Source organism: Oncorhynchus clarkii, chromosome 3 (assembly GCF_045791955.1).
Source record: "Oncorhynchus clarkii lewisi isolate Uvic-CL-2024 chromosome 3, UVic_Ocla_1.0, whole genome shotgun sequence".
Taxonomy (NCBI): domain Eukaryota; kingdom Metazoa; phylum Chordata; class Actinopteri; order Salmoniformes; family Salmonidae; genus Oncorhynchus; species Oncorhynchus clarkii.
The window spans coordinates 7927140-7999228 of NC_092149.1; the positions used below are offsets into that span (position 1 = coordinate 7927140).

General features: G+C 42.5%; 3 protein-coding genes across 3 annotated transcripts; all 3 read right to left on the minus strand.

Annotated features, from left to right (window-relative positions):
- Positions 1-580: 580 nt before the first annotated feature.
- On the minus strand, positions 581-4955 carry LOC139405687 (ferroportin-like). The gene is made up of 4 exons (XM_071148106.1): positions 4893-4955; positions 4359-4637; positions 2988-3677; positions 581-846 (listed from the first exon to the last, which is right to left on the minus strand). The coding sequence occupies exons 2-4, from the start codon at positions 4633-4635 to the stop codon at positions 581-583; spliced, it is 1233 nt and encodes a 410-aa protein (XP_071004207.1). The 5' UTR covers positions 4636-4637; positions 4893-4955.
- Positions 4956-23864: 18909 nt separating this feature from the next.
- LOC139405689 (sodium-dependent neutral amino acid transporter B(0)AT1-like) lies at positions 23865-37375 on the minus strand. The gene is made up of 12 exons (XM_071148108.1): positions 37174-37375; positions 36795-36935; positions 36571-36708; positions 36242-36423; positions 29771-29881; positions 29467-29579; positions 27706-27834; positions 27472-27628; positions 25486-25690; positions 25235-25394; positions 24316-24478; positions 23865-24139 (listed from the first exon to the last, which is right to left on the minus strand). Exons 1-12 carry the CDS (start codon positions 37373-37375, stop codon positions 23891-23893), a joined length of 1950 nt encoding a protein of 649 aa, XP_071004209.1. The 3' UTR covers positions 23865-23890.
- Positions 37376-42579: 5204 nt separating this feature from the next.
- On the minus strand, positions 42580-55482 carry LOC139405690 (sodium-dependent neutral amino acid transporter B(0)AT1-like). Its single transcript, XM_071148109.1, has 10 exons — positions 55278-55482; positions 49844-49984; positions 49550-49687; positions 47883-48064; positions 47568-47697; positions 47216-47342; positions 44056-44184; positions 43553-43709; positions 42991-43195; positions 42580-42743 (listed from the first exon to the last, which is right to left on the minus strand). Exons 1-10 carry the CDS (start codon positions 55480-55482, stop codon positions 42580-42582), a joined length of 1578 nt encoding a protein of 525 aa, XP_071004210.1.
- Positions 55483-72089: the final 16607 nt, after the last annotated feature.

Genomic DNA, 72089 nt, shown 5'->3' on the forward strand with positions numbered 1-72089 from the left:
GGACCAACACTAAGGTGGGAGAACCTACCACGGTAGGGGACCAACACTAAGGTGGGAGAACCTACCACGGTAGGGGACCATCACTAAGGTAGGAGAACCTACCACGGTAGGGGACCAACACTAAGGTGGGAGAACCTACCACGGTATGGGACCAACACTAAGGTGGGAGAACCTACCACTGTAGGGGACCAACACTAAGGTGGGAGAACCTACCACGGCAGGGGACCAACACTGCATCTGTTGCGACCACCTCAACCTATGTACAGAAGGGAAAAGGTGGATCTTACTTTAGTTAACCTGAGTTCTAGTTTGTTACTGTACCTTAGCACTTGGCCGTACTACACCTGACCATGCAGGGAGATAGCAACCAGGTTGGGGAGGACACGACAGGCAGTTGCTGTGTTGTGCTGTAATGAATGAATGGCTGGATGGTGGGGAAGGAGTGTTACGGTATTGTATTGTTGCCTAGCAATGAGAGCGCAGAGGGAACAAGAGAGAAGAGACATTCATTTCACAGGCAGGCGCAGGCAGAGTGGAGTCTTTGGGCACATGCTTTGTCGCGGAAAGCCGCACGGCCTCCCTACGTGTCCAGGCATCCAGCAGGTTTCCTCTTGGCTTTGCGTGCGTATAGGAAGTACATTGTGTGTCCTGTGGTGATGAACAGTACAGAGATGATGACCAGGATGCCAAAGTGCTGGGGCTGCGGAGCAGAGATGACCATGATGAAGTGGAGAAGGTCCATCAAGTAGTTCATGGAGCTCTGGACCCCGTTGACCACACCACGTTCTGACTCACAGATGTTCTCCTGAAGCAGCTGGGTCACGGTCAGGTCAAAGGACCACAGACCTGGAACACACAGGATACACAGACAATGGTCAGTGGTTGCTTTGGTCTATACAGATAGACTACTACACTATGATCTATACAGATAGACTACTACACTATGGTCTATACAGATAGACTACTACACTATGGTCTATACAGATTGACTACTAGACTTTGGTCTATACCGATAGACTACTAGACTATGATCTATACAGATAGACTACTACACTATGGTCTATACAGATTGACCACTATACTATAGTCTATACAGATAGACTACTAGACTTTGGTCTATACAGATAGACTACTACACTATGGTCTATACAGATTGACCACTATACTATAGTCTATACAGATAGACTACTAGACTTTGGTCTATACAGATAGACTACTACACTATGGTCTATACAGATTGACCACTATACTATAGTCTATACAGATAGACTACTAGACTATGATCTATACAGATAGACTACTAGACTATGATCTATACAGATTGACCACTATACTATACTATACTGGAACGAATTGCAAACATCTTTGAAGCTGGAGACTCACATCTCCCTCACTAGCTTTAAGCACCAGCTGTCAGAGCATTTTACAGATCACTGCACCTGTACTTAGCCTATCTGTAAACAGCCCATCTATCTACCTACCTCATCCCCATACTAGTATTTATTTATTTATTTTGCTCCTTTGCACCACAGTATCTCTACTTGCACATTCATCTTCTGCACATCTACCATTCCAGTGTTTAATTTCTATATTGTAATTGCTTCACCACCATGGCCTATTTATTTCCTTATCTTACCTCATTTACACTCACTGTATATAGACTTTTGTTTTCTTTTGTTCTACTGTATTATTGACTGTATGTTTTGTTTATTCCATGTGTAACTCTGTGTTGTTGTATGTGTCGAATTGCTATGCTTTATCTTGGCCAGGTCACAGTTCCAAATGAGAACTTGTTCTCAACTAGTCTACCTGGTTAAATAAAGGTGAAATAAAAATAAATAAATAAAAACTATAGTCTATATAGATACACCACTATACTATAGTCTATATAGATACACCACTATACTATAGTCTATATAGATAGACCACTATGCTATAGTCTATATAGATACACCACTATACTATAGTCTATATAGATACACCACTATACTATAGTCTATATAGATAGACCACTATACTATAGTCTATATAGATAGACCACTATACTATAGTCTATATAGATACACCACTATACTATAGTCTATATAGATACACCACTATACTATAGTCTATATAGATAGACCACTATACTATAGTCTATATAGATACACCACTATACTATAGTCTATATAGATAGACCACTATACTATAGTCTATATAGATACACCACTATACTATAGTCTATATAGATAGACCACTATACTATAGTCTATATAGATACACCACTATACTATAGTCTATATAGATAGACCACTATACTATAGTCTATATAGATAGACCACTATACTATAGTCTATATAGATACACCACTATACTATAGTCTATATAGATACACCACTATACTATAGTCTATATAGATAGACCACTATACTATAGTCTATATAGATACACCACTATACTATAGTCTATATAGATAGACCACTATACTATAGTCTATATAGATACACCACTATACTATAGTCTATATAGATAGACCACTATACTATAGTCTATATAGATACACCACTATACTATAGTCTATATAGATACACCACTATACTATAGTCTATATAGATAGACCACTATACTATAGTCTATATAGATACACCACTATACTATAGTCTATATAGATAGACCACTATACTATAGTCTATATAGATACACCACTATACTATAGTCTATATAGATAGACCACTATACTATAGTCTATATAGATACACCACTATACTATAGTCTATATAGATAGACCCCCACACTCTGTCATCAAAACTGGTAAAAATATTCCGTTATAATACAAAAATGATTATCTTCCAACACTATTTGAACTAATTTACTGTTGAGTTTCAAAAGAACTGAATACCCACAGCCTATGTTAGAAACATGCATAATACAGTTGCTATTGTTAAGCTGTGGATCAGCAACTCAATCCAATTGTGAAGGGCTTGGGTCTGCTCGTCCCTCTTACTCACCGATGCGTGCTGTGATGACCCCCAAGAACAGCAGGATTATAGAGATGTAGGAGTCTGGCTCCATGCCTGATGGCATATTCTCAAACAGCACCGTGTTGTTGGTCCAGTGGATGGACGAGCGGTCGGGCAGCAGCGGCTGATTAATGCCACCCCTCATCGGGTAGGTGTGTTTCTGCCTCTGGCCCTCCACCATCCCCCCGGCCGCCGACAACGTTGAGTTGGCGTTGGCGTCCAGGAAGGGCCTGAGCAGGCGGAGGTCCATGGGGCTGCCGGGGGCGAACACAGAACACACACACAGCAGCAGACAGCAAAGATGGAGACAGCTGGAGATGATGCCTGTGTTGACTAAACCGTAGGCCTTCCTCAGCTTGGTGAACATGATGGTGCCCATGAGGCCTGTTATAGCCGAGACCCCCATCAGCAGACTGAGCAGGGAGCCACTGATGCCCTGGGTGTAGGCGTAGCCCGTGGTGATGCAGTCGAAGCCCAGGACAGTTGTGTAGAGGAAGGCCAGGCCCATCCCAGCCAGGAAGACATCCTGGCGGTAGTAGGCCCTCCAGCCGTCCTTACAGGTGCTCAGCAGCCAGCGGAAGCGTCCAAAACACAGAGGCAGGTTGGTGACCTCCTTGAGGTTCAGGCTCATGTCGTCATCACTGAGGCCCGGGGCTGATGTCACCACCTCACTATGCTCTACTGAGAGGGAGAGGACAAGCATAAGTCAAGCTACTAACAATGATCTACTGAGAGGACAAGCATCAGTCAAGCTACTAACAATGATCTCCTGAGAAGACAAGCATCAGTCATGCTACTAACAATGATCTACTGAGAGGACCAGCATCAGTTAAGCTTCTAACAATGATCTACTGAGAGGGAGAGGACAAGCATCAGTAATGATACTAACAATGCTCTACTGAGAGGACAAGCATCAGTCATGATACTAACAATGCTCTACTGAGAGGACAAGAATCAGTCATGCTACTAACAATGCACTACTGAGAGGGAGAGGACAAGCATCAGTCATGATACTAACAATGCTCTACTGAGAGGACAAGAATCAGTCATGCTACTAACAATGCACTACTGAGAGGGAGAGGACAAGCATCAGTCATGCTACTAACAATGATCTACTGAGAGGGAGAGGACAAGCATCCGTCATGCTACTAACAATACTCTACTGAGAGGGAGAGGACAAGCATCAGTCATGCTACTAACAATGATCTACTGACAATTGTAGCTGGAAACAGCCGATTTCATTCAAGCTATGCTTCACTGTAAAGTTGGATGAAACAGGTTGGAAGATCCACTATTCTTGACTTTACCAACTCAACTACTGAAGTAGTCACACAGTGACCAGGACAACAGGACACTGACCTTGTGACCCCCTCCTCTCCACCAGTCCCTCCGTCCTCTCTGCTGGTCTCTCCAGGGAGGCCTGGCCGTCCTCGGGCGCAGGTGGTTTGACGGACAGCGCCGGGACAATGCGGTAGACCCGGGACAGGAAGATAAACTCCACGATGAGGGAGACCAGGTTCCAGCCCAGGATGAAACCGCAGCCTATCACGTTGGAGGCCAGGGTCATGACCTGTCCCACCGCCAGCGGTGCCAGGATGTTGGTCACCTGATCGATGCGCCGCATGGTAGCATTCATCCCTTCAGATGAAAAGCAACCAAAAGGTACAGGGTTTAGTTTGGTTGTGGTGATATGGTATCTGTGTTACCAGCTTTACTAATGGCTACATTATCAAACGACCTCTATTGTAATGCATGTGATACATCCTAGATAAACTAAATACATAGAGTGTCTGATAACCTTGAAGTGCTTTAACCAGCAGCCAGTTCAGCAGCCGAAACAGAAACAACAATCCCTTGTGATGTAATAGCGTGTGGCAGGTCTGCCAGTCTCACCGGCGAGGTGCCCCCGGTTGTATCCAGTGATAACCACAATCCAGTCCCTCTGGATGGCGATGGTCAGCGCTGTGCTTGCTAGGTTAGCCACATCTGCCAGGACGATCACCACCGTATAACAAACCACCTTGTGTAAGTTTTGTGATGCAACACGTTACTACACATGACAGCACAGAGCAGCAGGAGGCTCAGAACAGCAGCAGCAACAACAACATGGACACAGAACAGTGCAGGTGAAACAGCAACCGTCACAGCAGTTTGCAATAATATATCTAGCCTGATTCTCAACAGACCTGGGTTTAAATAGTATTCATTTTCTTTCAAATACATTGAGCGTTTGATGGAGCATGCCTGGAGCACTGGATGGGTGGGGTTTGTCATTTTAGGACTATTCCATTGGTTCCATTGCACCAGGCAAACTCAATCAAGTGCAGATAAAGTCTTTGAAAGGATACAAATACTATTTCAATCCATATCTGATTCCAAAACATACTGTTGGTTCACACCATGAGAGTTTAGACAGTATGGGAGAGAAAATGAAAAACATACTCACAGTTAACCAGCCATCCCAAATGCTCTCAATCCACTGTTTATATAAGAAGACCAACATCAGCACGATGCTACACACCGTCACTGAAATGTTCTGAACCAACAAGGATGCATGCGCCACTAAAACCAAGGAGGGAGAAGAAACGAAGACTCTAATATTCTGGGACAATGCATTATAGAGAACCATAAAGACTTCTACAGAACCATAAATGTATCATTGGTCTTAAAGGGGCATTCTGCAGTTGCCATAGTACATTCATTTTTTGGACTTTTAAAGTAATGATATATAGCCATTGATTCTAAAATAATATTACTTATAAATGACTCATGAGCTTAGATCATCTGTTGTACCCCATTAGATCCCCAAATATACACTTGTTTTACTTTGTAATTGTAAACTAACTCTGTATAGAACATGATTAAAACTATGATGTTCGTCTCATGGATGGTCAGTACTTGCATCCATAGCTCTATCTATGAATTTGTGAGTGGTTACATTTATCCAGCCAAATCCCTCAGCAATTTACCCAAATAGTGGTAGAATGCAACTTTGTTACTGTTTGAACTGCAGAGTGCCCATGTGAGGCAGAGAGGCAGGCAATTAGGACTGTGTCCCAAATAGCATCCTATTCCCTATTATATTGCAGTACCTTTAGGGTGCCATTTGGGACTAGATGTCAGTCCCTATAGCTGTAAATATAAATGATTGTTGGTCTAACCTTTGTTCCTGGGGTTGCGGTCAACCCAGTCCCCAATCAACGCCCCTAACAGCAGCACTGACCCCGCCACCACCAAGCCGAATATTGCGGTCAGCAGCAGGTTCCGTCCATACAGCTCGATCAGGAACACCGAAATGGCAAAGTGCCACATACGGTCACCCTATTAGAAAGACAAATAGTCATCATGACGGAGAAGAACGTTTTCAGCTTTTGGCTTTTAGCTTTTTACTCTTTCTAGGGGTAAAGGGCATATAGAGAAATGTAAAGTATGTCCATCTTTCATTGATTTGCAAGACACTACCAGGTTGATGACATAAACCTTATAGTGTCCAGCCGGTATGGCTTTGTAGCTCCTTTACCCATTGTTGTTACATGAAAAGGCTTCTTACCCACATGGACAGTGCCCCACTGACGTAGATCAGGAATTTAGGGCCCCTGAGGTAGATGAGGGCTGACCCTGGTGAGTATGTTCAACAGAGACACACAGTAACATGAACAATAACCAGAGATAACATCATTATGAGTCTACAGGACACATTCTGCATCTATAGCTGGAAAACCACCTAACATTAAGCCCTGGGCATCAGAGTATGTCTGAACATATTTAGGACCAGGATGTGTTCTGATCAGAAAACAAAAGCATTAAGTTGCTCTTACACCTAACACTTTACATTAAGTAGCTCTTATACCTAACACTTTACATTAAGTAGCTCTTATAATTAACACTTTACATTAAGTAGCTCTTATACCTAACACTTTACATTAAGTAGCTCGTACACCTAACACTTTACATTAAGTAGCTCGTACACCTAACACTTTACATTAAGTAGCTCTTATACCTAACACTTTACATTAAGTTACTCTAACAGCTAACACTTTACATTAAGTAGCTCGTACACCTAACACTTTACATTAAGTAGCTCGTACACCTAACACTTTACATTAAGTAGCTCTAACACCTAACACTTTACATTAAGTAGCTCGTACACATAACACTTTACATTAAGTTACTCTAACACCTAACACTTTACATTAAGTAGCTCGTACACATAACACTTTACATTAAGTAGCTCGTACACATAACACTTTACATTAAGTAGCTCTTATACCTAACACTTTACATTAAGTTACTCTAACACCTAACACTTTACATTAAGTAGCTCGTACACATAACACTTTACATTAAGTAGCTCGTACACCTAACACTTTACATTAAGTAGCTCTTATACCTAACACTTTACATTAAGTAGCTCTTACACCTAACACTTTACATTAAGTAGCGCATACACCTAACACTTTACATTAAGTAGCTCTTATGCCTAACACTTTACATTAAGTTATCTTACACCTACTGTAACACGTTACATTAAGTTGCTCTTATACTTAACACGTTACATTAAGTAGCTCTTATGCCTAGTACTTTACATTAAGTAGCTCTTACAACTAAACGCTACATTAAGTTGCTCTTATACCTAACATTTTACATTAAGTAGATCGTACACCTAAAACTTTACATTAAGTAGCTCTTATACCTAACCCTTTATATTAAGTAGCTCTTATACCTAACACTTTACATTAAGTTACTCTAACACCTAACACTTTACATTAAGTAGCTCGTACACCTAACACTTTACATTAAGTTACTCTAACACCTAAGACTTTACATTAAGTTACTTTAACACCTAACACTTTACATTAAGTAGCTCGTACACCTAACACTTTACATTAAGTTACTCTAACACCTAACACTTTACGTTTAGTGGCTCATTCTCCTTAACACTTTACATTAAGGTACTCTAACACCTAACACTTTACATTAAGTTACTTTAACACCTAACACTTTACATTAAGTTATTCTAACACCTAACACTTTACATTAAGGTACTCTAACACCTAACACTTTATATTAAGTTACTTTAACACCTAACACTTTACATTAAGTAGCTCTTATACCTAACACTTTACATTAAGTTACTTTAACACCTAACACTTTACATTAAGTTACTCTAACACCTAACACTTTACATTAAGTTACTTTAACACCTAACACTTTACATTAAGTAGCTCATACACCTAACACTTTACATTAAGTAGCTCATACACCTAACACTTTACATTAAGTAGCTCATACACCTAACACTTTACATTAAGTAGCTCTTATACCTAGCACTTTACATTAAGTAGCTCATACACCTAACACTTTACATTAAGTAGCTCATACACCTAGCACTTTACATTAAGTTGCTCTTACACCTAGCACTTTACATTAAGTTGCTCTTACACCTAGCACTTTATATTGAATTGCTCTAATACCTATATAAATGTAACACTGTGGTTCCGACAATCACAATGTGTTGTTACATCATCATTAAGTAATAGCTGTGTAGTTGTATTGTCAGGTCATGAGGTCAGGGTAAACTCCTGGTCATCTCTCTCTCTCCACTCCCGCAATAGACGAGCTGACCTGATGTACTCCTGGCCTTCCTGGCTCGAGCCTCCCTGATGTCATCAGACTCAAGCTCCACCACCACCCCTCCACACTGGGCTGCGTCTGCTCGCAGGGACATTGTCTGTACAGAGTCCAAACCAGGTCACCGGTAAGGGGTCAGAGGTCATACAACTACTGTACAAGAATCCAGAAGGGTCTTGTCAACTTAATGGAACTAGTAGAGTTAAGAATGGGCCTGCTCAACTCAACTGAACTTGAACATACAGTTGAAGTCGAAAGTTTACATACACCTTAGCCAAATACATTTAAACTCAGTCTTTCATAATTCCTGACATTTAATCCTAGTGAAAATTCCCTTCCTTATGTCAGTTAGGATCACCACTTTATTTTAAGAATGTGAAATGTCAGAATAATAGTAGAGATTTATTTCAGCTTTTATTTATTTCATCACATTCCCAGTGGGTCAGAAGTTTACATACACTCAAATAGTATTTGGTCGCATTGCCTTATAAAGGTTTAACTTGGGTCAAGCGTTTCGGGTAGCCTTCCACAAGCTTCCCACAATAAGTTGGGTGAAGTTTGGTCCATTCCTCCTGACAGAGCTGGTGTAACTGAGTAAGGTTTGTCGGCCTCCTTGCTCGCACACACTTTTTCAGTTCTGCCCACAAATTTCTATAGGATTGAGGTCAGGACTTCGTGATGACCATTCCAATACCTTGACTTTGTTGTCCTTAAGCCATTTTGCCACAACTTTGGAAGTATGCTTAAGGTCATTGTCCATTTGGGAGACCCATTTGCGACCAAGCTTTAACTTCTTGACTGTCTTGTGTCTTGAGATGTTGCTTCAACATATCCACATAATTTTCCTCCCTCGTGATGCCATGTATTTTGTGTAGTGCACCAGTCCCTCCTGCAGTAAAGCACACCCACAACATGATGCTGCCACCCCCGTGCTTCACGGTTGGGATGGTGTTCTTCGGCTTGCAAGCATCCCTCTTTTTCCTCCAAATATAACGATGGTCATTATGGCCAAACAGTTCTATTTTTGTTTCATCAGACCAGAGGACAATTCTCCAAAAAGTACGATCTTTGTCCCCATGTGCAGTTGCAAACCGTAGTCTGGCTTTTTTTTAATCATAGTTTTGGAGCAGTGGCTTCTTCCTTGCTGAGCTGCCTTTCAGGTTATGTTAATATAGGACTCGTTTTACTGTGGATATAGATACTTTTGAACTTGTTTCCTCCAGCGTCTTCACAAGGTCCTTTGCTGTTGTTCTGGGATTGATTTGCACTTTTCGCACCAAAGTATGTTCATCTCTAGGAGACAGAACGCGTCTCCTTCCTGAGCGGTATGACGGCTGAGTGGTCCCATGGTGTGTAATATACTTGCTTACTATTGTTTGTACAGGTGTGGTACCTTCAGACGTTTGGAAATTTCTCCCAAGGATGAACCAGACCAGTGAAGGTCTACAAATTTTTTTCTGAGGTCTTGGCTGATTTCTTTTGATTTAACCATGTTGTCAGGCAAAGAAGCACTGAGTTTGAAGGTAGGCCTTGAAATAATTCCACAGGTACACCTCCAATTAACTCAAATGATGTCAATTAGCCTATCAGAAGCTTCTAAAGCCATGACATCATTTTCTAGAATTGTCCAAGCTGTTTAAAGGCACAGTCAACTTGGTGTATGTAAACTTGTGACCCATTCGAATTGTGATACAGTGAATTATAAGTGAAATAATCTGTCTGTAAACAATTGTTGGAAAAATTACTTGTCATGAAAATTATAGTTTGTTAATAAGAAATGTGTGGACTTTTAATGACTCCAACCTAAGTGTATGTAAACTTCCGATTGTAACTAGTATTATTAAGAATGGGTCTACTCAACTCAATATAATAAGTATTATTAAGAATGGGTCTACTCAACTCAATAGAACTAGTATTATTAAGAATGGGTCTACTCAACTCAATAGAACTAGTAGTATTAAGAAGAGGTCTACTAGTAGTATTAAGAATGGGTCTAACTCAATAGAACTAGTAGTATTAAGAATGGGTCTACTCAACTCAATAGAACTAGTAGTATTAAGAATGGGTCTACTCAACTCAATAGAACTAGTAGTATTAAGAATGGGTCTACTCAACTCAATAGAACTAGTATTATTAAGAATGGGTCTACTCAACTCAATAGAACTAGTATTAAGAATACTCAACTCAAGAATGGGTCTACTCAACTCAATAGAACTAGGAATGGGTCTAGTAGTCTACTCAACTCAATAGAACTAGTAGTATTAAGAATGGGTCTACTCAACTCAATAGAACTAGTAGTATTAAGAATGGGTCTACTCAACTCAATAGAACTGGTATTATTAAGAATGGGTCTACTCAACTCAATAGAACTAGTAGTATTAAGAAGAGGTCTACTCAACTCAATAGAACTAGTAGTATTAAGAATGGGTCTACTCAACTCAATAGAACTAGTAGTATTAAGAATGGGTCTACTCAACTCAATAGAACTAGTAGTATTAAGAATGGGTCTACTCAACTCAATAGAACTAGTAGTATTAAGAAGAGGTCTATTCAACTCAATAGTCTGTTTAATAAAGGTATGTGGGTGCATTTCAGAGTCCTGAGGGCATTCACTAGTAATAGAAAACCCGGAACTCATTGAACATATTCTTTAGAACACGTGCCGAACTCATTCCATGGAGGGCCGAGTGTCTGCAGGTTTTCACTCCTCCCTTGTACTTGATTGAGGAAATAAGGTCACTAATTAGTAAGGAACTCCCCTCATCTGGTTGTCTAGGTCTTAATTGAAAGGAAAGCCAAAAAATCAGCAGACTCTAGGCTCTCCATGGAATGAGTTTGACACCCCTGCTTTAGAAGTTCAATTCCTTTTAACATCACATCAACATTTAAATGACAGATTTAGGAAAGGTTTGTTGACATGAAGTTAAAGGGCATCTTATTAAGCCTCAACCATGTCTAACATGTTCATCTGTTGAACTCAGTATCTGGTTGCATTTGACCAGATCAGATTATGTTCAGTGACAGACACCGGATGGATTCTGATTCATAAACCCTCATGTTAATTATCTTAGTGTCACCAGTCTTCACATCTTGTACCTTATCCTTTATATCTCAGAAACCATCTCAGATAAACGTATCTCAGACAAAATATTGTCAACCAGAAAGTACATCACACAGCAAATGTTGTTCACAAGTTGTTTGTGCTTTGCTCGTCTGAAATTAATTCAAATAGTATTTCAGTGTTATTGAACATGACTTGCAGTTCAGATTCTGAGGCCTACATATAAGATGGCTCCCATAGGTCATCAGGTCAAATCATCTGCAGCAGGGTACACATTCTGTTTACCTCAAATCTGGCAATAACATACTCTACCTCAGGAAGACAGGATCACACATTTTAAACACAACTTAAAGCCCTGAAAACAAATACATTTGAGCATTTCTAGCACTGTGCATCGATGTGCTGCACTAAACTGCAGAGCAAAACCAAGCCAACATTTCCAATCCTACATGTAAAAAAAAAGTATTGACACATCTCAAGACATTTCTCAAACAATCCCAACATCACCTTGGCTCTGATGTTAGGGTGAATCCTTGCTGGTGCTCCTTGATGAGGTGTCTTTTGCCATGTATCCTACATGGAGATGCTCCTCTTTCCGGAGAGCTGGAATTCAAGCTATAGTAGTATGAAAGGCTTGATAGAATCAGTGTGTAAAAATGCACCATTGTATGAAAGTGCCAGAAAAGCAGAACGAGGGACAACAAAAGCAGCCAGAGTATTCCAAAGCACGTGACAATGAGGGGACAATATCTCTGTCCCCCCGCACCACAGAAAGGATAACCGTGTCACTCGTATGACACATGCACACACAGACAAAAACCCACACACAGACGCACACGCGCACACAAGAGACCAATTGAGTTCTGACAAAACTAGACCAGTGATAACATGAAACCATAACAAGTAACACAAAAGTTCTTTACAGTATGTAAGTTATACGGAACAACAATATAAACAGAAAATGTAAAAGTCTTTATCCCATATTTCATTAGCTGAAATAAAAGATCCTGGAAATGTTCCATACTCCCAAAAATCGTATTTCTTTCAAATTTTGTGCACAAATGTGTTTACATTCCTCTTTGTGAGCATTTCTCCTTTACCAAAATAATCCATCCACCTGACAGGTGTGACATATCAACAATCTGATTAAACAGCATGATCATTACACATTACACATCTTCCTTATGACAAATATTGGCACATCAAACAGAGGATGTAAGGAGTTTTCCGTATTTAGTTCCGTTCTGTGTCTTTCTTTATTTACAGTAGATATAGTCGGCCTCTGTCTTTCCACATGGACATAATTGTGCAGTGATGAACTTGGCTGCCTACTGGTCCTCTTGCATCAGTCTCACCAATAACAAGCCACACATGCCATGCAAAAAGCAGGAAGCTGTGGGAGTTAAAAATTGTGCTCAAACACTGTTGAATCATAACAATTACATAAGGTTTATTTCCTTAAAATGAACCTATCAATTTGATCAATATCATTGGCCTTCTGACCATGTAGCAATAAGTAATTATGTTTTGAAAGCGAGAAGGTAATTAAAAACTGAAAGGAATAAATCATTTCACAGAAAGATTATGATAGTGAGTGTTGTTTTACTGTAGAGTGCAGGTCAAAATTATGACCCTTAATTCACCACTAAGTACCCTATCGGGAATGAGTGTGTGTGTGTGTGTGTGTGTGTGTGTGTGTGTGTGTGTGTGTGTGTGTGTGTGTGTGTGTGTGTGTGTGTGTGTGTGTGTGTGTGTGTGTGTGTGTGTGTGTGTGTGTGTGTGTGTGTGTGTGTGTGTGTGTGTGTGTGTGTGTGCGCATGCGTATCAGAGGAGTTGGGTACTGCAGAAGACACACTTCTGCCTGATATGGATTAAGTATTCTTCTCCTTCGTTGTTCTACATGTCTCCGAACTTAAGTGTCATTCTAAAAGGTGGCTATGATTGCCTCTGTCCATGACACGTTTCTTCAGGAAGAGGGTGAATCTGTAGAGGGCCACTAGAGGGATGGAGACACAGGGGAGAGCAGACAGCATCACACAGCAGACACCCAGCGGGTCAGGGCTGCAACTCAGCCATGGTGAAGTGGACCTATTGAAAGGAGAGGATGTTTCTTTACCCAGTTCATCTAAAAATATGTGAAGTTTGTATAGATCGCATTTATTAAATGTAAAATGACTGGATTAAACATTAAGTAATATCATAATGTATTGTTATCTGTATCTTGTCCTACTTCAGCCTGTAGTGATGCAACATTGCAACATGCATCAACATGCAACAAAAGATGTCTCTTACATAGTCAGGGTTCCATGCAGCGTAAGTGGGTTGAGTTTCAGCCTGGACAACCACGCAAGCCAGGAAGACCATCAGCAGCATCAGAAGGCTGATCACTCTGCACATGGCCTGAAAATGTTGGGCCTTCGCCCCGTCCTCCACTCCATGTCATCACTGAACCTGAGAACAAAGAAACATTCTCAGATGAGTTGAAGAAAGAAAAACAAAGATTTGATACTATTTTGTTATCTCTGTGCTTGAGATTGAGCTTGTTCAGAATTGAGATCATTTATAGATGGAAAAAACACATAAATTGAGTAGACCTCACTTGTTTATCCCATAGATGTAAACCACAGCGATGATCTCAAAGAAGACTATGATGAGTAGAGGCAGGGATCCTACATAGCTGTTGAAGATGTCCAGACAGTAGTTTCCTGAGCCCATGGTAAAGATCAGAGCCACAGTGAAGGAGGCGAGGCACATCAACCCTAATAAAACAAACAGACAAATACATGATTATTCATGACTGGTTCTATTTTATTACTATTTTCTTAAATGTATATTTGTATGTATTTTCTGAATGTATTAAACAGAGAGAGCGAGAGGGAATGACAGTGGGGAATGCTAGAGAGAGTCTGAGTCACAGGGCAGTAAAGGCCAGATTTGTAACCTATGCTGACACCGGCATTACCGCTAGACCAGCTAGGCCACGACCAGCTAGGCCACGACCAGCTAGGCCACGACCAGCTAGGCCACGACCAGTTAGGCCACGACCAGCTAGGCCACCAGATATTAGAAAAGCTGAGAACATTCGGTAGATTGTTTTGGAGTCTGAAGAAGCTTGAATGGTATGTCTATAGCAGTGAATGCTCTTCAGGGGAGGAAGGGCAGGACCATCTTCCTCAGTAAAACTTCAGATTGTGGCTTTAATCTAACTCACATTCCCCCATATTCAGTTGCGCAAGAGATGACCCCTTGACACAGTTTAAGTAGGATCAATAGCACAAGTTTAATATACCCAGTGGAGGTTCCTCAGAGGAGGAAGGGGAGGACCGTATTCACGTCACCAAATAATTGATTAAAACACACTGTTTTGCAATGGTCTACAGTAGCCTCAACAACACTCTGTACGGTAGCACCATTGTGTAATCGGAGGACAGCTAGCTTCCTTCCTCTTCTGGGTACATTTACTTCAATACAAAACCTAGAAGGCTCTTGGTTCTCTCCCCTTCCATAGACTTACACTGTAATTATGACAACTTCCGGGGGACATCCTCCAAACTTCTCTTGAAGTATGAACTGACATGTTGTCCACCCAATCAAAGGATCAGAGAATGAATCTAGTACTAGAAGCATAAACTACAGCTAGCTAGCACCACAGTGCATAAAATGTGGTGAGTAGTTGACTCAAAGAGAGAGAAAGACAATACTTGAACAGTTTTCAACAAATTAATTTATTCACAAATGAAGGAGAAGCAAGAGAGAGAGAGAGCGAGAGACAGAGGCTGACTTCGGTCATCAGTTCGTCCTCCGACACATTTCTGCATCTGGCTTCTGGGTTAAGCAGGCGGGCATTAAGAGTGGTTTGGTGGGTCATGTTTCAGAGGGAGCATGACTCAACTTTCACCTCTCCTGAGCCTGTTGGGTAGTTGCAGCAATGAGACACGATCGTATTTGGATCACATTTGGATGTCACGAAATTGGGCAGAAAAAGGAGGTAAAAAACAACAACTATATAACTAACTAGGGTTGTAAATTTGTAAAATTCCCAGGTTTTCCAGAAATCTTGTTTGGAAGATTGCTTGTTAATTTATTTGGGGCGACAGGGTAGCCTAGTGGTTAGAGCGTTGGACTAGTAACCGAAAGGTTGCAAGTTCATATCCCCGATCTGTCATTCTGCCCCTGAACAGGCAGTTAACCCACTGTTCCTAGGCTGTTTGTTTGTTCTTAACTGACTTGCCTACTTAAATAAAGGTTTAAAAAAAGCATCCCTGAAACCTATAAAACAGTACACAGATATTTCCAACAAACATTCACATTTCCAAATTGTTAGACAGTAACAGGACACATGGAATTATTACACATGTAACTATTTAAGATCTGCATTTCCTTGATGTCAAACCAGCCCACCTACTCCTCCTAGATTGAGTTCCAATGCTTCCCATGTGGAGCCTCTGTCCAATCGCCAGCTCCAAATGCAGCAGGGCCCTCAAACACCAATGAGATAAGGGATCAGGAAAGGTGACTTAGCTTTTAATCATAAAAGCACTAGGAATGTTATATATATATATATATATATATATATATATATATATATATATATATATATATATACTGTATATTTATTTTTTGTCAGGGACCATGTGCTGTTGCCATCGCACCAGATTTAGCTAGATAGCTGGGCCGTACGCACTACCCTCTGTACAGTAGAAGACACACAATTACCACAACAAACTGTGATTGGATGGAATTTTAATATTTTTGGCACTGGTCAGCCGGGCTAGTAGACATAAAATTCTACATAAAATGTCACTCCCCAGTGAGCCAGTTTGGCACATTTTCTACTAGCCCGGTCTGAAAAATACTATCCTTGGGTTAGCTTAATTTCCATCCATAGTAAACTGGGTTGGACTTGCTAGGTGTTGAAAATAGGTACTGTACCAGTCAAAAGTTTGGACACACCTACTCATTCAAGGGTTTTTCTTTATTTTTACTATTTTCTACATAGTAGAATAATAGTGAAGACATCAAAACTATGAAATAACACATATGGAATCACATATGGATTTGAAGTGTTAATCAAATCAAAAAAATCTAAATAGATTTTATATTTGAGATTCTTCAAATAGACACCCAAAAAGGGCTGTCTTCTGTATTCCACCCCTACCTTGTCACAACACAACTGATTGGCTCAAACTCATTAAGAAGGAAAGAAATTCCACAAATGAACTTTTAACAAGGCACACCAGTTAATTGAAATGCATTCCAGGTGACTACCTCATGACGCTGGTTGAGAGAATGCCAAGAGTGAGCAAAGCTGTCATCAAGGCAAAAGTGGCTACTTTTGAAGAATCTCAAATATAAAATGTATTTTGATTTGTTTAACACCTTTTTGCTTACTACATGCTTACTATATGTGTTATTTCATAGTTGTGATGTCTTCACCATTATTCTACAATGTAGAAAGAAAAAAGGAAAAATAGAAATAAAAAAATCACTTGAATGAGTAGGTGTGTCCAAACGTTTGACTGGTACTGTATATAAATAATAATCCATATATATAGATATAATAATCAAAATATACAGTAGACAATAGATTGCTAATTTTACGTCAGAGTTTAAATGTCCCTTGGTCCTACAGTTGTGACATCTTAAGAGTTGGAATGGCTTAATGTTCATATGACTGGCCTTCAGCCACTTCTTTGCCTTGAAGCTAGCAAAGGTACTGCTCTCTCTCACACTGGTTGACAGGTTGTTTCATAATCTAGACGCTCTGACTGAAAAAGATATCTGGATACATTTTGTGGACCTAAACCGAGTTGAGCAGTCCCCTCTGGTTGAAGCTCCTGATATTGTCCTTGTAATATGTAACAAGCTGCTTAACTGCTTAAGAGGTGGTGGGGCAAGGTCATGAGTGACCTTAATTAAACAGCAGAGAAGTGTTGGCAAGGCATAAGAAGCTGCCAAAGCTCAGTAGGTTGTATTTCTTAATGTTATTGCAGTGGTGGTAGGTGTATGATTTTTTGTCCAGTACTTTCAAAGTTAAATTATAGAGCTGTTGAAGTCGTTTCATTGCTGTGATACTAGCTTGTGAGAGATGGGATAAAATAAAAAATAACTAAGAGCGTGTCCAGTTTAGCAGCATCTGTTGACATTTAGTTTCTGATAAATTTGAAATTCACCATGTTGCATTTTGGTGTTCCATATACTTGTTTTATTCGGTTTTTGAAGGAAAGGTCAGTCAATAATTATTCCTAAGTATTTAAAATTTGACACCTCCTTGATCCTCTGCCCCTTTACAGTTAAATCAAAATCAAATGTATTTATAATGCCCTGATGTCATCAGCTGATATCTCAAAGTGTTGTACAGAAACCCAGCCTAAAACCCCAAACAGCAAGCAATGCAGGTGTAGAAGCACGGTGGCTAGGAAAAACTCCCTAGAAAGGCCAAAACCTAAGAAGAAACCTAGAGAGGAACCAGGCTATGAGGGGTGGCCAGTCCTCTTCTGGCTGTGCCAGGTGGAGATTATAACAGAACATGGCCTAGATGTTCGAATGTTCATAGATTAAGTAAAGTAATAGTAATCACAGGGGTTGTGGAGGGTGCAACAGATTAACACCTCAGGAGTAAATGTCAGTTGGCTTTTCATAGCCGATCATTCAGAGTATCACTACCGCTCCTGCAGTCTCTAGAGAGTTGAAAACAGCAGGTCTGGGACAGGTAGCACATCCGGTGAACAAGTCAGCATTCCATAGCCGCAGGCAGAACAGTTGAAACTGGAGGAGCAGCACGACCAGGTGGACTGGGGACAGTAAGGAGTCATCAGGCCAGGTAGCCCTGAGGCATTTTCCTAGGGCTCAGGTCCTCCGAGAGAGAGAGAGAGAGAGAGAGAGAGAGAAAGAAAGAAAGAGAAAAAGAGAGAGAGAATTACCTCAGTTATGTCAGGCTGATGGGTCTCACTGTTCCTGATGGAGAAATACATGCGGACAGTTTTCGTTATGTTTAATGTTAGACAAGAGTGGTCCAACCAGTCAGCTATTTTATCCATTGCTGCTGTAAGTTTACGAGCAGCCTTTTGCTTTGTCTTGGCATAGACATAGAAGACCATGCCGTCTGCATACATCTGCATTTTGATTTCAGGACATACAAATTGATCCTTGAGGGACCCCGATTGAGCAGTCAGCGGATGTTGAGTTTGATTTTGGTGCATTGTTTTATTTTGGTTAGATAGAATTCCATCCGTCTGTTTGCGCGAGCTGTGGGATCGGCATTTGTGAATTCGATTACAGGCTCAAAATGGCCAGAAACAAAGAGGCAGAGTTGCAAAGAAAAAGTCATATCTCAGACTGGCCAATAAAAATAAAAAATTAAGATGGGCAAAACGGTCAGCCTCACCTCTGGGTACCATCCCCAATCAAATGGGTAGGTGGAAAGGGTAAATCAGGAACTGGGTAGGTACCTTCCCTCCGTCACTCTTCCACTAACCTCACACCCTTTCAGTGTGTTCTAGGCTATCACCCGGCCCAGGCACCCTGGCACTGGAGTCAGATCGAGGCTCCTGCGGTGGACAATTGGTTCAGGCGTGCCGAGGAGGAATGGAACACCGCGCACACCCGTCTCCAGTGTATCGTCCTCAGGCAGAGGGCGCAGGCCGCAATGGGGCCCCGGTCTTTCATCCCGGTGACAGGGTCTGGCTTTCTACCAAGGACCTGCTCCTCTACCTGCCCTGCCAAAAGCTGAGCCCATGGGTTTGTGGGCCCATTCAAAGTCCTGAGGAGAGTCAATGAGGTGACGTACAAATTACTACTCCCCATCAATTACCGTATCTCACCCTCATTTCATGTATCTCTCCTCAGGCCGGTAGCAGCTGGGTCCTTGGCTAGTGCTGGACCCCACGACGCACCTCCCCCTCCCTTGCACGTCGAGGGGGCCCCTCCAACAGGCTGCGGATGGAGTATGCCGGGGCCCCCTCGACGTGCAAGGGAGGGGGAGGTGCGTCGTGGGGTCCAGCACTAGCCAAGGACCCAGCTGCTACCGTACCTGGTCGACTGGGAGGGGTACGGTCCCGAAGATCGATGCTGGGTTCCGGCACATTACGTCCTGGATCGTTCTCTCATTCGGGACTTCAACAGGCGTCGTCCTGACCGACGCGCACAGCGTCTCCGGGGTCGTCCCCGAGGTCAGCAGTGCCCCGCTGCTGGAGCAGCGCCTCGGGGGGAGGGTACTGTCACACCAGCCTTTGCTTTGGCTCCCCCTTCTGTCCAGCTCAGGCATTCAGCGTAGCTGGCCTTCTAGCTTCTGCCGAACCTGCTGCTGGCAAACATCCTTCACTCATCAACCCTGGACTTGTCTCGTCATCATTACACACACCTGGTTCCAATCCCCACTCTATCACTGTATATATACTCCCTCTGACATTTGTCTTTGTGGGTCATTGTAAATGTTACTTGTTTTACTGAGAGGAATTTCTCCTACTATTTCCTGAGTACTTTATATGTTGCACTTTGGGTTCGCCCTGTGCCTTTTTGTTTATGAAGATATATTTTGAGCACAACAGCGTTTGGGTTTCGTCCTGCTTTGATCTATGGTCCTTAAATAAATTCAGTAGTTCTAAACCTGTGACTGCCTCCTGCCTACTCCTCTCTACACCACTGACTGTAGATCACTGTAGATCCAGTCTGGATATGGCTTCAACTCCAAATTTGCAAGACAAATTTCCCGAAAGGGACACACAATAAAAATCATTAATATGTACAGTTTTCCTACAAAGAAAGTCTCAGTATGAGCTAGTCTATCAACATGAACTGGAGCAATGCACTGACTTGTGTATCTAACATAACTTGTGAATGTAATCTGGTGTTGTCGATTGTGACATCAATATCTTATTGTGTTTTCAATCAGTTTCTACATCTCAAAACTGTAGTTTAACTGCTTATTATGTTTAGAGGGAATATTACAAATTCAGGATACCTCAGGGACTGTGTCATCGAAGTAGAAGACAAAAATGACAAACGTGAAGGGACTGATCAGCCTCCATGAAGGCGGCAGGTAGCCTAGCAGTTAGAGCGTTGCATCAGTAACTGAAAGGTCTCTGGTTCGAATACCTTGAGCAAGGCAGTTGAACTGAATTTAGTCCAGGGGTGCCTTACTACTATGGTTGACCCTGTAAAACAAGACATTCATTGCACCTATCCGGTGTATGTGACAATAAAACATATTATTTTTTATCTGCCAGTAGAAGTTGCAACTGGGCCAGGCTCTGTGGTATAATAAATACATGACAATGGTTATCATTTTGCCATAGTAATCAATGGCATGTTGCATCTAGAACTCCCCTATCAATACTCCCACCATCTTGAATAATGCAGTTATCCTAGAGATTGGTGAACTGTGTTTTGTGCAGTAGGAACATGCTGTGGGCACTTATGAGGAGGTTTTTCACAGAGAACAGGGATATGCTGAATCCTTAGAATACACAGGGCGGTCCCATGATGCCTATCATAAGCACGCACTCTGTGAGTATCCCTATAAATTATAGGACTTACTAACATATGACAAGACCACGTTTCTGCGAGGTGCGGCCCATTGGACGAATGATCCCATCTCCTTGGAAACCAAATACCGATCGATGAAAAAGTATCCTACTCAGACGGAAGCAATCATCCCCGAGGGCATCCTGCGAAACGCACTGTTTCTCATTCAAGACCAACGGACTGACTTCACAATACATCCCGACCTGGATCAGAGAAAGAATGAAAACAACTCTAATAGACTTTACCTTCCGGGGCTGAGGACGGAGGACTGACTTCACAATACATCCCGACCTGGATCAGAGAAAGAATGAAAACAACTCTAATAGACTTTACCTTCCGGGGCTGAGGACGGAGGACTGACTTCACAATACATCCCGACCTGGATCAGAGAAAGAATGAAAACAACTCTAATAGACTTTACCTTCCGGGACTGAGGACGGAGGACTGACTTCACAATACATCCCGACCTGGATCAGAGAAAGAATGAAAACAACTCTAATAGACTTTACCTTCCGGGGCTGAGGACGGAGGACTGACTTCACAATACATCCCGACCTGGATCAGAGAAAGAATGAAAACAACTCTAATAGACTTTACCTTCCGGGGCTGAGGACGGAGGACTGACTTCACAATACATCCCGACCTGGATCAGAGAAAGAATGAAAACAACTCTAATAGACTTTACCTTCCGGGGCTGAGGACGGAGGACTGACTCCACAATACATCCCGACCTGGATCAGAGAAAGAATGAAAACAACTCTAATAGACTTTACCTTCCGGGACTGAGGACGGAGGACTGCGCGAGAGAGAGAAGTGGGACTCACTCCTTTGGCTGTGAGCTATTTTTGGCCTGTTGGCCTCATATCACTACTGTCAAGAGAAGAGGACAATGGACGTTTTTTTTCTCCATCACATCCTCGAGGAATCCACTTGGTCAGGCAACATCGGCATTCAAGTACATGATCTATTGCATTCATAAATTCCTCAGAAAGTGCCGTTGTGTGTGACGTGGTGGAAGTCATTGAGTAATTGTAAGACGGCTGGTCGAATTTACGAGCCCATGATCAATACTGTCCCGGCATTGTCCACATTCGGATGCTAACTGATTGCCTAGTTCATTGTCTATTCCTGGTTGGTGAAGCTCTCTATGAGGTCACGGTTGTGAAATAATGTGTTGGTGAACCCATTTCACATTGTCTCTTTCAATTACTAAGATCAAGTCATTCTCAAAAATCCTGTGAATATTCTGTTGTACTGCCTGACTTGAGTATGGAAGTTCATTCATATTGACCTGTGGAGATTCTCACCTCAATAACTGTGTTGTATCTCCTTATACCCTGCTTTTATATTGTATCTTTAACTACCTCATTTTCCAACTGATTTAGTCTAGTAAATAAAACCTTAAATTAATTATTTGTGCCATTGTGTTACTTTACGAGCTATTGGGTTCTTGAGGTTCCAGACACTCGACAACTGTTCAGAATGAGAACATGGTAAAAATGATTATATTGTTGATAGGATTAACACTGTAACGATTAATGATAACTACTGATAGAGTTCATTCAAAAGTCTCTCTATAAGCAACCCTTAATGGTGCCCCTTTCAGATTCATTTGAACAAGATAACCAGATTAATCAAATAAATCTGATCCATTCGTTATTCCAGTAAATAATCAGTAAATTATCTGGAATATTTATTAGCCCAAAGTCGCAAGACCAGCATTACACATTAAATGGTAGTCCCCAAGGACTATGCTATAGCAAGACCAGAACTACACACTGAATGGTAGTCCCCGAGGACTATGCTATAGCAAGACCAGCACTACACACTGAATGGTAATCCCCGAGGACTATGCTATAGCAAGACCAGAACTACACACTGAATGGTAATCCCCGAGGACAATGCTATAGCAAGACCAGAACTACACACTGAATGGTAGTCCCCAAGGACTATGCTATAGCAAGACCAGAACTACACACTGAATGGTAATCCCCAAGGACTATGCTATAGCAAGACCAGAACTACACACTGAATGGTAATCCCTGAGGACTATGCTATAGCAAGACCAGAACTACACACTGAATGGTAGTCCCCAAGGACTATGCTATAGCAAGACCAGAACTACACACTGAATGGTAATCCCCGAGGACTATGCTATAGCAAGACCAGAACTACACACTGAATGGTAATCCCCGAGGACTATGCTATAGCAAGACCAGAACTACACACTGAATGGTAATCCCCAAGGACTATGCTATAGCAAGACCAGAACTACACACTGAATGGTAATCCCCGAGGACTATGCTATAGCAAGACCAGAACTACACATTAAATTGTAGTCCCCAAGGACTATACTATAACAAGACCAGAACTACACACTGAATGGTAATCCCCGAGGACTATGCTATAGCAAGACCAGAACTACACACTGAATGGTAATCCCGAGGACTATACTATAACAAGAACATAACAAGAACAAAGGATATAATTTAGTTTAATGTTGACTTTTCAGCACAAAAATTACAACAATGTGTCAATCAATGTAAGCTTTAATGGCTTTTCTGTCATACCTCATCCATACAACCTTGTAAAACTATCAAACGTATCTACTCCTTTCAGCTATCAGTGGCATGAAGGAAATAATGAAAACAACAATGGGCTAGTGATTTGATCACTATCTTCCATCTGCTGTCTCTGGGATGTCTGGTTTGTTCTTGGTAGCCTCATCCGTCAGTTGAACTTGCTTGGCAATAGTGTTTAAGTCATCTTGTTTAAACTCATTATCCTTCTTGCAGCAGCGGTTCCTCAAACATTTGTAAATAGCCGTAAGAGGTACAGAAAGACCTGGGATTCCTGCCAGGATAAAGATTATAGCAAAGATCCAGGTTGGATATTCCTTCTCCTCCAATGTAGGGAAGTTGTCCTGTGAAGAAACAGTAATAACCTTGTTAAGTGTGTTTATAGGCTACTGATGCCAATGTCTAGTGAGATCCTTTCAAACACCCAAAAGAGAACATGTGCATGCAAGTTGATTTACTATTATGCAAGGGGAAATCTTTCATAACTAATTTGGCCACTGACAACAAAGTGAAACATTACCGATTCAGGATTCCAGGCTTTGTACATGGGTGTTTCTTGGACTTTAGTGATAAAGTAGAACACAAAGATGACAAACATGATGGCGGGGCTGACAAATCTCCATGTGATCTGCCAGAAGAGGTTGGGCTTGTGGCCGATCATGAACTCAATATCATCGTTGAACCTGTTCGAATAACATACATAGTCAACATTCATTAGTGCCCAGACTCTAATGAATCTACGGTGAATGTCAGGACCATGTTAATCAACAGAATTTTGTTTACTAACCTGTCAATGCCATAGAGTAACGTAACCCCCAACATCTCACTGAATGAATGTATTACTCACCTGTCAATACCATAGAGTAACGTAACCCCCAACATCTCACTGGATGAATGTATTACTAACCTGTCAATGCCATACGTAACCCCCAACATCTCACTGAATGAATGTATTACTCACCTTTCAATGCAGTAGAGTAACGTAACCCCCAACATCTCACTGAATGAATGTATTACTCACCTGTCAATACCATAGAGTAACGTAACCCCCAACATCTCACTGGATTAATGTATTACTAACCTGTCAATGCCATAGAGTAACGTAACCCAACATCTCACTGAATGAATGTATTACTCACCTGTCAATACCATAGAGTAACGTAACCCCCAACATCTCACTGGATGAATGTATTACTAACCTGTCAATGCCATAGAGTAACGTAACCCCCAACATCTCACTGAATGAATGTATTACTCACCTTTCAATGCAGTAGAGTAACGTAACCCCCAACATCTCACTGAATGAATGTATTACTCACCTTTCAATGCCATAGAGTAACGTAACCCCCAACATCTCACTGGATTAATGTATTACTCACCTTTCAATGCCATAGAGTAACGTAACCCCCAACATCTCACTGAATGAATTTGATTCTCACCTTTCAATACCATAGAGGTACACAACCCCGACCATCTCACAGAATGCAATGATCAGCAGAGGAATGGACCCGCCATAGCTGTCAAAGAGGGACAGCCAGTAGTTCCCTGAGCCTTGGACAAATATTAATCCAACAAGGCAGCAGAGGACACATGTTGTCCCTGTAACAGAAGAAGAAGATAAAGATATTTAACAAAGGGATCTCCATCCTTCAAAATGGTCTAAGGGACATATGTCTTTGTCTCATCTCACCAGCGATGGCTTCTTTGGGCCAACTCTTGGGGAAAACACCCAGGTCCTGAAGTGGTACCAGAACTCCTTCGATATTGCCAAACATGGAGGACAGGCCGAGACAGAAGAGCATGATGAAGAACAAGACTGACCAAACAGGAGATACAGGCATCTTAGTGATGGCCTCTGTGAACACGATAAAGGCCAGACCAGTTCCTTCAACCCCCTGTACCAAGACAAGGAGAGAATGAATCAGAAGCCTAGCAACTAAGATATATTTAAGCTTCATATACTCCACTTGTGTTGTAGCCATCTCACCAAATCTTATACAAATGCATTTGAAGTCGGAAGTTTACATACACCTTAGCCAAATACATTTAAAATATTTTTTTCACAATTCCTGACATTTAATCCTTGTAAAAATTCCCTGTTTTAGGTCAGTTAGGATCACCACTTTATTTTAAGAATGTGAAATGTCAGAATAATAGTAGAGAGAATGATTTATTTCAGTTTTTATTTCTTTCATCACATTCACAGTGGGTCAGAAGTTTACACACACTCAATTAGTATTTGGTAGCATTGCCTTTAAATTGTTTAACTTGGGTCAAATATTTCGGGTAGCCTTCCACAAGCTTCCCACAATAATTTGGGTGAATTTTGGCCCATTCCTCCTGACAAAGCTGGTGTAACTGAGTCGGGTTTGTAGGCATACTTGCATGCACACACTTTTTCAGTTCTGCCCACAAATGTTCTATAGGATTGAGGTCAGGGCTTTGTGATGGCCACTCCAATACCTTGACTTTGTTGTCCTTAAGCCATTTTGCCACAACTTTGGAAGTATGCTTGGGGTCATTGTCCATTTGGAAGACCCATTTGTGACCAAGCTTTAACTTTAACTGATGTCTTGAGATGTTGCTTCAACATATCCATATAATTTCCCCTTCCTCATGATGCCATCTATTTTGTGAAGTGTACCAGTCCCTCCTGCAGCAAAGCACCTCCACAACATGATGCTGCCACCCTGTCTGCTTCACGGTTGGGATGATGTTCTTTGGCTTGCAAGTCTCCCCCTTTTTCTTCCAAAGATAACGATGGTCATTATGGCCAAACAGTTCTATTTTTGTTTCATCAGACCAGAGGACATTTCTCCAAAAAGTACGATCTTTGTCCCCATGTGCAGTTACAAACCGTAGTCTGGCTTTTTTTATGGTGGTTTTGGAGCAGTGGCTTCTTACTTGCTGAGCGGCCTTTCAGGTTATGTTGATATAGGACTTGTTTTACTGTGGATATAGATACTTTGTACCGGTTTCCTCCAGTATCTTCACAAGGTTTTTTGCTGTTGTTCTGGGATTGATTTGCACTTTTCGCACCAAAGTACGTTCATCTCTAGGAGACAGAATGCGTCTCCTTCCTGAGCGGTATGACAGCTGCGTGGTCCCATGGTGTTTATACTTATGTCCTATTGTTTGTACAGATGAACGTGGAGCATTTGGAAATTTCTCCCAAGGATGAACCAGACCTGTGAAGGTCTACAATTTTTTTTCTGAGGTCTTGGCTGATTTCTTTTGATTTAATCATGATGTCAAGCAAAGCAGCACTGGGTTTGCAGGTAGGCCTTGAAATACATCCACAGGTACACCTCCAATTGACTCAAATGATGTCAATTAGCCTATCAGAAGCTTCTAAAGCCATGACATAATTTTCTAGAATTTTCAAGCTGTTTAAAGGCATAGTGTATGTAAACTTCTGACCCACTGGAATTGTGATACAGTGAATTATAAGTGAAATAATCTGTCTGTAAACAATTGTTGGAAAAATGACTTGTGTCATGCATAAAGTAGATGTCCTAACCGACTTGCCAAAACTATAGTTTGTTAACAAGACATTTGTGGAGTGGTTGAAAACAAATTTTAATGATTCCAATCTAAGTGTATATAAACTTCCGACTTCAACTGTATTGGTAACATTTTACATTCAGGTACCATTTCATAAAAATGAATGAATCACCTCACTAAGGAAAGAATTCAAATCACAGGTCTTCAAGTTGAGCCCCTGAATGACCTCTGGATATGTTCCATTGAGACTATGAAGAACCTGATCATAGTTGCTCTCAGTGACGTTGCCCTCTGGGAGATCAAATGTATTCAGCAGGGTCAGGATATTTCTGCAAAAACATGTATTTAGAGGGTAGTTCATATCTTCATGCAACAACTCTAGTTTAATTCTGGTATAGGTACATACCCAGAAATACAGTCATCAAACTTCTCTGTGGCTCGGAAGCCAATGATGGTGTAAATGACTGTTGCGGCGTAGACAGCAGTGGCTCCGTTCACGATAGAGATGATGACTGCATCCTGTTCACAGTTATTACTGGAGAAATAGACCACATTAAAGGAGCAATCTGGAATTGGTAAATCCATTTTTTATTCTTGAAGAATAACATTTATAATTACCCATCAGAATCCAGCAATGAGGTTTGAATCTAGTTCAACTGTCGTACCCCATCGGAATCCAGCCGTAAGGTTTGAATCTAGTTCAACTGTCGTACCCCATCAGAAACCAGCCATAAGGTTTGAATCTAGTTCAACTGTCGTACCCCATCAGAAACCAGCCATAAGGTTTGAATCTAGTTCAGCTGTCGTACCCCATCAGAATCCAGCCATAATGGTTGAATCTAGTTCAACTGTCGTACCCCATTAGTATCCAGCCATAATGGTTGAATCTAGTTCAGCTGTCGTACCCCATCAGAATCCAGCCATAAGGTTTGAATCTAGTTCAACTGTCGTACCCCATCAGAAACCAGCCATAAGGTTTGAATCTAGTTCAACTGTCGTACCCCATCAGAATCCAACCATAATGGTTGAATCTAGTTCAGCTGTCGTACCCCATCAGAAACCAGCCATAATGGTTGAATCTAGTTCAACTGTCGTACCCCATCAGAAACCAGCCATAAGGTTTGAATCTAGTTCAACTGTCGTACCCCATTAGTATCCAGCCATAATGGTTGAATCTAGTTCAACTGTCGTACCCCATCAGAAACCAGCCATAATGGTTGAATCTAGTTCAACTGTCGTACCCCATCAGAATCCAACCATAATGGTTGAATCTAGTTCAGCTGTCGTACCCCATCAGAAACCAGCCATAATGGTTGAATCTAGTTCAACTGTCGTACCCCATCAGAAACCAGCCATAAGGTTTGAATCTAGTTCAACTGTCGTACCCCATTAGTATCCAGCCATAATGGTTGAATCTAGTTCAACTGTCGTACCCCATCAGAAACCAGCCATAATGGTTGAATCTAGTTCAACTGTCGTACCCCATCAGAAACCAGCCATAATGGTTGAATCTAGTTCAACTGTCGTACCCCATCAGAAACCAGCCATAATGGTTGAATCTAGTTCAACTGTCGTACCCCATCAGAAACCAGCCATAATGGTTGAATCTAGTTCAACTGTCGTACCCCATCAGAAACCATCCATAAGGGCTGAATCTAGTTCAACTGTCGTACCCCATCAGAAACCAGCCATAATGGTTGAATCTAGTTCAACTGTCGTACCCCATCAGAAACCAGCCATAAGGGTTGAATCTAGTTCAACTGTCGTACCCCATCAGAAACCAGCCATAATGGTTGAATCTAGTTCAACTGTCGTACCCCATCAGAAACCAGCCATAAGGGCTGAATCTAGTTCAACTGTCGTACCCCATCAGAAACCAGCCATAAGGGCTGAATCTAGTTCAACTGTCGTACCCCATCAGAAACCAGCCATAAGGGCTGAATCTAAACTAGATATATTGCACCATCACTTTAACTTTTGCATAAATCTTGGCAAAAAATATTTTACGATGAAAGTTAAGCTTGCACACTTTGAGGTAGGTAGGACTGGGTCCTAAGTTTGCAGTGGTTATGTACAAGATATGATACATTTTGAATTGATTTAATGTCTCAACTGGGTTGTGAACAACAAGTAATTTAGTAGTTATTAGCAAGCAGTATGGACTTACTGCACTGAGTTGTAGCTGGAGAAAGACAGCAGACCTCCAAAGGCCAAAGAGAATGAATAGAAAACCTGGGCACCCGCATCAAGCCAAGTCGTTGGGTTCATTAGTTCATTCATCTGGAGAAACACACAACCATGGAAAAGTTGTTAGGAGTGTCGTTTTGATTCTATCATACTACCTCATATATTAATGCTAGCTAAAAGGCCTTAGATGCACTCTTTGTGGATCTGGATCTGTGGCTGAACTTGGAATATCATATACTTTGAATAAATACTTTTGTTCGATGATAGTAATTTAAACTACTCACATCTGGGGTGAAGAGGAACTTCACTCCATTCAAGGAGCCTTTCAAGGTCAAGCCTCTAATCAGAAAGATGGTCAGCACCACATAAGGTAATGTTGAGGTGATATACACAGCCTAATGGGAGGAGACCACAGGGTAATGTTGAGGTGATATACACAGCCTAATGGGAGGAGACCACAGGGTAATGTTGAGGTGATATACACAGCCTAATGGGAGGAGACCACAGGGTAATGTTGAGGTGATATACACAGCCTAATGGGAGGAGATCACAGGGTAATGTTGAGGTGATATACACAGCCTAATGGGAGGAGACCACAGGGTAATGTTGAGGTGATATACACAGCCTAATGGGAGGAGATCACAGGGTAATGTTGAGGTAATATACACAGCCTAATGGGAGGAGATCACAGGGTAATGTTGAGGTAATATACACAGCCTAATGGGAGGAGATCACAGGGTAATGTTGAGGTGATATACACAGCCTAATGGGAGGAGACCACAGGGTAATGTTGAGGTGATATACACAGCCTAATGGGAGGAGACCACAGGGTAATGTTGAGGTGATATACACAGCCTAATGGGAGGAGACCACAGGGTAATGTTGAGGTGATATACACAGCCTAATGGGAGGAGACCACAGGGTAATGTTGAGGTGATATACACAGCCTAATGGGAGGAGACCACAGGGTAATGTTGAGGTGATATACACAGCCTAATGGGAGGAAACCACAGGGTAATGTTGAGGTGATATACACAGCCTAATGGGAGGAGATCACAGGGTAATGTTGAGGTAATATACACAGCCTAATGGGAGGAAACCACAGGGTAATGTTGAGGTGATATACACAGCCTAATGGGAGGAGATCACAGGGTAATGTTGAGGTGATATACACAGCCTAATGGGAGGAGACCACAGGGTAATGTTGAGGTGATATACACAGCCTAATGGGAGGAGACCACAGGGTAATGTTGAGGTGAAATACACAGCCTAATGGGAGGAAACCACAGGGTAATGTTGAGGGGATATTCACAGCCTAATGGGAGGAAACCACAGGGTAATGTTGAGGTGATATACACAGCCTAATGGGAGGAGACCACAGGGTAATGTTGAGGTAATATACACAGCCTAATGGGAGGAAACCACAGGGTAATGTTGAGGTGATATACACAGCCTAATGGGAGGAGACCACAGGGTAATGTTGAGGTGATATACACAGCCTAATGGGAGGAGATCACAGGGTAATGTTGAGGTGATATACACAGCCTAATGGGAGGAGACCACAGGGTAATGTTGAGGTGATATACACAGCCTAATGGGAGGAGATCACGGGGTAATGTTGAGGTAATATACACAGCCTAATGGGAGGAGATCACAGGGTAATGTTGAGGTAATATACACAGCCTAATGGGAGGAGACCACAGGGTAATGTTGAGGTGATATACACAGCCTAATGGGAGGAGATCACAGGGTAATGTTGAGGTGATATACACAGCCTAATGGGAGGAGACCACAGGGTAATGTTGAGGTGATATACACAGCCTAATGGGAGGAGATCACAGGGTAATGTTGAGGTAATATACACAGCCTAATGGGAGGAGATCACAGGGTAATGTTGAGGTAATATACACAGCCTAATGGGAGGAGATCACAGGGTAATGTTCAGGTGATATACACAGCCTAATGGGAGGAGACCACAGGGTAATGTTGAGGTGATATACACAGCCTAATGGGAGGAGACCACAGGGTAATGTTGAGGTGATATACACAGCCTAATGGGAGGAGACCACAGGGTAATGTTGAGGTGATATACACAGCCTAATGGGAGGAGACCACAGGGTAATGTTGAGGTGATATACACAGCCTAATGGGAGGAGACCACAGGGTAATGTTGAGGTGATATACACAGCCTAATGGGAGGAAACCACAGGGTAATGTTGAGGTGATATACACAGCCTAATGGGAGGAGATCACAGGGTAATGTTGAGGTAATATACACAGCCTAATGGGAGGAAACAACAGGGTAATGTTGAGGTGATATACACAGCCTAATGGGAGGAGATCACAGGGTAATGTTGAGGTGATATACACAGCCTAATGGGAGGAGACCACAGGGTAATGTTGAGGTGATATACACAGCCTAATGGGAGGAGACTACAGGGTAATGTTGAGGTGAAATACACAGCCTAATGGGAGGAAACCACAGGGTAATGTTGAGGGGATATTCACAGCCTAATGGGAGGAAACCACAGGGTAATGTTGAGGTGATATACACAGCCTAATGGGAGGAGACCACAGGGTAATGTTGAGGTAATATACACAGCCTAATGGGAGGAAACCACAGGGTAATGTTGAGGTGATATACACAGCCTAATGGGAGGAGACCACAGGGTAATGTTGAGGTGATATACACAGCCTAATGGGAGGAGATCACAGGGTAATGTTGAGGTAATATACACAGCCTAATGGGAGGAGATCACAGGGTAATGTTGAGGTAATATACACAGCCTAATGGGAGGAGACCACAGGGTAATGTTGAGGTGATATACACAGCCTAATGGGAGGAGATCACGGGGTAATGTTGAGGTAATATACACAGCCTAATGGGAGGAGATCACAGGGTAATGTTGAGGTAATATACACAGCCTAATGGGAGGAGACCACAGGGTAATGTTGAGGTGATATACACAGCCTAATGGGAGGAGACCACAGGGTAATGTTGAGGTGATATACACAGCCTAATGTGAGGAGACCACAGGGTAATGTTGAGGGGATATACACAGCCTAATGGGAGGAGACCACAGGGTAATGTTGAGGGGATATACACAGCCTAATTGGAGGAGACCACAGGGTAATGTTGAGGGGATATACACAGCCTAATGGGAGGAGACCACAGGATAATGTTGAGGGGATATACACAGCCTAATGGGAGGAGACCACAGGGTAATAATGAGGTGATATACACAGCCTAATGGGAGGAGACCACAGGGTAATGTTGAGGTGATATACACAGCCTAATGGGAGGAGACCACAGGGTAATGTTGAGGTGATATACACAGCCTAATGGGAGGAGATCACAGGGTAATGTTTAGGTGATATACACAGCCTAATGGGAGGAGATCACAGGGTAATGTTGAGGTAATATACACAGCCTAATGGGAGGAGATCACAGGGTAATGTTGAGGTAATATACACAGCCTAATGGGAGGAGACCACAGGGTAATGTTGAGGTGATATACACAGCCTAATGGGAGGAGACCACAGGGTAATGTTGAGGTGATATACACAGCCTAATGGGAGGAGACCACAGGGTAATGTTGAGGGGATATACACAGCCTAATGGGAGGAGACCACAGGGTAATGTTGAGGTGATATACACAGCCTAATGGGAGGAGACCACAGGGTAATGTTGAGGTGATATACACAGCCTAATGGGAGGAGACCACAGGGTAATGTTGAGGTTATATACACAGCCTAATGGGAGGAGACCACAGGGTAATGTTGAGGTGATATACGCAGCCTAATGGGAGGAGACCACAGGGTAATGTTGAGGGGATATACACAGCCTGATGGGAGGAGACCACAGGGTAATGTTGAGGTGATATACACAGCCTAATGGGAGGAGACCACAGGGTAATGTTGAGGTGATATACACAGCCTAATGGGAGGAGACCACAGGGTAATGTTGAGGTGATATACACAGCCTAATGGGAGGAGACCACAGGATAATGTTGAGGTGAAATACACAGCCTAATGGGAGGAGACCACAGGGTAATGTTGAGGTGATATACACAGCCTAATGGGAGGAGACCACAGGGTAATGTTGAGGTGAAATACACAGCCTAATGGGAGGAGACCACATGGTAATGTTGAGGGGATATACACAGCCTAATGGGAGGAGAGAGGAATGCTTTAAGGAAGTTGGACAATTACTGTTTTGTGTGCTATTATAGAAAATATGCTAAAATGGACTCCAAATAGTGACATACGTACACTATCGGTCAAAAGTTTAAGAACACCTACTCATTCAAGGGGTTTTCTTTATTTTTACTATTTTCTACATTGTAGAATAATAGTGAAGACATCAAAACTATGAAATAACACATATAGAATCATGTAGTAACCAAAAAATTGTTAAACAAATCAAAATATATTTTATATTTGAGATTCTTCAAATAGCCACTCGTTGCCTTGATGACAGCTTTGCACACTCTTGGCAGAAATAGAATGAATAGACAACACACAATGACCCATACTATTCCAATTTATCGGACAGTCATATATTTGATCTACACGATACATTTCTATCTAAACATTTTGTAAATGTACATTCTCCTGTATGTCCATTGCCCCAGGTGCACAAAATCAAGTCAAACCAATTAACCAATGATATTTTGTACAGATAAGAATAAATACGTGGTGACGCTCAACCACTGAATGATTCTTCAACATGCCACTGAAAAGGTCGAAAGCTGCAATTCATTTTATGACACCTGAAAACACTGCAGAGTAATTCAAAGCCATTTGCAAACATTGCTAACAGCAAGTTGAACGCTTAGCAAAAACAACTTTGAACCTCTTTGTCCATCTGAGGGCAAGTGTTGTTGTTTTCAAACACACACGATACCATCTTTAAAGGCATCGTTTACTCAGAATACAAACTAACATGATTTTCCACCTTCCTTGTCTGTAGTTGGGACATTTCGTTTCCTTTCGACACTTAATGGACGTATTTTGTTACTGTTAGCTTTCTCAGTAACACTTAACATGAAACTGTTCTTGTACCTGTGTAATAAACTTTCATTACTTTTGGAACAACATTTTATTAGCTTATTGTTACACAATACTTTGTCAATTGCATTTTAATCGCATAGCAATGACCTGAGTGTTTTTGTAACTACTGTACACAAGAGGAATAGTGACTGTTCCTTATTCCACTCATGTCATAACTCCATTATTATTCAATTATAAATCAACTCAAATTTAACAACAATGTTCTTGTTGTAATAATGACAAAGTTACTACACAAGTACACAAGTATAAAAACGTAATGTCATGTGTTACTGTATTACCTTATGTCTCACTCATTATGAAAATATATTTGTTAGTTTAAAGCTTCAAATATGGTCTAGTCTAATGTTGAGGTGATTCCTTGTCCCTCGTGTATTTCATTCTAGGTTATAGGCTAAATTAAGACTCATATCTAAGAGTCCTACAAACCACTTGCTTATAATAAAATATGTTGACTAATTCAACCAACTGTTATAATTTTTGGATTCTCCATCAAATATTTGACAGCCATATATTCAAATACTTTCAAATATTATTTGGTTTTCTGAGAGGTAATCAAAATACTAAATGTGTTTGTCTTTTAGCTGAAACTCTATATAAACCATATTTGTCTACCACAAGTGTTTGAAAAGTTGGTATTTTCAAATAAACTACAAACTACAACAATGTTATGTCCAGGATTGCACCATGGTGACATACACTGTATATACAATATATAATACCATATATAATACAAATATATAAAATACGTTCAAATTAGAACGTGAACACTGTCTACAACTGTTTACACTGTCGAAGGGGTGTCAGAAAGGTCAACAAAGCCGTTATTAAAAACAGCTGGGTCATTTGAGTGCTATGGTAACATGCTTTATTGCATCAATATATAAACTGAACAAAAATATAGACTCAGAATGTAAAATGTTGGTCCCATGTTTCATGAGCTGAAATAAAAGATCACAGAAATGTTCCATACGCACAAAAAGCTTATTTCTGTCCAATTTTATGCACACATTTTGTTTACATCCCTGTTAGTGAGCATTTCTCCTTTGCCAAGATAATCCATCCACCTGACAGGTGTGGCATATCAAGAAGCTAATTAACAGCATGATCATTACACAGGCGCACCTTGTGCTGGGGACAAAAAGGCCACTCTAAAATGTGCAGGTTTGTCACACAACACAATGCCACAGATGTCTCAAGTTTTGAGGGAGCGTGCAATTGGCATGCTGACTGTAGGAATGTCCACCAAAGCAGTTGCCAGAGAGTTGAATGATAATTTCTCTACCATAAGCCTTTATGTCATTTTAGAGAATATGGCAGTATGCCCAATCAGCTTAACATACGTGTAATTGGCTGGGCCCCTGCCCCCTGCCCCTGCCCAGTCATGTGAAATCCATAGATTTGGGCCTAATGAATTTATTTCAATTAATTAATTTCCTTATATGAACTATAATTCAGTAAAATTGTTGAAAATGTTGCATGCTGCATTTATATTTTTGTTCAGTATTGTAAAACAAATCATTCTGTATTGTTTTGTATATGGCTATAATGTCATAAAAAGGAAACCTTGATTCAGTGCTTCAATAATCAAATGCCTATAAACATAACCTTGATCATTTTGACATTGACAGCTGCTGCTGCTTTAGTATTAGAAAGTGATTTGCTGTGCAGAGGTTATGCCGTACCTTCCCAGTAGTCTCAATGCCTCGACTTATGCAGATAAACAGCAACGCCCAGGCAGACACATGGCATAGGACCATCCACCACTGTAGCCCACCTGTGTTATCTATGTCTGGAGTGGTGTTCAGGGTCTCTCTGTACCAATAGTAATCCACTGGAGAGCTTCTTTCACACTCTGACACCAGGCCTGGGGAAAATTAATTTAATTCATTCACATGGCAAAATACAATAGAATGAAGCAATTGAAGACAGAGTTACAGGTAAAGAAATAAGGGGTGTGTATAAAGTGAATCATTTTCCATCATGATAACTTAGCTATCTATGGATGCCTTACCTGTCATGTTGGCATTGACCGGACATTGGCTCCAAGGCAGCGTCTCTTGGAAGGAGTTAAAGAAGTACCACATCACCCAGGCCATGATGGTGTTGTAGTACAGGCTGACCAGAAAGGACACACACATGGATCCAATGCCTATGGAACACAACACAACACCGTGGCCCAATGAGATTTGGTCCATTTTTACCCATGTCTAAATTCCTATGGAGTGTTTTGCTTACCAATGCCAGTCAAGTATGGATGTATGGCAGACCAGACACCTACACTGCCTTTCCTTAGACGTTGACCAATAGCAAACTCCAGATGGAGCAGGGGAACACCTTCTAGAACCAGTAGGATCAGGAAAGGAATCATGAATGCACCTGAGAACAGAACAGGAAGCAGGGTGGAGGAGAGGTTATCTGTTGCTGTTGTATGTACATAAAGAAACACAGAGTTTCAAAATTACAGTAACTTTACCAAAATGTCCGTATTTCCTACTTATTCACCTCTGTATTAAGGGAATCTTCAAACCAGGATTTCTGGAAAACCCATGAATTTTAGGAAAGTTACCGGTATTCTGTAACCCTACTCCTCAACAACACATTCAACAACACCTACCTCCCCCATGGCTCTGGCAAAGGTACGGGAAGCGCCAGACGTTCCCCAGTCCCACACAGAAACCTACGATAGTCAACATGTACTGGGCCTTGTTGTCCCATTTGGGTCTGTCCCCAGCCTCCTCATTCTCCAGCTTTTCCAGTTCCTCATAGGAAGGGATCCTTTCTTCCAGGCCTTGGTTGGACACCTGTAAACACCTCATGGTTCCTTCCACGCAGATGGACAGGCTCAATGCAAATGGAAAATATGACTACTTTCTATGGAGTCCAATGAATGTGTAATCCACTGTTCAAAGGAGGCTATTAATAAGGGCAAACTGTTCCCGATTATAATCAATGTCTTGGATGGATGTGAGGCGCATTGCACACGCCTACAACCCCATTCCGTATGCCTCTTGCTAGTACACCATGGTAATCTATAGTCATTAGCCTCTGATAACGATCTCTATGACTCGTTTATGAGGAATATAAATTCCAATGAAGGTTCAACATTCAACATTGTTATTTGTATCCAATATACTGTCGGGTTCTTCTCTATAGAGTAAAACTAACTCCAATTAGATGGTGGTTGTGATGGTGAGGATCATTATGTTATTGTTGGTTACTGTACCGAGTACTTTAGCTGTTTTATCTGAGTTATTCATGTGGATTCTCTGTATCCACAAAGTTTTGATTTGATCATCGCATAAGAATTATTATAAACTGGGTGGTTCGAGCCCTGAATGCTGATTGGCTCAAAGCCGTGGTATATCAGAACATTGCTTTTTACCGCGTTGCCATGGTGCCTAAGAACAACCCTTAGCCTGGGAATATTGGCCCAATACCACACCCCCTCGGGCCTTATTGCTTAAATATACCATCTACACACTTATCTCAAGAGGGCAGCCTCCCAACTCACCCATGTGGACTCTGTACAGCACATCCATTGTCAGACCAGTCACCTCCATCTATTGACTCTCTGGCCTGACAGCAATATCCATTCATATTGAAATGGCATCATATTAGAATCAATCATGCAATCAACTCCATCAAATAAGTTGAAATGTATTAGGAAATATTTAGTTGGAGGATGGGCATGCTACCCTTTTAGAAACAACAACCTGAACCTAAACCCTCGTAACAACCTGAATCTAAACCCTCGTAACAACCTGAACCTAAACCCTCGTAACAACCTGAATCTAAACCCTCGTAACAACCTGAATCTAAACCCTCGTAACAACCTGAGCCTAAACCCTCGTAACAACCTGAACCTAAACCCTCGTAACAACCTGAATCTAAACCCTCGTAACAACCTGAACCTAAACCCTCGTAACGACCTGAACCTAAACCCTCGTAACAACTGAACCTAAATCCTCGTAAGAGCAAGCTAATACAGAGTCGCAGAAACAGTGGAGATTCATAAAAAACTACAGCAAGAAATAATGAGAACTACATTTTAAGAGGACTAATTTATGACTTCAGTTGAATAGCTAACTCTGCCCTCTAGTACTGCGGAATGAAAGTATGCCCTCAGAACAGCCTCAATTCGCTGGGGCATGGAATCCTACAAGGTGTTGAAAGCATTCCACAGGGATGCTGGCCCATGTTAACTTAAATGCTTCCCACAGTTGTGTCAAGTTGGCTGGAAGTCCTTTGGGTGGTGAACTATTCTTGATACAACTAGGCCACTAGGCAGGGTAGCCTAGTGGTTAGAGCATTGGGCCGGTAACCGGAAGGTTGCAAGTTCAAATCCCCGAGCTGACAAGGTACAAATCTGTACAAGGTACAAATCTGTCCTTCTGCCCCTGAACAGGCAGTTAACCCACTGTTCCTAGGCCGTCATTGAAAATAAGAATTTGTTCTTAACTGACTTGCCTAGTAAAATAAATAAAAAATACACAGGGAAAACTGTTGAGTGTGAAAAACCCAGCAGCGTTGCAGTTCTTGATACAAACCGGTGTGCCTGATACCATAACCTGTTCAAAGGCACTTAAATATTTTGTCTTGTCCATTCACCCTCTGAATGGCTCACACACAATCCATGTCTCAAGGCTGAAAAATCCTTCTTTAACCTGTCACCTCGCCTTCCTCTACACTGAGTTGGAGTGGATTTAACAAGTGACATGAAAAAGAGATCATATCTTTCACCTGGTCAGTCTGTGTCATGGAAAGAGCAGGTGTTCTTAATGTTTTGTACACTCAGTGTATGTTAAGTATTATGTTTACCAATAGATGGCAGTATTGACTCAATATGTAGTTTGCTTCCCACTATCCGTAGCCCTTTAATGTCTGCTTTAACCTCAAGAGGCCTCAGGTAGCTTGTGCCAGCTACATTCCTGTAATGTTATTCTAAACTACAATGAAATACTAAAATGTACATGGGTGTCCGGAGTCCTCGATCTAAGAAGCATCCTCAGATACAACAGTTTTCATTCATAGACATATCGGTGTACAAGTTCTACAGCAATACTATGCTAAAAATATCTCGGTCAGATTCAAATCAAATCACAGCACACTTTACAGAATGAAAGAAATGAAAGAAACAGTGATTAATAAATAAAAACAGTACATACGTTTATGAAAATGAATATACGTTAAAGGCTTTGTTTTTCTTTTGTTTTTATTGGTGGTGAGTTATTACGGGTAATCAGGTACGGGATTCTCCATCCTGAGCCTTGTCGTTCACGTCCATCTGGTTACAGACTGTTTGGAGCTCTTGCTGTTCAGACTTTCTACTTCTCTTCCTCCGTAAACATCTGAAGAGAGCAGTGCCAGGCACAGCTAGACTGGGTATCCCTGCCAGGATAAAGATTATTACATAGATCCAGGCTGGATAGGGCTTCTCCTCCAATGTAGGGAAGTTTTCCTGTAACGGAAGATGAATGGTATAAGGCTTTTGGTATGTCCGTGTTGTCACTGTACAGTACTGTACCAGATGGAGATTATGTGAATAGTGGAGCTATACATGTAAACATAGGCATGTGGGAAATCTTTGTTTGTGAGTAGTATGTTAAGAGGCCTAAAAACAAATGACAGATACATTTTTGTGTTGCAATTTGGATGTTTTGATTTCAACAGATTTATAGACTTGACAGAGCAAAAACCGTACCGATTCAGGATTCCAGGTTTTATATAGGAGCGTTTCGGTGACTTTAGTGATAAAGTAGAACACAAAGATGACAAGCATGATGGCGGGGCTGACAAATCTCCATGTGATCTGCCAAAAGAAGTTGGGCTTGTGGCCGATCATGAACTTTATATCATCGTTGAACCTGGCACAGAGAGAGAGACACAAAACGATTGTTATTATACAGTAGCAGTCAAAAGTCTGGACACACCTACTCATTCAAGGGTTTTCTTTATTTTTACTACTTTCTACACTGTAGAATAATAGTGAATTTGAATTTATTACTCACATATCAATACCATAGAGGTACACAACCCCGCCCATCTCACAGAATGAATTTATTACTCACAGGCACAGTATCAGATCAAATTTTATTTGTTAATGGTTAGCAGATGTGTAGCGAAATGCTTGTGCTTCTAGTTCCGACAATGCAGTAATAACCAACAAGTAATCTAACTAACAATTCCAAAACTACTGTCTTGTACACAGTGTGAGGGGATAAAGAATATGTACATAAGGATATATGAATGAGTGATGGTACAGAGCAGCATAGGCAGATACAGTAGATGGTATCGAGTACAGTATATACATATGAGATGAGTATGTAAACAAAGTGGCATAGTTAAAGTGGCTACCATAGAGGTACACAACCCCGACCATCTCACAGAATTAATTTATTACTCACCTATCAATACCATAGAGGTACACAACCCCGCCCATCTCACAGAATTAATTTATTACTCACCTATCAATACCATAGAGGTACACAACCCCGCCCATCTCACAGAATGAATTTATTACTCACATATCAATACCATAGAGGTACACAACCCCGCCCATCTCACAGAATGAATTTATTACTCACCTATCAATACCATAGAGGTACACAACCCCGCCCATCTCACAGAATGAATTTATTACTCACATATCAATACCATAGAGGTACACAACCCCGCCCATCTCACAGAATGAATTTATTACTCACATATCAATACCATAGAGGTACACAACCCCGCCCATCTCACATAATTAATTTATTACTCACCTATCAATACCATAGAGGTACACAACCCCGACCATCTCACATAATTAATTTATTACTCACCTATCAATACCATAGAGGTACACAACCCCGACCATCTCACAGAATTAATTTATTACTCACCTATCAATACCATAGAGGTACACAACCCCGCCCATCTCACATAATGAATTTATTACTCACATATCAATACCATAGAGGTACACAACCCCGCCCATCTCACAGAATGAATTTATTACTCACATATCAATACCATAGAGGTACACAACCCCGCCCATCTCACAGAATGAATTTATTACTCACATATCAATACCATAGAGGTACACAACCCCGCCCATCTCACAGAATGAATTTATTACTCACATATCAATACCATAGAGGTACACAACCCCGACCATCTCACAGAATTAATTTATTACTCACCTATCAATACCATAGAGGTACACAACCCCGCCCATCTCACAGAATTAATTTATTACTCACCTATCAATACCATAGAGGTACACAACCCCGCCCATCTCACAGAATGAATTTATTACTCACATATCAATACCATAGAGGTACACAACCCCGCCCATCTCACAGAATGAATTTATTACTCACCTATCAATACCATAGAGGTACACAACCCCGCCCATCTCACAGAATGAATTTATTACTCACATATCAATACCATAGAGGTACACAACCCCGCCCATCTCACAGAATGAATTTATTACTCACATATCAATACCATAGAGGTACACAACCCCGCCCATCTCACATAATTAATTTATTACTCACCTATCAATACCATAGAGGTACACAACCCCGACCATCTCACATAATTAATTTATTACTCACCTATCAATACCATAGAGGTACACAACCCCGACCATCTCACAGAATTAATTTATTACTCACCTATCAATACCATAGAGGTACACAACCCCGCCCATCTCACAGAATGAATTTATTACTCACATATCAATACCATAGAGGTACACAACCCCGCCCATCTCACAGAATGAATTTATTACTCACCTATCAATACCATAGAGGTACACAACCCCGCCCATCTCACAGAATGAATTTATTACTCACATATCAATACCATAGAGGTACACAACCCCGCCCATCTCACAGAATGAATTTATTACTCACATATCAATACCATAGAGGTACACAACCCCGCCCATCTCACATAATTAATTTATTACTCACCTATCAATACCATAGAGGTACACAACCCCGACCATCTCCCATAATTAATTTATTACTCACCTATCAATACCATAGAGGTACACAACCCCGACCATCTCACAGAATGCAATGATCAGCAGAGGAATGGAACCAGCAAAGCTGTCAAAGAGGGACAGCCAGTAGTTCCCTGAGCCTTGGACAAATATCAGTCCAACAATGCAGCAGAGGACACATGTTATCCCTGTAACAGAATAAAGAACATGAGTTAAAGATATTTAATAAAGAGGTTTCAATCTCTCAACATTGGAGAAAATAGGTCTGGATTGCTCTTGTCCAGAAACAGACTGGCCATGGGGCAGTTCGGGCAAATGAAAGATAGGCTGGTCCATCTTTAGACCAGTGTGGGATTTTGGTTCGAAGGAAATTAATGGGCTGGTGTGTTGTCTGAGCTGATGTCCGGTCCCAGTCTTTCCCAGCTCTTGTCTCACCTGTGGTGGACTCCTTGGGCCAACTCTTGGGGAAAACCCCCAGGTCCTGAAGTGGTACCAGAACTCCTTCGATATTGCCAAACATGGAGGACAGGCCGAGACAGAAGAGCATGATGAAGAACAAGACTGACCAAACAGGAGATACAGGCATCTTAGTGATGGCCTCTGTGAACACGATAAAGGCCAGACCAGTTCCTTCAACCCCCTGCATCAGGACACATAGAGAAGGAGTGGAATTAGAGCCTGTTATAAATAACATTGTGTTACTACACTGTATAGGACTGGGATATTCAGTGTATAGTTCCCTTTGGGATTGCCATTGCCATATAGTCAAGCTAAAATAATATTCTTATATTGTCAGTATTTATACGATGAAATGAAAAGCTTGTGGAGCATGTATGTAAGAGACCTTAGCTTAGCTTTAAAACTCTGGTTTCCCATTCACAGATTAGGCCTACTGCTGGACTAAAAATCACTTTCAATGGAGAATCTCATTGAGCATGCTTTTTAGTCCGGGACTACGTTTAATCTGTGTCTGGGAAACCAGCCCTAAAAGTCATACCTCGCTGAGGAAAGTGTTCAAGTCACAGGTCTTCAAGTTGAGCCCCTGAATGACCTCTGGATATGTTCCATTGAGACTCTGGAGAACCTGATCATAGTTGCTTTCAGTGACGTTGCCCTCTGGGAGATCAAATGTATTCAGCAGGGTCAGGATATTTCTACAGAATCATTGTGGAAAATGAGTTGACGTCATGGCCTCTTTCGTGGTAACATTACATCTAACTATATCACATCGGCTATCATACTGTCATATCGGAGGTAGGGGGCACTGTTAGGTACATGTAGGGTTGCAAAATTCCCAGATTTTACAGAAATCGTGGTTGGAGGATTCCCAGATGTCCTGCTTATCCCATCCTGATTCCACGACTCTTCCAACTGGGATTTTTGAAAAACCTGGGAATTTTGGGAAAGGTGACGAATTTTGGCAACTGTACTCATATCATATCAGATGCAGTGAGTACTGTAGTAGGAACATGTCATCTACAGAGACGGGTAGATTCCTACCCGCCAAGACAGTTGTCAAATCTCTCCGTGGCTCTGAAGCCAATGATGGTGTAGATGACTGTTGCAGCGTAGACGGAGGTGAAGCCATTGACGGCAGAGATGATCACTGCATCCTGTTCACAGTTGTTACTGGGGATCAAAAACAACAACGTCCTGCTCAAATCAAATCAAATGTATTGGTCACATACACATGGTTAGCAGATGTTAATGCGAGTGTAGCGAAATGCTTGTGCTTCTAGTTCCGACCGTGCAGTAATAGCTAACAAGTAATCTAACAATTTCACAACAACTACCTTATATACTGTACACAAGTGTAAAGGAATGAATACGAATGTGTACTGTCATGACGTTGCCCTGTTGGTGAGGTTTATGACCCCCATAAATACCTTCTCCCCTTTCCTCTCTCTACTCTACAGATGTGACTGTTGGAAAGCCCTTTGTTAACATAGAGAGAGTCTGGTAACATCAAAATTGTGGGGAACAGAATCATATTTCGGTAATCCAACCAGCTGAAAATATGCATTGGTACTTAAAGAATATGATGTCAGATCAGTTGTCATCTGAGACATTGTTACTGATGACAGGATGACATAAACTGTATCTTGGAAAGTCTACACATCCTAGTTATCATGAGAAAATGAGAGAATGGTTGTTATAAAGTAACAATTCTGCTCACTCAGTGCCCAAGTGAACAGACGTTGGTTGTAAACTATGAACCTTCAAACTATGAACCTACAACCTTCTCTCCCACCACTACATAAGGCCCTTTACGAAAATTTAATTTTGTTGTTCCCAAGGATGTGAGGACTGCTGTCCATACGTTAAAAGGGCTAATATCAACTACAGAACTAAGCCAACCTCAGTGTGAGCTCTGGTTCCAAAAGGTTGAACGACAATAAACTAACGAAATTAGCATTGTGTTCCCGGTGACGTGAGGATTGCTGTCCATACCTTAAAAAGGGTGAATTTCAACGTGGAGGTGACGATCGACACGCCAGAAGGATGAATTTTGACTATACCAGCTAGAATATAGCATGAGCGTATAGTATGGCAACCTGGTATGAACTTTAAACTCTTATTTATTAAAGAAGTGTTACCTCCTAGCCGTTGAGTTAGCAGCAGCAGTTGTAAACGTGGGCTAGGAAAGGACGGACAAAGTATTTGTTCTACCACACGACGACGGTCCTACAACGTATCCACTTTACCACCAGACATTCTTCAGAGGACAAGAGATCCCTGCTGGGCAACCCAGCCTTCCATCTACGACCAATCTATCGAAGCACAGCTCAGAGTAAATATTTCTTGCATTTTCCTTCTCCAAATGAGTGGTTATTTAGAATGCATAAGATTCTGTATTTACGATAGCATAGCTTCACGAGGTCCGATAGTGACCCAAACCTTTTGTTCCTCAGTCTTCCCGCGCTTTCATTCAAACCCAACCCCCTTTCTTTGTGTAACCAGCCGTCATATCGGTTCCGTCCACCAGGGACAATTTCTTGCATGACATAATTAGTAATCAATGTATGATCCATCCTGTGTATATGTAATTCTGTGTGATTATTTAGGTATTTAGTAAATAAATAATTAATCCACATTTTGTATTGCTGATTCAACTTGTTAGCCAGGGTTCGTGAAGATAACCAAGAATTTACGACGTTCAGATGAGACTGAATAAGGTGACGATTAATGATGGACTGCTATTGAGGTAAAAGATTACCAGGTCTTTAAGAGTTTATTCAGAAGATAACAGCTCTCTTAACATTATTTCGTGGTGCCCCGACTTTCTAGTTAATTACCTTTACACGATTAGTTTAATCAGGTAAAATTAGTTAAAGAGAAATTATTTTATAAAATAGCATGTGATATCACTTCATCCGGCATAGCAAAGACACGACAGTACATATAAATATATGGATGAGCGATGGCTGTGCGGCATTGGCAAGATGCAGTAGACGCTATAGAGTACAGTATATACATATGAGATGAGTAATGTAGGGTATGTAAACATTATATAAAGTGGCATTGTTTAAAGTGGCTAGTGATACATTTATTACATAAATTTTCCATTATTAAAGTGGCTAGAGATTTGAGTCAGCATGTTAGCAGCAGCCAATCAATGTTAGTGGTGGCTGTTTAACAGTCTGATGACCTTGAGATAGAAGCTGTTTTTCAGTCTCTCGGTCCCTGCTTTGATGCACCTGTACTGAACTCTTCTTCTGGATGATAGTGGGGTGAATGGGCAGTGGCTCGGGTGGTTGTTGTCCTTGATGATCTTTATGGCCTTCTTGTGACATCAGGTGGTGTAGGTGTCCTGGAGGGCAGTTATGCCCCCAGTGATGTGTTGTGCAGACCTCACTACCCTCTGGAGAGCCTTACGGTTGTGGGCGGAGCAGTTACCGTACCAGGCGGTGATACAGTCCGACCCGATGCTCTCGATTGTGCATCTGTAAAAGTTTGTGAGTGTTTTCGATGATAAGCCAAATTTCTTCAGCCTCCTGAAGAAACGCTGTCTGTGTGGGTGGAACATTTCAGTTTGTCCGTGATGTGTACGCCGAGGAACTTAAAACTTTCCACCTTCTCCACTACTGTCCCGTCGATGTGGATAGGGGGTGCCCCTCTGCTGTCGATGATCTGCTGATCGATGATCATCTCCTTTGTTTTGTTGACTTTGAGTGTGAGGTTATTTTCCTGACACCACACTCCGAGGGCCCTCACCTTCTCCCTGTAGGTCGTCTCGTCGTTGTTGGTAATCAAGCCTACCACTGTAGTGTCGTCTGCAAACTTGATGATTGAGTTGGAGGCGTGCATGGCCACGCAGTCGTGGGTGAACAGGGAGTACATGAGAGGGCTCAGAACGCACCCTTGTGGGGCCTCAGTGTTGAGGATCAGCGGGATGGAGATGTTGTTTCCTACCCTCACCACCTGGGGGCGTCCCGTCAGAAAGTCCAGGACCCAGTTGCACAGGGCGGGGTCGAGACCCAGGTGCTGAGACTGAGCATGTCCTAATATGGACACCATAACGCTCTGTTTTAGCACAGTTGTCGGGCTTTATAACACAATTCAAAAGTGTCCCAATACAACATAGTAAACCACTTTTTTCCCTAAAATATATAATACATTGATTAAACAATAGTAGTTTAGATGGTTGATTGTGACTTACTGCACAGAGTTGTAGCTGGAAAAAGAGATGAGTCCACCAAATGCTATGGAGAAGGAATAGAACACCTGGGCCCCTGCATCCAGCCAGGTCGTTGGGTTGGTCAGCTCTGTCAACTGGGACAACAACACAACGTTTTGTTACATGATTCAGATTTACCTGATTTATATATGACCTATTCATCTGATGTCAGTTCAGGGATGGGTTTACATTTCTTTTAGCGTGAGGTTTTTTGTGAAGTGTAACAGTGTCCCAAATGGCAACCTATTCCCTGTAAAGTGCACTGCTTTTAAACAGGGCCCATATGGCTGTAGTCAAAAGTAGTAGACTATATAGGGAATAGGTTGCCATTTGGACCACAACACTTGACTTACGTCCGGGGTGAAGAGAAACACAACTCCACTCAAAGAGCCTTTCAAAGTCAGACCTCTGATCAGGAAAATGCTCAACACTACGTAGGGCAGCGTTGAGGTGACATACACAGCCTATGAGGAGAGGGGAGACAGGGATTTCACTATACCTTTATTTGTATTCACAATCACTGAGACATGATAACATAAAACTACCATTATGCTATTTTATTTGTCCATTTTCCAATGTTCATCCATTGTTATTGGTTATAATTGGATATAAATGTGAACGTCATCTCAGATAGATTAAGCTGCTCTACCTTCCCAGTGGTCTCGATGCCTCGGATGATGCAGATATAGAGCACGGCCCAGGCACTGACCAGACACAGCACCATCCACCACTGCAGACCCCCGTTCGCACCAATGTCCGGGGTGGTGTTCAGGGTCTCTCTGTACCAGAAGTAGTCCACTGGGGAGCTCTGCTCACACTCTGACACCAGGCCTGAGACATTTAGGTAAAGAATTTACGAATAATACATTATTATAATTAGACATACATGACTTGATGATTCAAACATAGTGCAATACTTTTGACCCGGGCCAATAGAGCTTTGGTCAAAAGTATTGCACTATAGGGAATAGGGTGGTATTTAGGATGCAGACCATGTTCAGCCAGAGTACATGTACAGTATCTCCAGATTCCATAATAAATGTACTTCTTCCTTGTAATATAGCTGTCATCCTGAGTGTGAAGCATGTTTATCAGGGTTGTGGTCAATTCCATTTCAATTCAGTTCATTAATTCAGAAAGTAAACTAACATTTTTCTCAGTTCTCCTCTATGAAATATCTGTTGGCTTTCTGAATTTGCTGAATTTTAAATGGAATTGACCCCTGACCCCCATAATGTCTCAAATACTATACAGTACATCTGCGACTCTCTGTTGTCATCTATGCATAGACACTTTAATAAGTCTACCTACATGTACATACTACCTCGACTAACCGGTGCCCCCGCACATTGACTCTGTACCGGTACCCCTGTATATAGTCTCACTATTGTTATTTTACTGCTGTTCTTTAATTACTTGTCACTTTTATCTCTTATTCTTATACATATTTATTTTTTTAACTGCATTGTTGGTTTGGGCCTGTAAGTAAGCCTTTCACTGTAATGTCTACACCTGTTGGTTAGGGCCTGTAAGTAAGCCTTTCACTGTAATGTCTACACCTGTTGGTTAGGGCCTGTAAGTAAGCCTTTCATTGTAATGTCTACACCTGTTGGTTAGGGCCTGTAAGTAAGCCTTTCACTGTAATGTCTACACCTGTTGGTTAGGGCCTGTAAGTAAGCCTTTCATTGTAATGTCTACACCTGTTGGTTAGGGCCTGTAAGTAAGCCTTTCACTGTAATGTCTACACCTGTTGGTTAGGGCCTGTAAGTAAGCCTTTCACTGTAATGTCTACACCTGTTGGTTAGGGCCTGTAAGTAAGCCTTTCACTGTAATGTCTACACCTGTTGGTTAGGGCCTGTAAGTAAGCCTTTCATTGTAATGTCTACACCTGTTGGTTAGGGCCTGTAAGTAAGCCTTTCATTGTAATGTCTACACCTGTTGGTTAGGGCCTGTAAGTAAGCCTTTCATTGTAATGTCTACACCTGTTGGTTAGGGCCTGTAAGTAAGCCTTTCATTGTAATGTCTACACCTGTTGGTTAGGGCCTGTAAGTAAGCCTTTCATTGTAATGTCTACACCTGTTGGTTAGGGCCTGTAAGTAAGCCTTTCACTGTAATGTCTACACCTGTTGGTTAGGGCCTGTAAGTAAGCCTTTCATTGTAATGTCTACACCTGTTGGTTAGGGCCTGTAAGTAAGCCTTTCACTGTAATGTCTACACCTGTTCTATTCAGAACATGTGAATAATAAGATTTGATTTAATTTGATATCTAATTTTTACCAATCTTGCATGGAGACGGTGTCTGTACTGAACTCTTACCTGTTAGATTGTAATTGAGGGGACATTGGCTCCAAGGCAGCGTCTCTTGGAAGGAGTTAAATAAGTACCACATCACCCAGGCCATGATGGTGTTGTAGTACAGGCTGATCATCAAAGAAACAAACATGGACGCTATGCCTGGTAAGAACACAGAGCAGTGAGTCCATGATGACTCAAGGTTTATTGAAGCATCACGTGTAGCTCTGGTCCCGGGGCGTTTACCTGCTGCTTACATGCAGCAAACTGCACCTTATGTATTTGCCCTGGACCATAGATAGGGAAAGTGTTGCTTACCAACTCCAGCTAAGTAAGGATGAATTGTTGACCACACGCCTAAACTGCCTTTCCTTAGACGTTGACCAATAGCAAACTCCAGATGGAGCAGGGGAACACCTTCTAGAACCAGTAGGATCAGGAAAGGAATCATGAATGCACCTGAGAACAAAGAGGCCACAATCAAAGCTCTTAAATCATTGGTAAATATCCATGACTCTTACTGACATCTCATGACATACAGACACCTGCAGATGTAATGGAGTGTATATTACAAGTCTTCTGTATCATATATAGGGGTGGCAGGTAGCCTAGTGGTTCGAGAGTTGGGCCATTAACCGAAAGGTTGCTGGATCGAATCCCCAAGCTGATAAGGTAAGAATCTGTCGTTCTGCCCCTGAACAAGGCAGTTAACCCACTGTTCCCCGATAGGCTAAGAATTTGTTCTTAACTGACTTGCCTAGTTAAATAAAGGTTCAAATGTAAATATGAAACACCTGTACTTGGGTTTGGATAAAAACACAGGGCTCATCGATACACATACCTGTCTATCTAAACATACTGCCAAAAAAAGGAGAGAGAGAAACAGATGGAGAGAAACAATAAAACCACTTGTGAATCACATAACACTGATATCCTTTTACGGAGACAAGTCAATGCACCTGTTGCAGGCAGGAATGGCTGAAGTAAAGGCATTACTGTGGCACAGGATAGTGATGGTGTTGGTGGTTCAATGTGCAGGTGATTATCCCTCAGTTCACAACAAACACTTCTCAAGGCTTTCCTGTCCATCAGCAATCTTCAGTAGATAACAGTCTTTATCTGCCTTAACAGTCCTTATCTGTCATTCGCTTGTAGTCAAAAGTTTTCCATAGAACGTGATGGGATGTTACCGTAAGTCCATTTAGGCTCTCTCTCTGTATTTAGATAAGATAAGAGCGGAGGTGTTTCATTACAATTATCACACTGGGTGGATTTTACTGGGCTAAAGCACCCTATCTACCCTGGGTCGGCACAAGAGAGCCCATGTTGTAGTTACATCCCTCATTAGTGTATAACCATTAGAAATAGTCTTCTCTGTGTTTGTCAACAATACAGTAGATGGATATACAGTGTCTTCAGAAAGTATTCACACCCCTTGACTTTCTCCACATTTTGTTGTGTTACAGCCTGAATTTAAGAGGGATTCAATTGAGATGTTGTGTCCCTGGCCTACACACAATACCTCATAATGTCAAAGTGGAATTATGTTTTGTGAAATTCTTACAAATGAATTCAAGCCCTTTGTTATGGCAAGCCTAAATAAGTTCAGCAGTAAAAATGTGCTTAACAAGTCACAATAAGTTGTATGGACTCTACAATAATAGTGTTTAACATGATTTTTAATGACTACCTCATCTCTGTACCCCACATATATGTAAGGTTCCTCAGTCGAGCAGTGAATTTCAAAAACAGATTCAACTACACAGACCAGCGACTTTTTACAATATCTTGCAAAGAATGGCAACTATTGGTAGAAAGATACAAAAAAAGCAGACATTGAATATCCCTTTGAGCATGGTGAAGTTATTTATTACACTTTGGATGGTGTATCAGTACACCCAGTCACTACAAAGATGTAGGTGTCCTCCCTAACTCAGTTGCCGGAGAGGAAGGAAACCGCTCAGGGATTTTACCATGAGGGCAATGGACTTCAACCCTCCTGCTGTGTTCTGGCCGAATTTGACAGAGTTACAAGGTTTCTCTCTGAAAATGTAGTTCATTTAATGTGATTGTCATGAGGTTCCATGACTTTGTCCACACAGGGCATCTGATCACAAAAAATACATTTTGATGATTTTCATAACATTTTAGGTGTTTTATTGAACTTTTGTACACCTGTGGTGTTCCCAGTCAAATATTCCCGGTCATTAGACATGAATGGGTGAGACTACAATTAGTGTATAAAAAAATTAAGTTCAGGCACATGCCCATTCATCAGATGGACATACTTCCTCTCCCAGACCCCCACATGCACGTGAGCACACACACACACACCTCACTCCCCTTCTTGGCTTCCATGGCAACCCCCACAGGAACCTTTCCCCAATAGAATCTTTCCCCCGAGGGAACCACACCTGTTGGAATTCTCACAAACAATCGCAACATTGTTTTAATAATATATATAACTTTTCTAGCAGCTCTGGTATATAAAGCTTTTTTGAGGCCTTGCTCACATTTCATTCTGTGGCAGCACAATGACCAAATGATATACTGTATGTGAGGCTCTATATCATATCTTTGATCATGACACTGGTGAGGAGGAGAGAGTCCTTGTTAAACTTTGACACAAAGTAGTCTGTGATAAATAGCACAATATGTTTTATCTGAGTATTTGTTATAGTCAAAATAATCCATACATTATGCTTATTCTACCCAAAAACTAGTTGTATGTGCCCAGGGCAATGAGGCCAACAGACCACAAAAAGCAAATAGAAGTTCAAAACTTGTAATGTTCACAAGAACTTAAGTTTATAAAAAGATCTAACACAAAATTAGGTGATAATATATGTATTATTATGGATTTATAATCATCTATAATGGGGTGGTCATTTTGGACAGGGAACACAGAATTAATTAACATGAAACGAACTCAACAGGAGGGTCATTAAAACAGTTACAGAGTTTAATGGCTGTGATGGGAGAACATTGTAGTCATTACACAATGCTAAACTAATTTACAGAGTGAAAAGAACTAAAATATTGTATAGAACAAAAATATTCCAAAACATGCATCCTGTATGAAATAAGGCACTAAAGTAATAATGCAAAAAACATTGAATTAACTTTATGTCCTGAATACAAAGTGTTATGTTTGGGGCAAATCCAACACAACACATCCCTGAACACCACTCTTCATTTTTTTCAAGCATGGTGGTGGCTGCATCATGGTATGGGTATGCTTGTCATCAACTGGAGAGATTTATAGGATAAAACGAAACCTAAAAGAACTAAGCACAGGCAAAATCCTGGAGGAAAACATGGTTCAGTTTGCTTTCCAACAGACACTGGGAGACGTTCACCTTTCAGCAGGACAATAACCTTAAACACAAGGCCAAATATACACTGGAGTTGCTTACCAAGACGAAATTCAATGTTCCTGAGTGGGCTAGTTACAGATTTTACTTAAATCAGCTTGAAGATCTATGGCAAGACTTGAAAATGGCTGTCTAGCAATGATCAACAACCAACTTGAGTTTGAAGAATGTTAAAAATAATAATGTGCAAATATTGTACAATCCAGGTGTGCAAAGCTTTAAAAGACTTACCCAGAAAGACTCACAGCTGTAATTGCTGCCAAAGGTGATTCTAACATGTATTGACTCAGGGGTGTGAATACTTATGTAAATTGTATATTTAAACACATTTGCAAACAGTTCTAAAAACGTTTTTTCACTTTGTCATTATGGGGTATTGTGTGTAGATTGTGAATAGTGAATTCAAAAAAAAAGTTGCATTCAGGCTGTAACACAACAAAATGTGGAATAAGTCAAGGGGTATGAACACTTTCTGAAGGCACTGTAGCATCATGTGTTTGGCGACATGGGCAAAGTGCAATAACTCTGTTATACTAACTGACAATCAGTTAGATATTTTTCCTGGGATCTATCTATAGACTCCAGGCATGTCCTCTCCATCAGTCATTGACAAGTCATTATGACTAGAGGTGTGATGTAAATCAAGCTTTAACACCTATACAAGGCCTGTCAGGATAAGTAGTAGTAATAGATTACTACATCAGCTAATAAAATGCAGTGTTTGTGGTGCTGGAGCCTCCATGGAGACAGATCACCATGGAGCCTCCATAGAGACAGATCACCATGGAGCCTCCATAGAGACAGATCACCATGGAGCCTCCATAGAGACAGATCACCATGGAGTCTCCATGGAGACAGATCACCATGGAGCCTCCATAGAGACAGATCACCATGGGGCCTCCATAGAGATAGATCACCACTGAGCCTCCATAGAGACAGATCACCATGGAACCTCCATAGAGACAGATCACCATGGAGCCTCCATAGAGACAGATCACCATGGAGTCTCCATGGAGACAGATCACCATGGAGCCTCCATAGAGACAGATCACCATGGAGCCTCCATAGAGACAGATCACCATGGGGCCTCCATAGAGACAGATCAACATGGAGCCTCCATAGAGACAGATCACCACTGAGCCTCCATAGAGACAGATCACCATGGAGCCTCCATAGAGACAGATCACCACGGAGCCTCCATAGAGACAGATCACCACGAAGCCTCCATAGAGACAGATCACCACGGAGCCTCCATAGAGACAGATCACCATGGAGACTCCATAGAGACAGATCACCATGGAGCCTCCATAGAGATTGATCACCATGGAGACTCCATAGAGACAGATCACCACGGAGCCTCCATAGAGACAGATCACCATTGAGACTCCATAGAGACAGATCACCACTGAGCCTCCATAGAGACAGATCACCATGGAGCCTCCATAGAGACAGAACACCATGGAGCCTCCATAGAGACAGATCACCATGGAGCCTCCATAGAGACAGAACACCTTGGTTAGACTACACATAAACTAGTGACATAAACAGCAGACATGTTTTTCACTGTTCTCATTAGTTCTGTGTTTTTATTGTATTGTAAGTACACTTTATGTACCTGATAACAGTGGAACAATGTGTGCAATGTGTAATTAGAATATGTGTTAAACTGCACCTACAATAAGAAGAACACTGTAAAGTAAAGCAAAATCAGTATTTTCCCATGGACACCAAATACAGATTGTACATCAAGCAAATCAGAGAAGAACATGAGCTTTCCCTATACAAGTGATCCCATCCAACCACACCACAGCACAACCCCTTCAACACATAAAACCCATCCAACCCTTCCAACACCATCCAACCAAACCAAACCACACCACACCCCATCCAATCCAACCCCATCCAACCACACCACACCACAGCCCAAGCAAAGCTTTAAAAGACTTACCCAGAAAGACTCACAGCTGTAATTGCAGCCAAAGGTGATTCTAACATGTATTGACTCAGGGGTGTGAATACTTACATAAATTGTATATTTCAACACATTTGCAAACATTTCTAAAAACATGTTTTCACACCCCATCCTACCCCATCCAACCACACTACACCCCATCCAACCACACCACACCAAACCCCATTCAACCCCATCCAACCACACCAGACCACACCCCAACTAACCACACTACACTACACCACATCTAACCCCATTCAACCACACCACAAACCATCCAATCACACCACAAACCATCCAACCCCATCACAGCCCATCCAACCACACCACAAACCATCCAACCACACCACACCACAGCACACCCCAGCAAACCTCATTCAACCACACCACAGCCCGTCCAACCCCACCACAGCACAACAACACCTACCTCCCCCATGACTCTGGCACAAGTAAGGGAATCTCCATACGTTCCCCAGCCCCACACAGAACCCCACGCAGGTGAGCATGTATTGAGTCTTGTTGTCCCATTTGGGCCTGTCTCCCCTCCCAGCCTCTTCCGTCTCCAGCTTGTCCAGCTCCTCATGGGACAGGATCCTGTCTTCCAGGCCTGGGTTGGGCAGCTGTAGTCTCATGGTTCCTCGGGTGTAGATGGCCAGGTTCAGCAGTGTGACAGGGGAGAGCTGGTCTCTAGGTAACCGGTAGCTGGAACACTAGCTGAGGTGTGGAAAAACTGGTTGCCAACTTTGCAAAACAGCCTTTCAGCTGAACTTGTTTTAGTAGATGATTGCTTTACCAAGCTGAAGAGTGACACGAGAAGTTATCTTGTCAAGTGTGACTCAACCAAAACAACACGTTCAACAATAATTGATATATTATCTGAGAGGGAGGTGTCAGGGATGCACAGAGTCATCCTGTATCTCATATCCTACTGTATATCCACTCTTTCTGATAATGATGTGTATGACACCCGAGGGTCAAATAGTGATGTTTAACCTCTAGGCTATATGGTTCAACATGCAATGTCAGAGAGGTTATCAACTTCAGGTGTAAAAAACAAGCTCAGTAAAACGCATGGCCAGGTAAATGGTTTATGATTATAGATCAGTAATCGTGTTAAGGCCCAGAGTGTTTCTTTGATCATGTCTGATGGTCAGGATAAAACCCTGGCCTTAATCATGTTCCTTGCGTCTCTCAACTATAGAAAGTCAGTATTTTGATTGCTCAGCAGAATGGGAAAGGGAAAGGGGGATACCTAGTCAGTTGTACAACTGAATGCATTCAACTGAAATGTGTCTTCTGCATTTAACCCAACCCCTCTGAATCAGAGAGGTGTGGGTGGCTGTCTTAATCCACATCCACATCATCAGCACCCAGGGAACAGTGGGTTAACTCCCTTGCTCAGGGGCATTAATCCACATCCACATCATCTGCACCCAGGGAACAGTGGGTTAACTGCCTTGCTCAGGGGCAGAAGGACATTTTTTTTTTTACCTTGTCAGCTCCGGGATTCGATCCAGCGATCTTTCGGTTACTGGCCCAATGCTCCTACTGTTCACTCACCTGACTACTTACCAAAGTTATAACCACTGAGTGGAATCATTTGTAATTAATTCAACAAACTGTTATTAACAGAATACAACAGAATACAAACTGTTGTATTCGGGCATGTGACAAATATAATTTGATTTGATTTTGATTTGAACATGGCAACAGAAAACCAGAACAAATCATCATCGTTATTAATATAATTATAGCTATAGGTAACATATTATAATTTCCTTTATCCAATCAATTCATACAACAACAATCTTCCAAAGTTTCAGTATCTGTGGTCAGTAAGCTACTGTACTGTCCCCACAGGGTACAGGCAACAATGCATTGTATTTCAAGCCTCTCTTCACACGGCCACAGGAGGTCACCAACACGCATATAATGTGAAGGTCCCGTCCTGCATCGCCCTGACAGCGCTGTCTGCTGCTACTGGCCGAGTTTGCGCTGGAGGAGGGAGTCCCTATCCCACTAACGTTACCGTCAGACGCCAAGTCTAGCAGTACCGTCTTCAGCGCAGTCTGCTGCTACTGGCCGAGTTTGCGCTGGAGGAGGGAGTCCCTATCCCACTAACGTTACCGTCATACGCCAAGTCTAGCAGTACCGTCTTCAGCGCAGTCTGCTTCAGCACCTTGCCTGCCTGGCTGCCTGCAATGCCCTTGGATACTGCCGTCCCTCTCATCGCTACACAATTGACATTATTCTGAACGAGAGAATAATAGCTGGAAAAGTCTTCAGGACAGGGCGAAGGATACTGGATTTATATTACCGTGTGACGGCGTTCAGTGTCTTTATTTATGTGAGCCTGTATGGGGCGAATGGAGAGGAGGGTGCATCGATAATTGAGAGAGCAGAGCAGGACTTGCTGCCTGCTGCAGAAAACCTGACGGCTCGGTGGATTTGGATTTGTTGTTGGGACCAGCAGTCCGGCGCGGGGTTGCGCGTCATATCAAAGGATTTCTCCAGACGGAGCGCTTCTACTTTTTGAAACCTGAGTTCTAAAAAACCATCTTGCATGGATACAACATCATGGCTACGTTTGTATGCAGGGTACAGTTCTTAGATGATACTGATCCATTCAACAGCACCAATTTTCCTGAGCCGACCAGACCGCCTCAGTACACTTTCAGGGAAGATATCCCCCTTATCAATCAGATTGCTGGAGTCCACAGGCTTCTCAAAGCCCCACACAAGGTATGTCAAGTGTTGTATGTCTTTATTAGTTCTGGCAACTGAATTGTGTTGTATGCTTTGCAATTTTTCTATCCATAGAAATTGGAGAATGTAGCCAATTTGGGTTGTTTTGTCATATCAATATTGACGTCCTAGCACAGTGATGTCAATGGTAATGACATAATAATGCAATTGTAACTGTTGCAAACTCATATCCCTAACTCAAAATTGTTAGTCAACATAGTTATTTTACTGTGTTCACTTTCACGTTTTAGGCTTTGGCACCACTGAGTCGTCAGTATGACAAAAGTTAATGACTAGAATATTTTTTTCTGAAATGGAGGACATATTGATCTATTTCAGGACCAAATGTAACCAATCATAACCAATCAAGAGTCCAGTCAACTGTTAACAGGTTTCAGGATGGGTACTGTACTGTACATCAGTGATTTGGGTCAGCCTACACAGGATATCCATGGCTATGACTCCCCACGATAGCAATGACTGCATGTAATCCACAGCTCAGTGGCATTAATACTTTCCTCTAATCAGTATGGAGAAACCATTAATGGGTGTAAAGTAAACATCCTCTTGATTGACTGTTTGACAGTCAATTCAAACCATTTCCAAAATGTAAACAACCTATGAATACTGTGCCAGAGGACTAGTTTTAGGGGCGGTGTGCGTGTGGTATTCACTGGAGTCTAGTGGAACGCTGCATGCATGGACAGCTGATGAGGACCATGCTGGAATGTATGGTCAGACCTAGGCCTTGTCCCAAAGAGCATCCTTTTCCCTATATAGAGCACTTCTTTTGACAACGGCTCATAGGGTATTCAGCATTCCATAACTCAGAGGAACTAGGTCAAAAGAAGTGTACTACATACCTAGGGGATTGGCTTCCATTTGGGACACAGACTATAGATTGGACGGGTGTGAACTAGACTGCCATGCCATGGCCTTGGTCAGGGGGACAAGCAGCTGAGACTAGTTAAATGGTTTTCTCCCTAGGCAGATGGATTGCCTTGCCTAGCCCACATGAACCATGTTCCTGCTGCCCTAGTCTGGCATGTCTGAGACTAGTTAAATGGTTTTCTCCCTAGGCAGATAGGTTGCCTTGCCTAGCCCACATGAACCATGTTCCTGCTGCCCTAGGTCTGGCATTTCTGAGACTAGTTAAATGGTATTCTCCCTAGGCAGATGGGTTGCCTTGCCTAGCCCACGTTAACCATGTTCCTGCTGCCCTAGGTCTGGCATTTCTGAGACTAGTTAAATGGTGACCACAAGAGTAAACCTCTGTTTAGCTGACCTGATCTCTTCACCACAACTAGGGTTGCAAAGCTACCAGTAATTCACCAACGTTATCGGAACCTTCTGTGAATGTGGTAATTAACAGAACATCTATGGCAATCTAATGTAACCTTTGTCATTTATACTTGAATAACTTAACAAAATATATATGAATATATATATATATATATATATATATATATATATATATATATATATATATATATATATATATATATATATAGTATTCATTTTTATATCTGTGTCCATATTGTCCATGAGTTTCTAGTAAATAGACCATATGGTTTAAATAAAAATGGTCTAATTACATTTTAAAAAGCATCTAATCAAGAATGGCATTATTTTCAATGAACTCTGCAACTCTTCCAACCATTGACTTGTCTCACACACCTGCCACCAGTTTAACGGCAAAACATTCACAACAGATACATGTTGACGCCATAGTCAAATAAATACAAGTGTGTAAAAACAAAAGAGGATATTTCATGCTGAAACCCTCATGTTAAACACCAATGATATTCACTAAGTTGATGGTTTATTTTTAGGAGAATGTTTTACAGCTTTGTCATTCTATTTTCTGTTTTAAAATCATCTTATTAAATGATTTCATATATTTTACTTGTGAATAAGGCCGGAGAGAGGACCAGAGATAATTAGACACCTGAGATAACCTGAAGTACTCAAACGGGCCACTAGATGTCTTGTGACAGATTACATAAAATCTTTGAAAGATAGCAAAATTCTTGTAGTTTACTGGTAAACCTAGTACATTTACAGCAATATACACTCCCTTTGCAACCTAACAATGACTCTATTACCGTAGAACAGTGATTCCCAACCAAGGGTACAAGGACCATAGGCCTACTGGTAAAATACACATGAGCGGGTGCTGCAGTGGTACTCCGGGCAGAGCTAAATTCAGTTGGTGGTACAGTAACCAAAAAAAGGTTGGGAACCACTGTCGTAGAGGACTGATGCAACAACCACACAATGGCTGATGTGCCCTTTGGTGTCTAACGGGGTCGCTGAGAAAGACTATATTATTGTGCCGTTTTAGTGAAAAGACAAACAAACAAAGCAAGAAAGAAATGTAACAGTTAAACGCTAAACTATGTATGACATCTTGTCATCTTGTGGTTCTTTGCACAACTTTGACTTCCAACTCTGAATTCCGCGCTTCTATTTGGTCCTTTCAGGCCACATCCAGGGATCTATTGTTCTTACAGAATGGTATTCAGACACTGCTTGTCCTTTTGATTAACCAGTCTTTGAAAGTCTATACTCAGAATGCTTTCCGGTACCAATTCTCTCTTGGGACTCTGACATCATAGGTATAGCATCCTTGCCTTGTTTAATCATCTCCGTGTCAACTATGCTGAATCATTGGCTGGCTCTTTTGATTAGTAGACATTTTGACCTATCGTTCTCAACATAGCTCTCAAAGCTAACCTACTTTTCCATTTCAATGTCATTTCTCATCTTCACTGGATTTACCATTGTTGTTTGGCCAATCATGCCTCATGCCTGTCTTCCTTTATCCACACATATTTCAGGAGGTGATATGTTCCTAGATATTCACTGTTATGTCTGCTTCGGCCAATAGTTGGCCTAAACCCATACCGTTCTATTGCCAGTTTCGACCAGATGAAAGAAAATGGGCTCTCCTTCTCAGTACCTTGTGGTTCAGCGTTCTTTTAGAAAATCCCTAACAGTGACAAATGATGTCAACCAGATGCTTAGCTATTCTTTGTCTCTGATGATCATTCAGAGGATCCCTCCCTCTCCAGTTGAGCTACAAACCTACTTCCCAGTCCTGCTGGATTGATCTGCATCTAAACACGTTGTCAGAGGGCCTCTTCCTCTAACCATGACATTTAAACAGAGTGAAGAGGAGGAGAGGCCCATTGGGTTTGGAGACAGAGGAGCTGACTCTTATGTTGAGCGTTCATCTCAGCCCCAGTTGAAAAGCAGGTCCCTAATACAAAGTTCATTTGGGATCTTTCTTCATTCTGTCAGATCAATTGTCTTTTTCACTGGGTTTGAAAAGAGCTCTGTAGATAATACGTCACGGAACCCACAGGATGCTGTGGAACACCACAGAGCCTGGTTTTCATTCTAGAACCCATTCCACTCCACTCTGCTCTGACCAACAGGATGGGAAGGGAACTCTCTCCCTGCTGGCTCCTCTGAGGAAAAGGGCAGAGAGGGAGACTGACAAAAAGGCTGGCTCTACATGTTTGGTTTCCACACTCGATTGGTCTCCATCTCCTGCTGCACCAGCCTTAGTTTAAGCTGAAGGCAGTTTAGCAGAAGGCCTATGGGACCGCAGGGTGCCAACGAAAAGGCTCTGTGATGCCCTGCCTGTGAACTAACTGATGCACTAGCGGTTAGCTTCAACTGGCTAACCAGACAGCAGCAGCTGTAGTTGTTCATTAGAGCCCAGGCAGATACCAGAGGACTGTCTAAAGGGGGAGAACGTATCCTTTATGTCTACGTTGAAACGTGAACGTTTTCTCGGCTTTGTGTTTAACATTTTCACATCCACCTGTCTTCAGTGAGTTATTGGTTGGTATTTACTACTATAGACACCAGTAAACACACGTACAAACACATTAAGACAGAAATGCAAGTTCCCAATTGCAGTCATACCATTGACCGCCTGTGTCTCACAGGGTTGCCTCCCCACCCCGCTACATCTGGGGATGACTGAGAGTGGGTGTACAGACTGGTATTAATAGCCCAGTGCTAACACATGGTACCAGGGGAGCCAGACAGGACAGCACACTAGCAGATGCTGCTGTTGTCCCAGACTTGCTCCCTCCCTCTCCTGCTCCTGTCAGTTCCAACCTGGCTGACTGGTGTCTCTCTGGTGAGAAGTAGTGCAGACGTCTGCCTAGAGATGATGATGCCATGGGGACCTGCCTGCCTGGTCTTTCTCATTGCTGACATTGACAATCAGCTCCATTAGGCAATGTCCTGTGAGCATTCACACACAATCAGTATCATATTCAGTTTGTGTTGGATTTACAATCTCTTTGTGCACGAGCATTGATTGCCTTATTTTACTTATACACAAAGTCTAACCTTCAAATAGCACTCAGCATCCTCTTTGTGTAGATACCACTGAACATACTTGATCAGAGTTAGATAGAACAGAACGTACGAGGCATGGCCTGACTCAGGATTTCATCGCATAATGTATTTTGCTTTTGGACGACTAGGCAGACTGTGAATAGACAGAGTGCATTCAGTATGCTAGGGCTGTGTCCCACAATCAGCCCAACGCATCACCGGGGGCACACTGCCTGCCCTCCAGGTCACCTACAGCACCTGGTGTCACAGTCAGGCCAAGAGGATCATGAAGGACCTCAGCCACCCAAGCTACGGCCTGTTCACCCCGCTACCATCTAGAGGATCATGAAGGACCTCAGCCACCCAAGCTACGGCCTGTTCACCCCGCTACCTTTTAGAGGATCATGAAGGACTTCAGCCACCCCGCTACCATCTAGAGGATCATGAAGGACTTCAGCCACCCAAGCTACGGCCTGTTCACCCCGCTACCATCTAGAGGATCATGAAGGACCTCAGCCACCCAAGCTACGGCCTGTTCACCCCGCTACCTTCTAGAGGATCATGAAGGACTTCAGCCACCCCGCTACCATCTAGAGGATCATGAAGGACTTCAGCCACCCAAGCTACGGCCTGTTCACCCCGCTACCATCTAGAGGATCATGAAGGACCTCAGCCACCCAAGCTACGGCCTGTTCACCCCGCTACCATCTAGAGGATCATGAAGGACCTCAGCCACCCAAGCTACGGCCTGTTCACCCCGCTACCTTCTAGAGGATCATGAAGGACTTCAGCCACCCCGCTACCATCTAGAGGATCATGAAGGACCTCAGCCACCCAAGCTACGGCCTGTTCACCCCGCTACCATCTAGAGGATCATGAAGGACCTCAGCCACCCAAGCTACGGCCTGTTCACCCCGCTACCATCAAGAGGATCATGAAGGACCTCAGCCACCCAAGCTACGGCCTGTTCACCCCGCTACCTTCTAGAGGATCATGAAGGACTTCAGCCACCCCGCTACCATCTAGAGGATCATGAAGGACTTCAGTCACCCAAGCTACGGCCTGTTCACCCCGCTACCATCTAGAGGATCATGAAGGACCTCAGCCACCCAAGCTACGGCCTGTTCACCCCGCTACCATCTAGAAGGCCGGAGACAGTACAGGTGCATCAAAGCTGGGACCGAGAGACTGAAAAACAGCTTCTATCTCCAGGCCATCAGACTGTTAAATAGTCACCACCAGCAGGCCTCCGCCCAGTACCCTGCCCTGAACTTAGTCACTGTTACTAGCTGGCTACCACCCGATACTCTGCCCTGCACCTTAGAGACTGCTGCCCTATGTACAGAGTCATGGAACACTGGTCACTTTATTAATGTTTACATACTGTTTTACCCACTTTATATGTATATACTGTATTCTAGTATTCTAGTATTCTAGTCCAGGCTCATCCTATATAACTACTACTGTACACACCTTTTCTATTCATATACTGTCCATACTGTCTGTACACACCAAGATATACATCTTTATTTATATTCTGGATTCTGACATTGCTCTTTCTAATATGTCTGTGTTTCTTAATTTTGGGGATTTGTGTGTATTGTTGTGTATCCTTAGATATTACTGCACTGTTGGAGCTAGGAACACAAGCATTTCACTACACCTGCAATAACATCTGCTAAATATGTGTATGGGACCAATCAAATGTGATTTGATTTGATATGGCACCATGTTCCCTATAGTGCACTACTTTGTGCCAGAGCTCTCTTCAAAGGAAGTGCACTATAAAGGGAATAGGGTGGCATTTGGGATGCACCCCATGCCACAGTTCATCACAGATGTACTGCCCAATGAAAAGGTTCACAACAGTGAACAGACTGTGCAAAAGCAATAGCTCAAAGGAACATAGTCAAGTTGCTTCTGATATTTTCCTGCCTCTCTAAAATACTCTGAGGGGTCAGGGTCAATTTATTTGGAATGCCAGAAAGCATCCGCTCTGACACACCTCAACGTTATGCGAGGGCAGAGAGGAACGCAGGACCGTCAGTCTTTGAAAGATGTACACACTCTTTAACAAATTCACTTTTTTTGTGAAGATTGTCTTCCTGCTAATTATTCCAGAGAGATTCCAGGGGCTCATAATAACAAGTTCTGCTAAATGCTGTAAAATCTAGGTTTGTTCTGTGGGTGGACTGTATTACTCACTGTTATGTACAGTTGAGGTTTGGCCTGTCAGTCTCCAAGTTTCTCTGTGTTTCGGAGCATAGAGTTCTGCATTCACACAGAGCTACTGTAGCTCCTTGTTCAGGCTCACCCCTTGCATGCTCGACAGAAGATTACTGTTGTGGTCTCTCTCATGTGTATAGTGTATTTTAAAGAGCGTGCTAATTCCACTGTCTTGGGAAAGAGACCACAGACAACATATCCACCGTAGACAGAAATAAGGTTGGACCTCTGCCCAGACTTGATGTAGAGGCAGTGCCATCAAAACGTTCACTGGTTCCAACTGAAACCCTCAAGTAAAGGGCACACAAAAGTTTCCAATTGTTCATTCCCCCCACAAATAAATAGTGTTAAACATTTTTCACATGCAGCGCTGATAAGTGAGTTATTTATCAATCCCAAACATGGGGTATGTTTTCCCCTTGTCAGCCTCTACGCCCACAACAACGCAGCTGCAGGAAGACATTGAGGGTGAGATGCATTTTGAATTGGAGAATTGTATGTTCTTTATTTGTAGCTGTCACTGCCTAACTGCCTGCCTCTCTGGCCGATGGACCACATTGTGGTGGTAGGGGGAGGACAGGCCTCAGTGTGGTGGTAGGGAGAGGACTCAGTGTGGTGGTAGGGAGAGGACAGGCCTCAGTGTGGTGGTAGGGAGAGGACAGGCCTCAGTGTGGTGGTAGGGAGAGGTCAGGCCTCAGTGTGGTGGTAGGGAGAGGACAGGCCTCAGTGTGGTGGTAGGGAGAGGCCTCAGTGTGGTGGTAGGGAGAGGACAGGCCTCAGTGTGGTGGTAGGGAGAGGCCAGGCCTCAGTGTGGTGGTAGGGAGAGGCCAGGCCTCAGTGTGGTGGTAGGGAGAGGCCTCAGTGTGGTGGTAGGGAGAGGACAGGCCTCAGTGTGGTGGTAGGGAGAGGCCAGGCCTCAGTGTGGTGGTAGGGAGAGGCCAGGCCTCAGTGTGGTGGTAGGGAGAGGCCTCAGTGTGGTGGTAGGGAGAGGACAGGCCTCAGTGTGGTGGTAGGGAGAGGCCAGGCCTCAGTGTGGTGGTAGGGAGAGGCCTCAGTGTGGTGGTAGGGAGAGGACAGGCCTCAGTGTGGTGGTAGGGAGAGGCCAGGCCTCAGTGTGGTGGTAGGGAGAGGCCTCAGTGTGGTGGTAGGGAGAGAACAGGCCTCAGTGTGGTGGTAGAGAGAGGCCAGGCCTCAGTGTGGTGGTAGGGAGAGGCCTCAGTGTGGTGATAGGGAGAGGCCAGGCCTCAGTGTGGTGGTAGGGAGAGGCCAGGCCTCCGTGTGGTGGTAGGGAGAGGCCAGGCCTCAGTGTGGTGGTAGGGAGAGGACAGGCCTCAGTGTGAGACTGTGAGCAGGATTGGTGGTTACTTCTCTGGACTCTGGGACCACAGGGCCTTGTTGCTCAGGTTCAAATCCTGGGCTGGGCAGGGGACAACACATCTCCTGCCACTGCCGTTAATCTATGAGCACTGTTCATGGATTAAGGACCGTTTCTGTGGATCACTAAGGCATTTCTGGCCTGGATACTATGGCTGTGATCTGTAATCCATCAGGTCTATTATAGCCAAAAGAGACTGTGTGTGTGTGTGTGTGTGTGTGTGTGTGTGTGTGTGTGTGTGTGTGTGTGTGTGTGTGTGTGTGTGTGTGTGTGTGTGTGTGTGTGTTTCACTAGTATGGCCTGTCTGCTCTGGCCTGACTTGCTGAGGTTTTGTGTCATAACCTCTATGTAGAGAAATGCATTTTTTGGATTCACACTAATTGCTGGTTACTGCTTTGACTTCTGCCCCATGTTTTTGTCCATTTCAGCTCCTGATACTGAGTTTACTGTGTTAGAGTCTTAAGAGGAGAGGAACTCAATGTCTTTTCTGTAGTTCTATATTTCTGTATCAGTTGTATGAACAGGTGGACTCACAACGTGCTACACTGGACTGAAACAATCCCCCTGTACTGTATGTTGTTCTGTTATGTCATCCTGTCAGTCCAAGATGATATGTCTAGTGTATCTTTATAGATGATAGACCCCTGGATAGATGATATTAGAATTTTTAGTCCTTTCCATGTCCTGCTTAGTTTCATGTCACACTCATTCCATCCTATAGGTCTTCAAGGCATGCCTGCTCCTCATGGACCTAAATATAGTAGGCCTAACTTTGGCCTGTACCAAACACTGTATATCCTGTCAGTGCTGAATCTGTCCTGTAATCTGCTGAAACTCTCTCTCTCTCTCAGACTTACAGTAAGAGCATCTTAAAGAAAACTTATCCTAGGCCTTGAAGTAGTCTGTTTTCCCAAAGGTAGCTCTTCACTGTGTCTGTCCACTCCTGAACAGATCAGCCTTGTGTGCTGCCTGTGATATTTCAGGTAGAACTTTGAGAAGAATGTTTCCAATAATATATTTTTTTTCTGTTGCTTTATATCTCTTTAAAGGAAAGAGACAAGACAGTTTCAGTCAGTCAGTATGTTATCTTAGCTGACCACATGTTTTGTTCCACTTCTCCATCTTGACACAGTCCTTGGGCGCTGCAGTACAGCCAAAAACAAACACGAGTGGCTGAACAGATCAAAGCTGCTCCCCTCCATAATGTATTTTCCAGTTAGCAACCTCCCTTTGCCCTTTCTCCATGTTTAATTAAGTTACAGTAATTCAAGTGGAGGAAATGGAACCACATCAGAGCCGGGACAAATCACAATTGTAATTTCCAAAACAGTTAGTATTGGGATTTTGACATTGGTTGTTTTTCTTCAGCGGGTAGTGGGTACCGCTCTCGATGCAGCTAGTTAGCGGCACATATTTGACAAACTAGAACAATGATAGTTTTCTCTCTGCCTTGTGTTGTCTGTCTCTGTATAGGCCTACTACACCTGAAAACCAAACGCTGCAGGGTCAACAACAGGAGGAAAATGGATTCCTTCTCAAACGGTTTATTTACCCTCTGTAGCACACTCAGACAGCCTAGACAGCCTAGACAGCCTAGAAAGCCTAGAGCAGCTCTGATTCAGACTCCCTAGGCAGCCTAGAGCAGTTCTGACTCCGACTCCCTAGGCAGCCTAGAGCAGCTCAGACTCAGACAGCCTAGAGCAGCACAGACTCAGACAGCCTAGAGCAGCACAGACTCAGACAGCCTAGACAGCCTAGAGCAGCTCAGACTCAGACAGCCTAGACAGCCTAGAGCAGCTCAGACTCAGACACCCTAGACAGCCTAGAGCAGTTCAGACTCATACTCCCTAGACAGTCTAGAGCAGCACAGACTCAGACTCCCTAGACAGCCTAGAGCAGCACAGACTCAGACTCCCTAGACAGCCAAGAGCAGCACAGACTCAGACTCCCTAGACAGCCTAGAGCAGCACAGACTCAGACTCCCTAGACAGCCTAGAGCAGCACAGACTCAGACTCCCTAGACAGTCTAGAGCAGCACAGACTCAGACTGCCTAGACAGTCTAGAGCAGCACAGACTCAGACTCCCTAGACAGTCTAGAGCAGCTCAGACTCAGACATGTTAGCTATGGACGGCTATATCCATCCAGCCTACGTACAGACCATGTTTTGACTGAGTTAAATTTTCCTCTGGGCAGTTGGAGGGAAACCGAGCACCATGGTTTGTCCATGGATAGCTAAGTTGTGTGCTATTGGCTGGTGTTAACATTGGCCAAATAAAGGGGTTTGTCATTTGATGTTTTCCCATGTTGCCTCATAGTGGACGTACATGCAACAGTTTGATACTAGCCTTGCATTATTTAGTTGTATATGTTGTAGCTAGGTAATCTATAATAGCTATGCTGTATAATAACTTTAGTTGTATGAAGCGGGAATTATTAATGATGCAATCTTTGACTTTATCTCCTATCTAGCTTGATGACTGTGCCCTCCAGCTCTCCCAAAATGGGAGCTACCTGGACTTGGAGTCTACCCTGGCAGAACAGAGAGATGAACTTGAGGGCTTTCAGGAGGGAGGGTAAGGCCTTTCATATCACTCTGTCTCAACAACCTATTTCAATAGCTGATCATGCCCTTATATCTCCATTTCATGAGGTCTTTCCAAAATAAGAAAACAAACGTATAATCTTATAAATGATGTTTACTGAGGAATATGTACAGGATTGTAAAACTTGTACCGCCAGCACATTTATATTTGTATTGTACAGGTAAAAAAAGGTAGGTCATATTCTCTACACTTCAAAAGATCCATCTGGGATTGAGTTCAGAGTGGTGCTGTTTGAAGATCAGGCTTGGATTGAGTTCAGAGTGGTGCTGTTTGAAGATCAGGCTCGGATTGAGTTCAGAGTGGTGCTTTTTGAAGATCAGGCTTGGATTGAGTCCAGAGTGGTGCTGTTTGAAGATCAGGCTTGGATTGAGTCCAGAGTGGTGCTGTTTGAAGATCAGGCTTGGATTGAGTTCAGAGTGGTGCTGTTTGAAGATCAGGCTCGGATTGAGTCCAGAGTGGTGCTGTTTGAAGATCAGGCTCGGATTGAGGGGGAGGGAGAGAAACTGTTCTGTTCAGAGGTATTCCTCCATCTCTAACTAGCAGGTCAATACAATGTCATCATTGTTTTGAGGAAGAAAAGAGAGAGAAAAAAAGGTATTTCAATCCCTTGCTTGGGGGATACCTTCCTGAAATACCTTCCTGCTCCCTATATTCCCCCAGTCTAATTTGATTTTATTACAGTGATGAGGATCACAATGACACCCATTCTCGTTCAGGTTGAATGACTGAAATAATCCCTTTTCCTGGCCTCCCCCCGTTTTAGCCAATTGAGCTGTCCCGCCCTTAAGCTGCTCTCTGTAGGCGGGGTGGAGTGTGGGGAGCGGAGGGGGTTGACGAGCTAAGATGACAGGCTTTACCTCACCTGGAGCCCAGCGCTCTCTAGTCTAGGGAATAAGGCCAATCCTGTGATTCAACTACAAGGGATTTCAACAGTAATACCAAAAGCCTTATGATTCATTTGTCAGTCAATGGAGCCTGTTGTCGACTAACTGTTAGACTCAGACGAAACACTTCCTGTATTTTGTCTCACACATTTTCTGACATCTAAGGTGGTTTGATACAGTATCAGCCGAGTGTCAACAGCCATTGGTGCAGAACATTCCATTTGTCATTCCTTCAGAGGGTTCTCAGTGATGTCTGGGTGGGTAACTTGTCATTCCTTCAGAGGGTTCTCAGTGATGTCTGGGTGGGTAACTTGTCATTCCTTCAGAGGGTTCTCAGTGATGTCTGGGTGGGTAACTTGTCATTCCTTCAGAGGGTTCTCAGTGATGTCTGGGTGGGTAACTTGTCATTCCTTCAGAGGGTTCTCAGTGATGTCTGGGTGGGTATCTTGTCATTCCTTCAGAGGGTTCTCAGTGATGTCTGGGTGGGTAACTTGTCATTCCTTCAGAGCACATATGTCAGAGTCAAGGCCCGCGGGCCACATCCGGCCCGCAAGAAGGTTTTTTACGGCCCCTGGGATGATCTTGATTTATTATTAGAACCGGCCCGCAGCAAGCCGGCAGCCCGCAGATCTTTTACACGCACCAATACTACATTTCCCACAATGCAAAGGTGACGCACCGAGCAGTAGGCTGCTTCATTTCAATATTTATTGGCACAGCAGTCGTCAGCATCACAGTAAAATTAACTTTCAGATACCCATCAAAAATGGCAAAACGGAAGGTGGATACTGAGAACCGGGGGTTTCAAACAAGGTGGGAGTCGGAGTATATGTTCACGAAGGTAGCTGGAAAACCTGTGTGTCTTCTGTGTGGAGAAAGTGTGGCGGTACTGAAAGAGTATAATCTGAGACGACATTATGAAACGAAACACGCGGACAAAAACAAGAATATGGACATGGAACAAAGGCTACAAAAGGCAGAGGAATTAAAACGAGGCCTCAAATCTCGACAGGCTCTGTTCAAAAAAGCCAAATCACAAGGCCAGGCTGCTGTCAAGGCCAGTTTTATTTTGGCAGAAGAGATCGCTAAATCAGCCCGGCCATTTACGGAGGGGGATTTCATCAAAAACTGCATGATTAAAGTTTGTGACGAAGTTTGCCCAGAAAAAAGGCAACTCTTTTTAAATGTGAGTCTGAGCAGAAACACCATTGCCGAGAGAGTAGACCAGTTGTCCATCAATCTAAAAGAGCAGCTTGTGAAAAAGGGAAAAGATTTTATTGCATATTCCTTGGCTGTGGATGAGAGCACCGACATTTCTGACATTGCCCAGTTGTCAATTTTCATCCGCGGAGTGGACTCCAACCTAAGCGTGACAGAGGAGTTTTTGGCTTTACGTCCTATGCATGGCACAACTACGGGGCATGATTTGTATGAAGAGGTGTCAAGATGTGTAAATGAGATGGAGCTGCCTTGGGAAAAACTCGTGGGTTTGACAACCGACGGAGCACCTGCGATGTGTGGACACAGGAGCGGACTGGTGGCGAAGATACGGGAAAAGATGCAAGAGGAAAACGCGACAGGTGAGCTGACAGCTTATCATTGTATCATACACCAGGAAGCGTTGTGCGGTAAAGCCTTGAAAATGGAGCATGTAATGAGCATCATCACGCGCACAGTTAACTTTATCAGAGCCAAAGGTTTGAATCACCGCCAGTTCAAGGCATTTCTGACGGAGTTAGAAACGGAGCATGGTGATTTGCCTTATCACACAGAGGTGCGATGGCTAAGCCAGGGAAAGGTGCTTCAAAGATGTTTCGAGCTTCGTGAGGAGATTTGTCTGTTCTTGGACAGCAAAGGGAAAGACACAACACAACTCCGAGACGAAATGTTTCTGTGTGAAATGGCTTTTCTGTGTGACATTACGAGTCATCTGAATGCAATAAACTTGCAGCTGCAGGGTCGGGATCGTGTCATCTCTGATATGTACAGTACAGTGAAGGCATTTAAAACCAAACTGACTCTGTGGGAGACGCAGATGCGGAAAGAAAATTTGAGCCACTTTCCCAGCTGCCAGACCATGAAAGAGAAGCTCTCTACCAGTGCGTTCCCGAGCACACAGTTGGCTGATAAAATAGGTATGCTTGCCGCTGACTTTCGACGCCGATTTGCTGACTTTGAAGCACAAAAAAGCAGGTTGGAACTGCTCGGTAACCCATTTGCTGTTGACGTGGAAAGCTCACCACCAAACCTCCAAATGGAGTTGATTGACCTCCAATGCAATGATGCACTGAGGGCAAAATATGCGGCAGTGGGTGCTGCGGAGTTCGCCCGTTTCCTCCCCGGCACAATGCCCCAGCTGCGCATCCAGGCTGCTCAAACGTTGTCTATGTTTGGCAGCACATACCTGTGTGAACAACTGTTTTCTTTGATGAACCTGAACAAAACATCACACAGAAGTCGACTTACTGCTGAACACCTCCACTCAATTCTGAGGATTTCTTCAGCTCAGAGCCTTACCCCGAACATTGATGAACTTGTGGAAAAGATGGGACACCACCAAGTATCACCCTCAACCTCAAACAAGTGAACATTACTGTGCAATCACATATTTAGAGTTTTTACTCAGTTCAAGTTTAAAAGTTAAAATTTAATATTTGTTTTCACTGCATGTTACTTCTCCTTAAACAAAGTGTTGTTTTTGATTAATAGATTTTTGCACTTTATTTTTTTGTATTTCAATCCAATTATATTTTAAAAATATTTCAGTTGAGTGGATGATAGAAAATTGCTATTATTGTTTTTTCTTTGAAGTAAATTTAGCCCACTTTTGCTAAAATAGAAAATATAGTCTACTGATGGTGCCTTGAATACCGGTTTCTTTCATTTAATGTTCATGTTATGGGGATATTTATATAAAGGAAATTTGTCTTTTGTGTCTGTTGAAAATTAAAGATTACTGACAGAGCCATAAGAAAATATTGCTTTATTTATCTGATCATATTGTAATATATTTGTTAGGTTTTCAGTAGGTTCAATTAGGTTCAC

Excerpts from the sequence above, each read along its gene's own strand:
- LOC139405687 (XM_071148106.1), bottom strand. The coding sequence starts at position 4,635 with ATGAATGCTACCATGCGGCGCATCGATCAGGTGACCAACATCCTGGCA. Across the intron at positions 3,678-4,358 it reads GGAGAGGAGGGGGTCACAAG|AGCATAGTGAGGTGGTGACA; the intron begins GTCAGTGTCCTG and ends CCCTCTCAGTAG. Across the intron at positions 847-2,987 it reads GGTCATCACAGCACGCATCG|GTCTGTGGTCCTTTGACCTG; the intron begins GTGAGTAAGAGG and ends TGTGTGTTCCAG.
- LOC139405689 (XM_071148108.1), bottom strand. The coding sequence starts at position 37,375 with ATGAGGTGTTTACAGGTGTCCAACCAAGGCCTGGAAGAAAGGATCCCT. Across the intron at positions 27,835-29,466 it reads TCCAGCTACAACTCAGTGCA|TAATAACTGTGAACAGGATG; the intron begins GTAAGTCCATAC and ends CTATTTCTCCAG. Across the intron at positions 25,691-27,471 it reads TGAATTCTTTCCTTAGTGAG|GGGGTTGAAGGAACTGGTCT; the intron begins GTGATTCATTCA and ends GTCTTGGTACAG.
- LOC139405690 (XM_071148109.1), bottom strand. The coding sequence starts at position 55,482 with ATGAGACTACAGCTGCCCAACCCAGGCCTGGAAGACAGGATCCTGTCC. Across the intron at positions 48,065-49,549 it reads CCTCAATTACAATCTAACAG|GCCTGGTGTCAGAGTGTGAG; the intron begins GTAAGAGTTCAG and ends TAAATGTCTCAG. Across the intron at positions 44,185-47,215 it reads TCCAGCTACAACTCTGTGCA|TAACAACTGTGAACAGGATG; the intron begins GTAAGTCACAAT and ends TTTGATCCCCAG.